Genomic DNA, 72,089 nt, shown 5'->3' with positions numbered 1-72,089 from the left:
GTTTTAAATATAAATAAAACAAACTCCACATTTATTTCAAACATTTGTTTTTGACAAATAAAAAGACCAGAGCAGAAAATGTTGTACAGCTTGCAGTTTAGAACAGGAAGTGAGTGGATCAGTTTGTATGTAGTAATAGATTACTATAATAGATGATAGATGGTGTGGTTTATGATAAGCAAAATGTACAATCATGATCAGCACATGTGACTGTTATTTAGGCATAAATACAAGAAAAATTATACAAGAAAATTGCACAGTATGTCTTCTTTAGTGATTGCAGTGTGTTCACAAAGCCTTGGTTGCAGGGTCGATCAAAAATCAGACACTCATTGATTCTAAGTTCGATTATTTGGTCCACACCAGGCAATAAAATTGTCATTATGTAGCATATAGACTTCAGAGGGGTCCGCTTTCACACCGGCAAACGAACCAAAATTGGTTCAATTGATGTGCCTCTGTTTCCCGGTAGAACAGTGATACCTCCAATTATCAACACTGATGTTCCCTGTTAAAGGTTGTATGGAGGATTTTTTTTTGGTTTCAAATTGTCAATGATAGCATTATAGAAATGCAGTAGCCTTGTAATTATGATGACCAAAAAAAAGAGAATAAAAATTCATCAACTCTGGACGTGGTGGGGCCAGCAAAACATTTGCCAATAGATAACGACACTGCCTCGTTATCTGTTAGCTGACAGGCTGTCAATCAATCTCCCTACGTTTCTAGCGTAACTGACTTGCCTGCGCGCCGCCGGTACGTGGCTTACGTACCCAGGAGCAGTTAGCCGCAAAAGAAAGTCCGTTTTTGAGATTGCTGAAAGAAGAAGACAAGGGGAAAAGCAGCGAAGCCAAACTCAGGTGATTCTTGAAGATTCATTCCAGCGATGGCGCAACTGAAACAGACGCAGGGTCTAAAGACTGACGCACTGGTCGCCAAATTACTCCTGGACAGGTCACTTCTGCTTATTATGAAAACGTACTTTATTTCCAAGAGCTAGTCAAACGTTTTTTAGGACACGAAAGCGATATCCTATGTCTGAAAACGTAATTTTCAATGCAAAGAAAGAGTCCGCTTGCTGCTGCGTGTTGTAGCTAGTTCATTCGCACGGAATCTCCCGCAACCTTCTCTGCTCCCCTTTCCTGCTCCTCTCCCTGCTGCCCGATCCGCTTTTCCCCCTGCTCCTCACTTCTCCGGGCACGGAATCTCCGCGCACCGCTCCCCTCTCCTCTCTCCTCTCTCCTCTCTCCCCTCCTCTTCTCCCTGCTCCTCACTTCTCGTCCGCGCACGAAATGTCCGCGCACAAAATGTCCGCACACCCTCTCCCCCGCTCCTCACTTCTCCGTCTTGCCTAACCAACACTGTAGTTAGTTGTTTACAAGTCATGTGCAGCGCACCGGCTGTAAACAAACCTGTTTCTGGCGTAACGAGGAGGCGGGAGGAGGCGTTTCTACGTAGGGAGCTGTAGGGGGGGGGGTTTCACACATGCGCAACATTTGAAAAAGGACAAACAGTCGCTGGATTTCTCGTTCCTTGGAAAATCCTCTATACAACCTTTAAGACCACAGGCCGTCCTCATCTCAACTTATCATCATGAACTCATAAAACAGCAGACCCCCAGGATGGGGCTGGGGTCTGTTCCTTGGTCTGGTCCTCCGAGCGCATTGGTCAGATGGTCCGGAGGCTCCACCCTCCAGCGAGCGAGTAAGACCAGTGCTTGATGGACTGGGTTCGAGCGGTTCCGTGTCATCGTCTGTGCGCTGGTTCCGTGCAGGGAAAGTGAGAATGCGCTGTGGACTACAGTTCCGGGCAGGCTGCTCCGGTCCTCCGTGCTTAAGTATCGCGGCTGGTTCCGAGGTGGTGCACCATTCGGACAGAAGCGTGAATCCAGTTTGGTTGGTTATATGTTGTTCTGTGCATTTGGTTCTTCCCCGGGAAAAGCGCATCTCAGGTCAAGGCTCTTGACATCACTCCCCGCTCCAGCTCCTCTGAGCCCGGCCTGAACCGGAGCTGCTCCCGCTGGGTCAGGATCTAGTCCGACTGTATTTCTCAAACTAGGCTAAAAGCAGGACATTTTTTTAAAGTTGAATCAATTGAATAGGCTATTGCCTATTGCCATAAAATTATTTGGTTAATTAAAGCCTAAAATAACAAATGCTGGTTGCTATGTGATCACGGGGAACACTGAGACCTCTCTGTGCCCCAATTTTCACACACCCTGGAGCCACATGTTCACGCGTTGGTTCTTGCTCTGATCTTCTTGTGTTACATTCTCTGTATTGGCCATTGTTGGCAAAATAATTAGAAAATGAATCGGGGCCATGTCTGGACAACAATCTGTTACTGTGCTGGAGTCGTTCAGCGCGTCATTTCAGGTGTCGGTGAATGTATCTGCCTGTGCGTCGCTGTGTGTGGCTCCCGGTGTCACTGATTACCGATTAGAAAAGGGTGCACACGCCGTGGGGTGACAGTCGGGACTTTCGGTGGGCGAGTGGAAGCGGCATGTGTGTGTTATCTGTGGAGCGGGTGGTGGTGACGGCGGCTGCTCCTAATGCGCTCCAGGCCCCATGCAGGGTGCCCTCCTAATACGCAGGTAGATGCCCTTGGTGGTGTGTATTTGGGGTGGTGGCGTAACCTTTGTATTTTTCCGTGGCAGATTACTCCTACTCTGCCTGCTGCTTGCTGTTACTCCTACTTTCAGATTCTCTCAGATCCTCTTAAATCCTCTTGAATTCCCTTGCAAAGTCTGATCTCAAAGTTCACCCACAAGTGCAAAGCAGTAGCACCTTGCACTTTAAACATCTAATACCTCAGAGCACTTTAAGGCCGCGCAAAAAAAAAAAAAAAATACTACAGCACCTTTTTATATTTGCACAGCACTGGCACTCTGGGTCCTGTAATCTGGGATTCAACTGGTTGTTTTGGTTTGATTAATCTTTGTTTTTTGCATTACTAAGTTTGTTTGTTGTGTGATTTAGTTTAGTTGAGTTCCATGTTTGAGCTCCAATTTGTTGTGTTAAATTTTTACTTTTTAAAATGTGTAAAATGAACTTTTTTCATATTACAGTTGACTAAATAAAGAATTATATTTTTTCCACTATTTACTGTCTTTGTCCTGTGTTTTGGCCAGACTTGCCTATGTTATAATTAAATATATGTTAGTTTTAGCCCCGCCCACCTCTGCTGCACAAGTATCGATACTAAAAAGTCCCATTAACAGGACAGAAATGAGTCTTTCCTGAATGTTTTTAGACATTCAGTCTTTAGACATGTCACATTGATGTCACCAAAAGTATGGGGGTCATGGGGGAAATAAAGACAGAACCTAGTTTACCTCTGTTTACTCATGTACCAAAAGTGATGTGTCACAAGGGAGTTAGTTAAAAAAAAAAAAAAACTTACAGAAGAAAGATGACCAAAGTGGATCAACAATATCTGTGTAAAAACAGGAGGTGCAGAAATGGACAATACTAGAATTTGCAGTGACTACTTTGTAACATTGTTAGGGATGTCAAACTATTGCGTTAATTGCGATTAATTACTTACAGTCATATTTAGCGCATTTTAAAATCGCGTTAATCTTATTTTTAATCTCTAACATTACTGTTTCTGTATACAAGTTGCCTTATTATAAAATCTATTTTTATGTGTTGTTAGGACAACAACACATCGCTCCCGCAAAGAATTGTAATTTTCATTCACACACACAGAACAGACTCACCTTCAGCATCAACATCCCTCTGTCACAGAAAGAACATCTATATTCCACTGAGTCATGTCCTTTTGTCTGACAGAAGCTGAACTGCATCAGCACACAAGAGTGTTTTTTTTTTTTTTTCTCTGCTTAGTTTATGCAAATGAGCCATGTGGTTTTAAGTTTTGTTTCTTGTGCAAAACTGCATTAAACACATTATAATGTCAAACGGGCTGATGTGGCTCTAGAGTGTTTATGTTTATATGTTGTAAAGATGAATTTGTTTATGCAGATTAGTAATAATAATAATGATGATACTGTGGAATGTAAGTGACTGCATCTGTTAAAGTTTGTTAAACAATAAATTACTTTATAAAGTCACTTTTTTTGTTCTATATCAGTCTTTTGATCTGCCACAATAATGTAATAATGAATTTAAATTAAAATACCTCAAGTTGAGGCTTTTTCTCAGCAATTCTTAGGTGAGATTAAAAAGAGATGAATTAGATTAATTAATTACAGACCATAATTAATTAATCTCTCAATTTTTTTTATTGCTTGACAGCGCTAAACATTGTGTCATATAAAAAAAATAATATATTTTTTTTTTTTGAAAGACAAGCATCGTAAGTGACAGGTAATCTGTTGCATTACACCTCCTGACAATATGTGATGCTCAATTTATTTCCTTACTGTTGTAATTTGGTGTTTTATACCTTTTTATACCCAACCAGATAGAAAATAGTTGTGCTCCTCCAAGACTAACAAAATCCCGATCCTTCGCTCAACCTGGGTTACGAATTTAAAAAGTCAACGCCGAAGTGAAAGGCACCAGCTGTTCACCAAAAACACCTTCCACTGCAAAGAGACCAAGACATGATGTTGCTGTAAAACCACAAGAACAAGAAAGTGCAGCTCAGTCTGTTTGTCTTCTGCACCTCTTGCTTAACAAACGGGATCCCGCTTTGTTGGCGCTCCACATACAAAATATTCACTGCAAACTCGGGATGATTTACGCAGTCAAATGTTTCCTTTTTGGTCCATCCTGTGGATCAATCCTGCCCATCGCCTTCACCTTTCACTATTTTTAAATTCTGTTGGGAAGAGAAACACTTTGAACAGAGGTTTGCAGTCACACACATCTGATTCCCTTTTGCATTTATGGAGTTCACAAACAAATTTCTCGAGCCGTTTTCCGCTGTTAGGATCCAACAACCACACAATTATGATATCCGAATCCCAAAACTAAAATATGACAATATCAGAACCAGAAACAAAAGTGATATGGTTCAAAAGACTTGAAAAGATCGACTTTGTCAATAGACACATCCCACTGGGAAAACAAACATGGAGGTTTGATGCTCACTTTTTTGGAAAATCCTTCCCAGTATGCATTGCATGATGACTGGAAGTCCGAGACTCTTGATGCGTCTATTGGACACTTGTTTTCCCAGTCATCATTCAGAGTGAGTGTGACGTAGGATAATGCTGGAAATGTGTCCCAGCTTTTTAAGAGGAAAAAAAAAACATTTCTTAGGGGTGTCAAATTATCGTGTTATTTGTGATTAATTCATTACAGTCATATTTAGCACGTTATGTTTTTTAATCGTGTTAATCTTATTTTTAATCTCTAACTTTACTGTTTCTGTATGCGAGTTGCCTTATTATAAAATCTGTTTTTATGTGTTGTTAGGACACAGTCGCACTGTGCAGTCCTGCTCCACATCGCTCCTGCAAAGAATTGTAGCCTAATTTTCATTCCCGTTCTCGCCGCATCTGCGATAAACCTGCACACGTCTGATCTCTGATAACATCACGACACAGACACAGAACAGACTCTTCTTCAGCATCAACATCCCTCTGTCACAGAGAGAACACTCATATTCCACTGAGTCGTGTGCTTTAGTAGAAGCTGAACCACATCAGCGCACAAGAGCATTTATTTATTTATTTATTTTTTAAAAAATTTTTTAAATTTTATTTCATTCATAAAGCATAAAAAGACATCGGCCGTGTCACAACATCATACACAAAAGAAATGAATGAAAAGGAGCAGAAAAAAGAAAAAAATCTTATGTTATCTGCCCCCCTTTCCATTTTCAAGACAATACATTAACTCCGATGGTCACTAAACATTCCATGTCAGTTCAGGCACAATAACTGATCAATTGCAAACAGTAATCTTCGTTATTATACACAACAACTTAGTTTTCTTTTTCTTTTTTTTTCTTTCCTCCGCTTAGTTTATCAAATCAGCCATGCGGTTTTAAGTTTTGTTTCTGTGAGACTTGCGCAAATCTGCATTAAACACATTCTAATGTCAAACGGGCTGATGTGGCTCTAGAGTGGTGATGCTTATATGTTGTAAAGTTGAGTTTATTTATGTAGATTAGTAATAGTAATAATAATGATGATACGTATTATATTAAAATGTTAATGATTGTATGAAAATAATAATAATAATGAATTTAAATGAAAATACCTCAAGTTGAAGCTTTTCTCAGCAATTTTTAGGTGAGATTAAAAAAGAGATTAATTCGATTAATTAATTACAGATCATAATTAATTAATTTCTCAGTTTTTTTAATCGCTTGACAGCACTAACATTTCTATCTTTTATGGTTGGAAAGTTATGTGTTGTTATATAAAACATATTCCCAGGTGTCGTATACGGTACCGTCAGTCTGGACTGGTTAATGTAATCATTAAAGGATTTTTATTCTAATTCCAGCAGAGTGCCTTGGAATTTTTTATCACTTTTTATTTTTTACACAATACGTTTTTACATTAGACGCTTTGTCATCTTCACTGTATACTGCCAAAGGATGTAGAAAATCACATTCTACTGTCTAAAGAAAGTGTTTTTATCATCATAGTATCAGAATCGCTATTGAGTATTGAGTCTATTCCTGAATATCGACATGGCGTCTGAAATGTCAGTGCGGTGACGACTGTACTCGTACAGATTGATGTTTTGCAGATAGATCAGCTGGGATGGCTTTGCCCTATAGCGTTTGGCAGGAGTCTGCAGGCGGCGTGTTCAATCAATACTTCCATAAATCAGGCTCACGTCCATTAGATTTGAAATTAGACTCAGAGCAAACGAGCGCAAATGTCCCCACAACAGAAACGTCCCGAGTGGAGCTGGACCCTGAACGCAGCACACACACCAGACAAATGTACGTGACCTTCACTGGCTCAAGGACAAAACAGCTCTGAAATCTGCCCTCCTCACTCCACAACTGAAGCACACAGCATCATAAACCACAAAGTCCTGCTTTAGTCCTTCTTTGGTCCTGGTTTAGTCCTGGCTTAGGTTTAGTTCTAGTTTATGTTTAGTCCTGATTTAGTCCTGGTTTAGTCCTGGTGTAGTCCTGGTTTAGTCATGGTTTAGTCCTGGTTTAGTCGTGGTTCTGTCCTGGTTTAGTCCTGGTTTAGGTTTAGTTCTAGTTTAGGTTTAGTCTTGCTTTAGTACTGGTTTAGTCCTAGTTTAGTCCTGGTTTTGTCTTGGTTTAGTCCTGGCTTAGTCCTTCATTGATCCTGGTTTAGTCCTGGCTTAGGTTTAGTTCTAGTTTATGTTTAGTCCTGATTTAGTCCTGGTTTAGGTTTAGTTCTAGTTCAGGTTTAGTCTTGCTTTAGTACTGGTTTAGTCCTGGTTTTGTCTTGGTTTAGTCCTGGCTTAGTCCTTCATTGATCCTGGTTTAGTCCTGGCTTAGGTTTAGTTCTAGTTTATGTTTAGTCCTGATTTAGTCCTGGTTTAGTTCTGGTTTAGTCCTGATTTAGTCCTGGTTTAGTCGTTGTTCAGTCCTGGTTTAGTCCTGTTTCAGTCCTGGTTTAGTTCTGGTTTAATCCTGGTTTGGTCCTGGTTTATTCCTAGTTTAGTCCTGGTTTGGTCCAGGTTTAGTCCTGGGTTAGTCCTGGTTTAGTCCTGGTTTGGTCCTGGTTTAGTCCTGGTTTAGTTTTGGTTTAGTCCTGGTTTATTCCTGGTTTAGTCCTGGTTTGGTCCTGGTTCAGTCCTGTTTCAGTCCTGGTTTAGTCCTGGTTCAGTCCTGTTTTAGTCCTGGTTTAGTCCTGGTTCAGTCCTGGTTTAGTCGTGTTTCAGTCCTGGTTCAGTCCTGGTTTAGTCCTGGTTTAGTTTTGGTTTAGTCCTGGTTTATTCCTGGTTTAGTCCTGTTTCAGTCCTGGTTTAGTCCTGGTTCAGTCCTGGTTTAGTCGTGGTTCAGTCCTGTTTTAGTCCTGGGTTAGTCTTGATTTAGTCCTGCTTTAGTCCTGGTGTTTGAGTCGGTGTTAGTTGGAGGTGTTTTGTATTCTCTGGGTCTTCTCTCTTTTTTTTTTCACGGTGACAGGAGAAACCTTTCCCCAGAAGTACTGCTGTTTACATCTAAAACAAACGTGTGAGGCCCAGCTATTCTCTCTCTCCCCTCTCTCTCTTTCTTTCCTTCCTGTCACTCATATTCTTTCTCTCTCTATTACTCTTTTCTATCTCTCTTTCCAAATGACCTAAACAACCGTGTCTCTCTTCACACTCTCCTCCTCTCTCCTCCCATGTCTCTCTCACTCTCCCTCTTCTGAACAATTCCAAATCATTCTCTCACACTCTCTCTCTTATCATTCTCTCTCTACCCCCTCTCTCTCCATCTCTCTTTTTCTGTCATTGTTTCTTTCTTTTCCTCTCTCACTCTCTTTCGCTCTCTGTCTCTCCTTTACTTTTTCTCTTCCTCTCCATCTCTTTCACCCATCTCTTGTACTCGCCTTCTTCTTTCTCTCTCTCACTTTCACCCTTTCCCTCTGTTTCTCTTTTTTCTCTCCCCATCTCTCTTTCACTCTCTCCCTCTCTCTCTCTGTTCCACTCTTTCTCTCTCCCCTCAACTCTCTCACTCTCTCCCCCAACTCTCTTTCACTCTCTGCCCCCCCCTCTCTCTCATTCATTCTTATTCTCTCCATCTCTCTTTCACTCTCTCTCTCTCTCTGTTTCATCTCTTTTTGTTTCTCTCTTTCTCTCCATTTCTCTCTCTCTCTGTTTCTCTCTCTCCCTCTCTCCTCTCTCTCTCTGTTCTCCCCCCTTTCTCTCTCTGTTTCTCTCTCTCTCTCTGTTTCCTCCCCCCCTGTTTCTCTCTCGATTTCTCTCTCTCCCTCCCTCTCTCTGTTTCTCTCTCTCTCTCTCTCTCTCTCTCTCTCCCCTCCCCTCTCTGTTTCTCTCTGTTTCTCCCCCCTCTCTGTTTCTCTCTCTGTTTCTCCCCCCCTCCTCTCTGTTTCTCTGTTTCTCTCTCTGTTTCTCTCTCCTCTCTCTCTCTCTCTCTCTGTTTCTCTCTCCCCATCCCACTCTCTTGTTTCTCTCTCTCTGTTTCTCTCTCCCCCCTCCCTCTCTCTGTTTCTCTCTCTGTTTCTCTCTCCCCCCTCCTCTCTGTTTCTCTCTCTCTGTTTCTCTCTCTCTCTGTTTCTCTCTCTCTCTCTCTCTCTCTCTGTTTCTCTCTCTCCCTCCCTCTCTCTCTCTGTTTCTCTCTCTCTGTTTCTCTCTCTCTCTCTCCTCTCTCTCTCTCTCTGTTTCTCTCTCTCTCCCTCTCTCTGTTTCTCTCTCTCTCTCTCTGTTTCTCTCTCTCCTCTCTCTCCCTCCCTCTCTGTTTCTCTCACTCTGTTTCTCTCTCTCTGTTTCTCTCTCTCCCCCCTCCCTCTCTCTCTGTTTCTCTCTCACTCTCTCTCTCTCTGTTTCTCTCTCCCCCTCCCTCTCTGTTTCTCTCTCTCTGTTTCTCTCTCTCTGTTTCTCTCTCTCTCCTCTCTCCTCTCTCTCTGTTTCTCTCTCTCTGTTTCTCTCTCCTCTCTCTCTCTGTCTCTCTCTCTCTGTTTCTCTCACTCTGTTTCTCTCTCTCTGTTTCTCTCTCTCTCTCGTTTCTCTCTCTGTTTCTCTCTCTCTCTCTCCCCGTTTCTCTCTCTCTCTCTCTCTCTGTTTCTCTTCACACTCATAATAAACATAATAAAGTGTGTGTAAATTGTTTCAGATTTGCTGTGTGCCAGTTGTGTTAAAGTCGGTGTTTGTGTATTTGTTCTTTGCGTCTGTTTGTGTGTTTGTTTGTGTGTGTGTGTATGGAGCTTCTGGAGAACACACACGTGGAGAGAACAACACACACAGAGGCGAAGCTGTTGTCTGGAGGAAGTTCTGACATAAACTGTATGAAGACGTGGAGGATGTAGAGATGCTGACGCTGGCTTCAGAAACATCACAACATTCTGGAGGTCAGAGATGTTTCACACAGACGGGAGCAGGTCAGATGAATTCAGCTGAAATGCAGGTTTTTGTTCTACAACAGTGAGATCTTGAGCCGAGTCACTAACAGTAACCATCAGCTTCAACATTTGTGAATATTTTTAGATATTTGATGGCAAAGTCCAACATGACCAACAGGGAAATGTACGGAAGCCGAGAGGGGTCACGACAAACGCAAACGACGCAACAAATACAAATGCGACAACACAACAAAAAGCCACAACAAACCAAAAAAAGCTACAACGGAAGTGACCATGGGACTCTATTTTAATGCAAATGCCATGACAAATACAAACGCCACAACACAAACGCAAAAGCCGCAACACATTAAAAAGCCACAACACATTAAAAAAACACAACACATCAAAAAAAGCCACAACACACCAAAAAAATACACAACGGAAATGACGGCGGGACTCTATTTTAATACAAACGCCACAACACAAAAAGTTACAACACATCAAAAAGCCACAACACATTAAAAAGCCACAACACATCAAAAAGCCACAACAAACAAAAAAAGCCACAACGGAAATGACCGCGGGACTCTATTTTAATGCAAACACTGCAACAAATACAAATGCCACAACACAAACGCAAATGCCACAACACATTAAAACACCACAACACCTTTTGACTTTGCACCCCTCCTTATTTTTGACGCATGATACAAAGACAGATACAGGAACTGACAAATAAGGTCAAAAGTCAATTTTGAGCTCAATATTTTTCATGATATTTATTCACATGATAAAGGAGCTCTCACATACAAACAAAATAACATGAAGTCTTTTTTGACCAAACATGGTGTTAGGCTGTTCTGCCTTTGAAGGGCAGCGTGAGAATACACAGTTTTAAAATACTTTGGAACATTCTCCATGTTTCATGAATTTACTGTTTATTTGAATAAGGACAGTGAGACTGTGGCAGGTTACAGTCAAACGAATTACATTTCTATGGAAATAAGCAGGAAGAGGCCCTGGTCCAGGCCAAATAAGGGGCTGTGGAGATGTGAGTCTGTCACAGAGTGGATGCATGTTTAGATTTGTTTTGATTAGATTTTTTGGTCCCTTATCAAAAACAGGCCTGTAAATGTCATTCATGAATGTTTGAGCCCTGTTCAAACTCATTTACAGTTAAGTGTAAGATTCTGTGGAAGGCTCCGGCCACAAGCCGACGTCACCCACAGACCCACACGACATGTCTCCAGGAATGTATAAAACATTATACCAAACTGTGCACAGCAACTTTGATGCTGTTTGATAAGAGGGATGCACACGTGTGTTGTGATAGTGCTCTGAAGGGGGAGTGACTTAACAGGAGCAAAAGGGAGGGGGGACTCAGAGTGTCAAATATAAAAGCAAAACTGTTACTCTTCAGTATTTCACCTGCCCTGGAGCTTCACACTTCTGTTTTATCAGATGGTGGAAAAAAACTGAGTAAATCGGTCCCTCCAACCACCACCATCACACACACACACACACACCACTTTCATACTAGGTAATGTGGGTGAAGTGTTTTGCCTAAGGACACAATGGCAGTTATTCCCACTGGTGCCTCCTGTAGCTCCTGATTTTCCCAGTGTCTCCATTCAAGTACTGACCAGACTCAGACCTACTGAGCTTCTGAGATCTGACGGGATCAGGCTTTGACAAACCGGTATGGACACACTTACAGTTGGTAAGAGTGTTTGTCTACTGATCCGAAGGTTAGTGGTTCAAATCCCGCTCTTGACAATAAAAAACAAACAAACAACAACAGCAAAAAAATAAATAAATTATTGGTTGAGCAGTCAGATACATTGTTGTTGTTGTGTAATTGGCCAAGACACTTAACTCACCTCACCCCCAGTGTCAGTGTACAGTGTCTAAAAATTTGAGCATTTATTCTACGTCAGTAAATACTAGACATATAATATTTACTTCATTATTCCATCACAGCAATGCAATTCAATATGACAATATTTTATATATTTTACTTCTAACTAGGACTAAACCAGGTCTAAACCAGGACTAAACCAGGTCTAATCCAGGACTAAACCAAGACTAAACCAGAACTAAACCAAGACTAACCAAGGACTAAACCAAGACTAACCAAGGACTAACCAAGGACTAACCCAGGATTAAACCAGGACTAAACAGGACTAAACCAGGACTAAACCAGAACTACCCAAAGACTAACAAGTTCTCTTTTTCAGTGTATTGAAACTAGATTCTCACATAAATCGGTATTAATAGTGACTCATATAACTGGATACAATTTGACCTTTTTCTCCAAACATGTTGAGTTTCATCAGAACTTTAGTGTTGACAAAATCAATCATGTCACCGATGTTATTTCTGACTTTAAATCGTGATATAAAAGGAAGTCGGCGCATCACGTAACGGGGCATTTCCTTTAGACGTTATTTACCGAAACAGTCTCTCTCTCGCTTCCATTTGGGCACGGAGAGCGCGTGTGTGAGTCATCCAACCCCCGTGTCTCTCCCTCTCTCTCCGGGACCTGGATTCGCCTCTCTCCCTTCCCTCTCCTCTGCTCTCCTGCGCACGGGACACGGACATACCCAGCAACATGCGCACAACGCTTTACGCACGGGACATACCCCCACTCCACAGCGCTCCGTGAAACATGCGAAGTCTGGGCTGGATTTTTACCTGTTTAAACTCACAACAAGGACTATTACGAACACATCCGCGCGTTTTCAGTTCCGAGTCACCTCCAGAACAGACGCCGCCGTCGCTACGCCAGTCAGCCGGGTCCGTCACCATGTCGCCCGAACGCCTTCCCTCATCCAAGTCGCTGTACATCGTGATGGAAGTGGTCATCGCCGTGTCTTCCGTGGTCGGTAATGTCATGGTGGTGTGGGCCGTGCGTATAAACCGCTCGCTGAGGGACACCACGTTTTGCTTCATCGTGTCGCTCGCTCTGGCTGACATCGCCGTGGGAGCGCTGGTGATCCCCCTCGCCATCACCATCGACGTGGGGCTCCAGACGCACTTCTACAGCTGTCTGCTCTTCGCGTGCACCGTGCTCGTGCTCACGCAGAGCTCCATCCTCGCGCTGCTCGCCATCGCCATAGACCGTTACCTGCGCGTCAAGATCCCCATGAGGTAGGCCACAAAGGTGAATCCTGTTCACACTTTTACACTACTTTGTTTACTCCGCGGCACGTTTGGTTTTACGCGCGGCTCCAGGTGTGGTGCGTGGGTCCGCGACGCAACCAGGGGCTTTAAAGGTGTTCTGCGTAACTTTTCTGGTGGAAGGTTCCGCATTGACTAGAAGTATCTATATTTACCTTTCTAGTATCTCCATGGAAAACATCGGGCACAGTCTTAAATTCAAATTCAAAAAAATTATTATCAAACCATGCGGAGAATGGAAATGGTGTTTCTCACTCCCAAACGTATAAATAAATAATAATACAGGGATATTTCCAAGTGTTTTTTGGGGAGACGCAGATTCCTGGCAGCCTGGTGGTTAAAGGTGCACTTTTCTGGTGGAAGGTTCCGCATTGAAATGTTTTGACTAGAATGATCTGTATTTACCTATCTAGTACCTCCATGGAACACACAGTAAATTCAAATTCTATTCAAATTCAAAATATAAAACAGTTCATAGTCAAACCATATGAAGAATAGAAATTGTGGTTCTCATTCCCAAACGTATAAATAAATAACAATGGAAATGGAAATAGATTAATGGGAATTTCCAAGTGTTTTTTGGGGAGACGCAGATTCCTGGCAGCCTGGTGGTTAAAGGTGCACTGTGTAACTTTTCTGGTGGAAGGTTCCTCATGGAGATGTTATTGTTTTGAGTAGAATGTTCCAGAGTATTGGATTAGATTGATCTGTCTCCATTATCTGTCCATGTTAGGGTAACCAGACGTCCCTATTTACCCAGGGCAGTCCCATTTTATCCAAAACCAGTGATTTGTCCCAGTTTTATACAAGAAATGTCCCAGGTGTCCCTGTTTTTGACTAATTTGATCCCTGACAACAGTAAAGAGACATAAACTGTCATTTATTTAAGTAAACTGCAGAAAAAAGATACTTAAAAATGACCAAAACACCAAGAAAATGTGACTGTACAGACACATGTTCGTCATAAATGAGTCGAGTGCAAAACAATTCTCCTTAATTACGTACAAATTTCACAGTTTTATTATCACCAATCACCACAAACTGAGAGTGTCCCAGTTTTTGATTCTGAAAATCTGATCATCCTAGTGTATATCCATTGGAAAACATCGGGTAAAGGGTCTTGAAAGGTGCACTGTGGAACTTTTCTGGTGGAAGGTTCCTCATGGAGATGTCATTGTTTTGAGTAGAATGTTCCACAGTATTGCATTAGATTGATCTGTCTCCATTATCTGTCTATGTTAGGGTGACCAGACGTCCCTATTTACCCAGGACAGTCCCATTTTATTCCAAACCAGTGATTTGTTCCAGTTTTATACCAGAAATGTCCCATGTGTCTCTATTTTTGACCAATTTGATCCCTGACAGCAGTAAAGAGACATAAACTTATTTAACTTAATTTATTTAACATTTATTTAAAGTAAACTACAAAAAACTATACATAAAAATGACCAAAACACCAAGAAAATGTGACTGTACAGACACATGTTAGTCATAAATGTGCCAAGCGCAGAACAGTTTTTCTTAATTACTCGTTTCACTATTTTATTATCACCAACCACCACAAACTGAGAGTGTCCCAGTTTCTGATTCTGAAAATCATGTCATGTCTATGTCCATGGAAAACATCAGGTCTTTAAAGGTGCACTGTGGAACTTTCCAAAGTGCAGAGATGTAGGGTCCGTCACCTGCTTCTCTCCATGGAGTTGTTGCCTCAAATGTTCCACAGTTATGGCATTACACTTATTTATCACTACAGAGACAACATGTGACACTACGAGGCCAAGTTACATGTCAGATCTGTGGTGAGGCGAGCCCACTCACAGTAAGAAGGCAAGTTTTTAGATCAATCAAACCCCATGTTATTGAGTAAATACAAGATGGATATGTTCAATGGCATATCAGGATATTCCAGACAAAACAATAACATCTCCATGGAGACAAGCAGGTGGCGGACCCTCCATCAAAAAGTTACACAGTGCACCTTTAAAGTAGTAGTGGCACTTAAAGTAGTAGCAGTAGCAGTAGTAATATTGCTTTTAGTGAGAACATTTGAAGTTATGGCATTAAGAGTAACAAAAGTGTATGTAGTTTGAAGTATTCCAACTAGAATGTTCCACAGCGCTGCATTAGACTTCTCTATCTCCATGGTGACAAGCAGTAGGCCAAGTTACAGGTCACATCTCTGGAGCAGGGATCCTGCGCACAGCCTGTTTTTCAAGGTGCTTATATGAGCAATTAAAACACCCATCTTGAAATAAATGCTTGATAGATAAGTTTAATGCCATACTCTGGAACATTCCAGGGAAAGCACACTCATACAAGAAAGGTTACACAGTGCACTGTTAAGGTTTATAGAACATTCATTAGAAAATTACTTAAGTTATCAAATGCATTTCACAACTGATGAGGCTTTTGGGTCTTAGGTTTACCAAAGTGGATGATGTGTTTAGCCCAAGGACACAACGGCAGTATGCACTCAGTGGAAGTGAATATGTTGAATTATGGTTTTGTGGGCCTATGTTTTATCACTGAGCTTTTGTCCCAGCCACAGACTATATATATGAGTGGACATAGGAAATATGTAGGAAGATCTTCAGAAGGCTCCTCTGGCTCCTTCTGACTCTTGCTCCAGTGGACTTACATTAGGATCTTGTGGCTCCTCTCTCTGTACCTGCAGCAGTGAGCCTCGTCATTTTGGTCTTAAAATGTTCATATTAACCCACGACACATGATCCTGAATGTTTTTTTCGCTATTTTGTCCGTCAAAAGACTGTAACCGTGAACATCCCAAGCCTCAGTTGAGCGACGCTGAACTCTGTGGGTGACACACTCGCTTCGTCCACTTCTTTTAAACTGTCTATGGTCCCAGCATTTCAGACAATCTTTAGCTTTCACGTATTCCAATTAGAATCATCAAAAAGAATTGAAAATCAGATACTAGGGATGTAACGATATCCAAATCTCACTGTACGATATTATCACGATATGCTTCTCACGGTACGATATTTACTGCAATATTTTGAAGAGGATGATATAATTGTAGATAGGACACTGTTTTTGCTTTTAAAATACCTTGACAAGATTTTGGTGTGCATTATTTCCATCATAATCCCAAGAATTCAAGTAAAAAACATATTTATTCATGTTGTGTGCACTGAAATGAATCATGGGATATGTAGTTTCTGATGTTCATAAGTTGTTACTGCTATAAAACCTGCATTTAAGCAAAGGAACTTGTGTTTCGAAATATTGTGACCAATCCACGATATTATTGTGTGACTTTTGACGATACGATATCACGATATTTAGGTTATTGTCACATCCTTATCAGATACTAATCAATACTTAAACTAGTATCGAACCTAGATACTCACTTGAGCTGCTATTGATACTAAAACGTCCCATTGACAGAACAGAGGAAGCTTTAGAATGATCTTGAGCTGTATCAGAACAGGTATTACTTCTTTTAAAACAAAATGATATCCAAGAATTAGGTCAAATCCAGGTCTGAACATGCCTTAACCTGAAATCTGACGCAAGAGTCGAGAATTGAGCTTCATGTCATTTCAATAGAACTCTAGTGTTGGCAACAGGGCCCTGATACCTGCTTTAGGACCAGAGCCAAACAAGGTCTGAACCAGTCTCAGTCTCAGATCTGATGATAGAGTTCTGTGGAGCTTCACGTCATTTCCAGAGAACTCCAGTGTTGGGAACAGGCTCCTGATACCTGCTTTAGGACCAGAGCCAAACTGTGGGTATTATTAGGCTCAGGCATGTTAAGTGACACAGGCCTGTTCTAAAAGGTCACAATCTTATAGAGTAAAAGTACACAGAACTGTGGGTGGTTCTATAGAATGTGATCATGTCATACTGGAGGCAAGAGGCAGATTTTCTCAAATGACTCCATGTAATTTTAGAAGTTCTATAGACTCTTGTGAGCTTTAATCCATGTTTGAATGTTGTTATCTCCTCCAAAATAGAGCTGGAATTGTGCTTTATTTCATTCACACATGTTTAAGTAATCTTTTATTATTAGTCTGTCTACATCTCCAAAGCTCAAAATGCTCTATTCCACCTTGTGATGTCATGAAAAGGTAATTTTCAAGTTAAAGATTGTATAGAGGATTTTCCAAGGAACGAGAAATCCAGCGACTGTTTGTCCTTTTTCAAATGTTGCGCATGCGTAGCTGGCCCCACCACGTCCAGAGTTGATGAATTTTTATTCTCTTTTTTTTTTAGTCATCATAATTACAAGGCTACTGCACCTCTATAATGCTATCATTGACAATTTGAAACAAAAAAAATCCTCCATACAACCTTTAATCTCTCCCTTTACCTTTAGTTCAGAGACAATTCCAGGGCTGAAATTACTCAAATTCTAGTAAAGGCTTAATAACACAGTGGAGCACTTTCTGTTTTACGATATGACATCACCAGGTGGGAGAGCAAGTTTTCTGTTTGAGAGAAGAGCTCCCAAAAGATTTAACATCATTTCAAAAGCAATTATCTTGAAAATGACTCAGTGTCGCTCAGTGACGATGTTGATGTTGGTACCAGATGCTTTAGTCCTACAGAAGCAACTGAACTCTTTACATTTTTGTTACCAACTACTACTGCAACTACTACTACTACTACTGCAACTACTGCTGATGCAACTACTACTACTGCAACTACTGCTAATGCAACTACTACTACTGCAACTACTACTGCAACTACTACTACTGCAACTACTACAACTACTACTACTGCAACTACTGCTGATGCAACTACTACTACTGCAACTACTGCTGATGCAACTACTACTACTGCAACTACTGCTAATGCAACTACTACTAATATTACTACTCCTATGATAACTACTACTACTGCAACTACTACTACTGCAACTACTGCTGCAACTACTACTAATGTTACTACTACTACTACTGCAACTACTACTACTGCTACTAGTACTGCAACTACTGCTAATGCAGCTACAACTACTGCTAATGCAACTACTACTACTGCAACTACTACTAATGTTACTACTAATGCTACTACTCCTATGATAACTACTCCTACTGCAACTACTACTACTCCTCTGATAACTACTGCTACTTCTACTACTACTAATGCTACTACTCCTATGATAACTACTACTATTTCTACTACTACTACTACAACTACTACTACTCCTATGATAAGTACTACTACTTCTACTACAAATGCTACCACTCCTACAATAAGTACTACTACTTGTACTACTAATCCTATGATAACTGCTACTACTACTTCCTACAAATGCACTACACCTATGATAAGTATTACTACTTCTACTACTACTAATGCTACTACTCCTACGATAACTACTGCTACTTCTACTACTACTACTACTACTACTACTACTACTACTACTACTACTACTACTACTACAACTGCTACTACTACTACTAATGCTACTAATGCTACTAATGCTACTAGTCCTATAATAACTACTACTACTACCACTACTCCTTCTTTAAAGGCCTGTATCTGATATCTCCTCATGTATCTGAGCAAACGTGTCTTGCAGCTTTTGGGGTCAAAATAAGTAAACTGTGAGCTGCCTGCATCATTATAAAGTCTTGCATGCATCTTGCACGCTGCTTTAACATGAGCAAATCTCCACTCTGGTCTGTGAGACATGTGAAAAGTTCAAAAGCTAAACTCATCATGGTTGAACAATGAGGATGCTCTGACTGTATGAGGTAAAAGAGAAAGAACTTTAGACCACTGCAAACTGTTTCAAATGAACCAGTTCTGTTTTTCATGTTGTTAAGATCCAGGTGTTGCATTGAAGCTGCACAGTCTTTGGTAAGTGTGTGAGTAGATTCCAAGATGTAAAATGACTTCTCTTTGGGAGTGAACGGCTCAACCTGAAAACAGAAAAAAAAAATATATATATATATATATATATTAAGTATAAAATCTTGATCTGTTTCTAAACATTCTGCGAAAATTTGAGGTTATTTTAACAAGAACTGACAAAATTATTGACCTTTGAAATTATGTGAAATTTTTTGGGACACTGTAATAGGGTTTGTGTTTTAAACTGAATGAATTGAATGATGATTTTGATGAGGATGATGTTTTTGAAATGCTGAGAGAACTGGGTGTGAATGAGGATACAGAATTGTTATGATGCTCTGGTCATTATAAAGACATTCCCTTTGTATGTTTGATTTTATGAACTATAACATCAACTTGTCCATCTAGTGCCTCCGCTCAATTTCATTTCTCTCCAGCAACTAGGTCATGTATCAAAATACAATAGACTATTATTAATGAATTAATCATTGCATTTATATAGTGCCTTTCAAGATACCCAAAGTGCTTTACAGTTTTTATTATTCATTTACTCCACACTCAGTGGTGGTAAACTACTACTGTAGCCACAGCTGCCCTGGGGCAGACTGACAGAAGCGAGGCTGCCAATCTGCGCCATCAGCCCCTCCAACCACCACCATCACTCACACACACCACTTTTATACTAGGCAATGAGGGTGAAGTGCCTTGCCTAAGGACACAACAACAGTTTTTGCCACTGGTGACCCACTGTGGCACCTGGAATTCCCAGTGGTCTCCATCCAAGTACTACTCAGACCCAGCCTGCTTAGCTTCTGAGATCTGACGGGATCAGGCTTTGACAAGCCGGTATGGCCACAGATGGTTTTGAAAACCCCCAGAAGTTGAAGTTCGGGCACCAGCCAACCAGTGAAGAGCCATACATTCTGTATTGTCAACAATTCCCAAGATCGAGGATTTAAAGCTGGAATAAAGAGAATGTTTGGTGAATTTTATCAAGGGGAAAAGACATTATTGTCCTTCTTTCTAAATGGTTTGGGAAAAGCTTTATATACCAGTTAGCCCTGTTAGCGGCGCATTACATACGTCATGACCAAATAGCAGAGATTGGTTAAATGATAAAAAGTACCCACCTACCGTTGAGTGAACGAATTCTAAGGTCAGATGGTTTGTATGAAGTGAAACAAAGTAAAACCGGCTGATGAATCAGGCTAAACCTGCCCAGGAACGACAGGTGAAAATGAGCACTGGAGCTATAACCTGATACAAAGGATCTCTCCTGTTAAGGTTCATGTAGATTGTGCACTGTCCCTGTCTTATTAAATAATTAAACTAAACTAAACTAAACATGTCAGAAAAACAATAATATGGCTCCTTTAAGGCACCGTACCTGATGATTTTTAGTCTTAAACATTTTATGCATTCTGAGCATAGTTTAATGCTCTATAAAGTATATACTCTGGAATATTCCAGGCAAACAATAACATACCAGAAAAGTTACACAGTACACCTTTAAGGTTTATAGCTCTTAACAATGTGAAAAACAGAACTGGTTCATTTGAAACAGTTTGCAGTGGTCTAAAGTTATTTCTCTTTCACCTCATGCAGTCAGAGTGTCCTCATTATTCAACCACCATAAGTTTAGAAGCACTTTTGCACTTTTCACATGTCTCACAGACCACAGAGTGGAGATTTGCTCATGATAAAGCACTGTGCAAGATGCATGCAAGACTTTATAATGATGCAGGCAGCTCAAAGTTTACTTATTTTGACCTCAAAAGCTGCTTCTACAATATATCTGCACTTGAGCAAGATACATGAGGAGATATCAGATACAGGCCTTTAAAGTAGGACTAGTGGTAGTAGTAGTAGAAGCAGGAGTACTTAGTGTAGGAGTAGTAGCAGTAGTAGTAGTAGAAGTAGTAGTAGTTATCATAGGAGTAGTAGCATTAGTAGTAGTAGAATTAGTAGTAGTAGTAGTTATAATAGTTGTAGAGCGATTGTTTATTTTGAAGGCTTTTCTGTGCAGTACTATAGAAACTTTACAGTTGATAAAATGTGACTTAAATACAGTGGACTCAATTTGGAGTGACTGTAATAGTAGTAGTTGTAGTAGTGGTCAAATAATGGTAGTAGTAGTAGTTGTAGTAGCAGCAGTAGTGGTTTGGCCACTGATCTGAAGGTAGTTCTCGCCATGAACATGATTGGTTGAGTGGTCAGATCCACTGACCCACAGGTTGGTGGTGCCATTCCACTTCCTACAGATGAATGCTGTTGCTGTGCCCTTGGGCAAGATGCTTAATCCACTTCAACGTGTCAGTGGTGTTGTCAGTGATGTTCTCAGTGATTCTTTGTTCTTTGAGTTTTGAAGGTCTAAAAGCTCTGTATAAAAATGAGACCATTTATCAATAGTAGTGGTCAACTAATGTCAGATTTACTCGTAGTTCTTTTTGTAACAGTTATGGTAATTATGTTTTTAAGATTAGCAAAAGTGGAAGTAGTTTGAAGCATGTAGTAGTAGTAGTAGTAGTAGTAGTAATAGCAGCAACAGCAATAGCAGCAACTGTAGTAGTAATAGTAGTAATTCATGACAAAAATAGTTGTAGTTCTTGTAGTACCAGCATTTGTGAATAGTATGAAGCTTTTGAAGAATATGCCCACTGGATACATGGTTTGTGTACATGGTTTGTGTACATGGCTTGTGTGAAGTGTTGCACAAGCCTGGTCCTGGTAGTTTTGGCAGAAAGTGAGAGAGAATATCTCAGATGTGCCGATGAGCTGGAGATTAACTTCCTCATCATTTACGCATGAGTGTGTGAGGACAGAGACAGGAGCCATACAGTTCAAGATTTCTTTGGTAAAGTCTTTGTTGCGGCAGAGTGGATGACTGAACAGTGAGTGGACAGTGAGCGGACAGTGAGTGGACAGTGTGTCACAATACATCCGAGTATTATGTAACATTCAACCCCAAACTGCCCTGTCTCTGGACCACATGGTGAGAGAAGGGGCTCGGTGTGAGTTCTACAAGGTCACGCAACATTCTTTCAAAGTACAAATCTAGATATTTTTTTCATTTTTCAGAAATTATTTGTTGCAGCTTATTGAGCTTTCTCATTTGGCTCTTGGCAAGGGCGGGCACTTTTTCCTCTCCTGCCCCTTATCTTCCCTGCTTTGCTTCTTTGTCTCATTTCGTCTAGTGTCTGGTGTCTTACACCAAGAGACACTCTCCGCTCTACTCTCCAAAACTAAATTAAATATGGATTTGATAAGTTGGTCTCTCAATGCAATCAACACCATTTTCTCAACAAGAAGCTCAGGATCGGGCAAACTTGGGTGTCCCCCTCAGAACTTTCGGCGGCTGCACGGTGGATGGTTGGGAGAACAGCCAATTCCAGCTGGACTCAACTCCCTCCAGAGATTACAATAGAGAAGCCTCCCCCATACCCAACTCCTCATAGCTTTGCACTCCCAGCCTTGTGGGCAGGTCTGTTGTATCCAGCACCAATGGCTGCAGGATCCAGATGGCTGTCCCCCTACGCTGGGCTATTTCCACACCCCTACCCAGTTACTAGTCCTGTGAAATGATTGTACTGTATTTTTTGGACTATAAGTCACTCTAGAGCAGTGCTTCTCAAAATAGTGGGGGGCACGAGGCTCCGTCAAGGGGGGCGCGTTTGACCTCGGGGAACATGCTTTTTTATTTTTTTATTTAGATTTTTTTTACTGTCTTAAGGGCCGTTCACACCAAAGCGTCAAAAAACGCCTTGACGCCTCTATTTGGAGCCTTTGCATTTGAGTTCAGACGCCCCCGACGCGCGTCTTTGACGCCGTGGACGAACGGGACAAAAATACTTGACGCGCGTCCGTTGCCCTGGAAACAAGAGCCCGGTCCTGGTCTTTTCCCGAAACAATGTCAGACCAGACTGAGAGAGTGTTTTTATGACATAAAACATCAAAGGAGGAGATCGGGTCGACGACTGGGGCGTATATATATTTATACTCCGCTAATGACACTGGATCAGTCCCGGTCTAGTCCTGGTCTAATACCGGTCTAGTCCTGGTCTAGTCCTGGTCTAATCACGGTCTAGTCCCGGTCTGGTCCCGGTCTAGTCCCGGTCTAGTCCTGGTCTAATCACGGTCTAGTCCCGGTCTAGTCCTTGTTTAGTCTCGGTCTAGTCTCGGTCTAGTCTCGGTCTAGTCTCGGTCTAGTCCTTGTTTAGTCCCGGTCTAGTCCTGGTTTGGTCCTGGTCCGGTCCTGGTGTATTCCTCGCGATCGGCTCGGTGATTGTGGCGTATATATTTATTCTCCGCTCATGTTTGTGGTTCTCGTTCTGGTTTCTCGGTTTTTCTTCCTGATAATAACGTCGCTGCGTCTCTGGATACTCGTCCCTGATTGGTTGACGCGGCGCGTCTGACGCGAAAAGTTCAGCATTTTCAACTTCTTGACGCTGACGCCTTGGACGCGCGTCTTGGCCGCTGACGCCAAAACGCTGAAGACGCGCCGCGCTGACGCCAGATTCGCGCCGCGCTGACGCCGAAAACGCGCCGCAAAAACGCAGGACGCTCTAGTCGCGCGTCCACATAGACTTTACATAGAAAGTGGACGATTTGGTCTGAACGGGCCTTTAGAATAAAGTGCAATTGCACTTCCGCTACATTAGGAGGCAGAGCGCTCTCATTGGCAGAGTGTGCGCAGGGAGCATTCGCTCGGTGGTGTAGGAGTTTTGTTTGCACTGAGCATGCGCGCTTTGCACACAGCACAGAGAGTTTGAGTATGAAGTGTAGACACGAAGTGTAGCAGACCCTCAAGTGACACCATGAAAAAATATTTAACAGGGATGAGAAGACAGGCGAGAGAGACGGAGATAAAGAGACAAACGAAAATCTCCCGAAAGCTAAGACGAGGAAATATGACGAAGCATATGTAGCGCTTGGCTTCACTGTGACTACGGTGGGAGACGAGGAAAGACCGGTGTGCTTACGGTGTCTAAAAATGTTGGCAGCGGACAGCATGAAGCCCAGTAAATTAAGGCGTCACTTAAATACATTACACCCCAATCACTCTGATAAGCCGCTTGAGTTTTTTTTCAGCGAAAACGTGCCGAATATTGCCGACAATCATCCCGCTTGTGACTGCTACTTCAGTAAACCAGCGAGCGTTGTTGGCGTCATATAAGGTGGCAGTGTTACGCAGAGGTTGTACTTATAACAATTTTATAGACAAATGATACTATCTATAGTCACGCGGGGGGGGGCGCGAGATGTTTTATTCGTCCTAGGGGGGGCATGACAGAAAATAATTGAGAAGCACTGCTCTAGAGTATCACAGGAGCCAAAAACTGTGTAATGAAGAAGAAAAAAAACATATATAAGTTGCATCGGACTATAAGTTACTCTTTTTGGGAAATTTATTTTATAAAATCAGAGACCAGGAACCGACATTTCATGTGTAAAGTCAAGTTCTAGTAACAACAACAGACGTCACATATGAACAGTTCTTCAGATAACTATAGCAAACAACAGAACAGAACAAGTTTACCAAACTTCTGAGCAACTCTGCAACCTCTGGAGGTAAAGATTCTGTGAAGCTGTTGTCAGACTCAGCATCAGTTCCAGTTAGAATTATTCGGGCCTTTCTGAATCCCGACAGGATGGTTTCGGTGTCACTGAAGTCCAGACTTTGTCCATCCATCCAGTGACTTCAGGAAAGTTTCATGGTGCATCCTCCCGGTGTCACAAGTTTCTCTCTCACTCCAAACTTTCTTTCTGCTGCTCGATTATCATTTTCAGATGCAGATTTCACAACTTGCAGTTTGTAATCTGCAAAATATGAATTTGTTTTTTGGGGCATTTGTGTTCAGTATTCTCAGTTGTCTTTAAATGTTAAATTGTTCAGTGGTACAGAAGTAATGGTGTGATCGACTGACATGATACAGACAGAACAGAGGCTCTTTCTGCAGGAGACATGTGCAGTAGAGTGAAGTGACAGTGGTACAGGAGGAACAGGAGCAGCAGATACTCACACACAAGACTAGAACCTCTCCACGCTTCAGTGTGAACATTTTAATATATAAGTCACACTGGAGTCTAAGTCACAGGAAACACCCAATCCATGAAAAAAAGTGCCATTTATAGTCTGAAAAATACAGTATGTGCCGATGTCACAGAGGTGTTGTTTTTTTGTGTAGTCATACCATACTTTACCCTATAACTTCTTGGGTTCTTTTTAAAGACAATGCAGTAAAGTGTGTTTACCCTGATGGGAGTATGGTCTGAGGGCTGTTCTTTTTTTTCTCCTCCCCCCGTCCTCATGTTATGCTGCAGTGTTTATTTATATTTGCTCCCTTGTCTTCTGGTCCAGTCCATGTCTACTCTCCCTATGTCATATTGTATTGCGTGTTTGTAATGTACAGACGAGAGATGGGTCCAAGTCCTTTGTATGTCCATGTAAAGAAATTGACAAAGGCCATGATTCATTTATTCATTCATTATTCAATATTGCAGTGACATCATGCTTGGGGTGCTCAGCAGTTACCATGGTGACAAATGCAAACACAAACCAAAAAATATGAAGTCTAATTTCAGTCACAGATCTTGACATAGCAGTCTTACAGTTAGCATCACAGCCCACAGAAAATGTTGATGACATAAACTGTAAATTAATTGTGTGTTGAATGAATTTATTGTTATATATATTATTACTTTATATTTATTAGGGATGGGACAAGATCTCGTGAGACAAAATTGCCTTAAAATCGCACACACAAGAGTAAAATGATCTTGTGAGATTTTTTTCCCTTGAATTTAACTTTGGATTGGATAAAAAAAAGAGTCAAGAGCTGGTGAGGTTCACAATTTTAAAAGCTGTAGTTCCAAAAAAGCAGTACTATAATGATCACTAAAGTATTACATCAAATAAATGAAGGATTGCACTACTCATTTATTACAATTTATGTCAAAATCTTGTCTTGTCTCGTTCTCGTGGACTTGATCTTGAGGTGTGTCTCGTCTCGTGAAAATTTTATCTCATTCCACCCCGAATATTTCTATGGGAGACGGGAGTGGCTGAATATTGTACTCAAGTGAGAGTCATATTATTCAACTTTATATATTACTCAAGCAGAAGTACAAAAATTTTGGATAAAAATAACACGTAATAGTAAAAAAAGTATTTGTGAAAAGTGCTCACGTAAGAGTAACTTAAAAAGTAACTGTCAGGACATGTAATATTTCATTTGTAATTTGAAGTGAATGTCATTTGAAGAACGAAACATGAAATAAAGCACAAAAACGTGTTATTTTCAATTGTCAGATTGTCACATGAAACTTTAGTCACTTCAGACTTCCTCACAGTGGGAAGAGGAAGTACAACTTTAAGAACTCTGTAAAAGTAGTAGTAAAAGTGCAGCTAGAAAAGTTCCTCAAAAGTATTACCCACTTCTGTAATATACTGTCTCAGAATTTTTTGTTTTGTTTCATTTCAAATCCAAAGTTCAAACTCAGATATTATGATATTAGGTTTAGTTTATTCATGCACATGTAAACACTGCCGAACAACTGAAGAAACAGATGGATCCGTGCGCGGCTGTCACCTGGCGGCTGCGCACAGTGGTACGTACGGAGAGAAAATAGCGCCAAGCGATTAGAGGGCTGACTTTTTAGAGGACGATGGTTTTGTGATGCAAATGTATCACTCTTTTGAACACATATTGCTTTGAGAAGAAAAACGCTTTAGTATACAGTCCCCACACAACTTGCCGAACTACTTTCCTCAGCATCAAAACCGGCCAGTATCTCGGCTCACCAGACGCTTTCGGGGGGTAAGTCGGTGTGGATTCACAACACTGATGACGGGGATGCCATACAGATTTATATCAAAAAATCCGAACTATCCCTTTAATATTAGTATTAGCATCAGTATTAGCATCAGTATTAGTATTAGTATTAGTATTGTGTCCATACCGGCTTATAAAACCCCGATCCCATCAGATCTCAGAGACTCAGCAGGTCTGGGTCTGGTCAGTATTTGAATGGAGACACTGGGAAAATCTGGAGCCACAGGAGGGTGCCAGTGGGAATAACTGTTGTTGTGTCTTTAGGCAAGACACTTCACCCACATTGCCTAGTGTGAAAGTGGTGTGTGTGAATGATGGTCGGAGGGGCCAATGGTGCCAATTGGCATGGCAGCCCCGCTTCTGTCAGTCTGTCCCAGGGCAGCTGTGGCTACAATAGTAGTTTACCATCACCAAGTACAGAGTGAATGAATAATGCTGAATAATGCTCTGAAAAAATGTCTGTGAAAAGCGCTACATAAATAAAGACTTACTTAATATTAGTATTAGTAGTTGCACATAGTAGTATTGGAAGAATCATTTACAAGTGGTTAATGTTTTGGTCGTAACAAATGATTTATTATAATTTTATCAAAAAGTTTCTCAAATAAATGAAGCTCATTAGTGTTATGTTCTTAATGGTGTGAGAGTGTGTGTGTGTGTGTGTGAGAGTGTGTGTGTGCATGCGTGTGTGTGTGTGTGGCATTATCTCGTATCACCGACACTCAGCGTCTGCTTATCTACACACACTCATGTACACCACAACAACTCTCTCTCCTTCTTCTCTCTGTTTCTCACCCCCTTTCTCTTTTTTCTCTCTCCCTCTTTCTCTGTTTCTCTCTCTCCTCTCTCCCCTCCTGTTTCTCTCTAACTCCCTCTCTTTTTCTCTCTTCTTCACCCCTCTCTCTCCCCTCCTCCTTGTTCACCCTCCAGTTCCCTCTGTCCTTCCCTCCCTCTCTCCCCTCCCTCTCTCTGTTTCTCTCTTTCTTTCCTTCACCCCCCTCTCTCTTTCTCACCCTTTTTTCTCTTCCAGCTCCCTCCCTCTTTCTTACTTTTAGTTGAATCCCCCCCTCTCTCTCTCCCTCCCTCCCTCTTCTTCATCTCTCTCCCTCCTTCCTTCCCTCTTAATTTTACTTTAACCTTCCTTTCTCTCTTCCCCTCCCTCTTTTCTACATCTCCTTCTGTCTTACTTTAACTACTTTAACTTCCTCTCTCCCTAACCCTCCCTCTCTTCCTCTCTCTCTATTTGCCTCCCTTTTCTCCATCTCCCTCCTTCCTTCTGTCTCTCTCTCCCTTACTTTAACCTTACCATTTTTCTCTCCCTACCCCTCTCTCTCCTCCATCCCTCTCTTTTACTTTTACTAAGCTTTTCTCTTTCCCTGCCTCTCCCCGCCTTCTCCTCCCTCCCTTCGTTCCTCTCTCTCACTTTTACTAACCTTTCTATTTCTCTACCCCTCCCTCTCCCCCTGCCTCTTCTCCATCTCCCGCCCTCTCTCCGTCTTACGTTAACCTTTCTCTCTCTTTACCCCTCCCTCTCCTTCATCTCTCTCTTCTCTCTCCCTACCCTCCCTCTCCTCCTCTCTTCCTATTTCCCGTCCCTCTTCTCCATCTCCCTCCTTCCCTCTCTTCCTTAATTTAACTGTAACTTTTCTTTCTCCCTACCCCTCCCTGTCCTCCATCTCTTTCTTCTCTCTCTCTCTTACTTTTACTAACCTTTCTCTCTCCCTACCCTCCCTTTCCTCCTCCCTTCCTAGTTCCCTTCTGCTTCTTCATCTCTCTCTTCCCTCTGTCCCTCTCTTTTTTACTTTAACTTTAACCTTTCTCTCTCCCTACCCCTCCCTCTCCTCCATCTCTTTCTTCTCCCTCTCTCTTACTTTTACTAATCTTTCTCTTTCCCTGCCCCTCCCTCTCTCCCTGCCTCTTGTCCATCTCCCTCCTTCTCTCCCTCTTTTACTAACCTTTCTCTCTCACTATCCCTCTCTCTTCTCCATTTCTCTCCCTCCCTCTTACTTTTACTAACCTTTTTCTCTCTCCATCCCCCTCCTTTCCTCCCTCTTCTCCATCTCCCTCCCTCTCCTTTACTTTTTCCTTAACCTTTCTCTCCTCCCTCTCTCCCTCCATCCCTCCGTCTGTCTCTGTTCTTTCGTTTGTCTCTGTTGTCAGTCGTAGACTCAGTTGCAGACTGTGTTCCTCTCGGGGTTTGTGTCTCTGTGTCGCTGAAAACATCATTTGCTGGATAAAATTGAAGAAGTGAAAGGTGAGAGAGAGAAAGAGCGAGTGGAGAGCGGAGGTGTAGAAGGAGCTGTAACTGTTTTGTATGCAGAGAGAGACACAGCACTGGACGCTGATATTAAAATGCTGGACGAAGCCTGAGTCCACGTCTTCTTTTTTTTAATACTTTTTATTTATTCCGGTTTTCATGTTTTGTGTAAAAAAACTAACAAATACAACCAATACTCAGCCCGGAAGAGTAGATCACGTCTCGCTTTGTTTATATTCCAACCATTTTGTCCTGCGTTTAATGAAGAAATGCCCTTTGAGTCGTAGAAAAAAAGTCAGCCGTTCTATTAAATATATTTCTTGTTTAATGTGGAGCCTCTGATCGACTGAAGGTGGGTCGTTTTTAAGCCAGCTTCTTGTTATTGCTTTTCTTGATGCCACTGACAGAATCGTAAAAAGGTATTTAGCTTTTTCGAGAGGCAGAAGGTTGAACAAAAACATCTTTGGGACTTCGGGGACGACACAAGTCAAGATCGTATCTGTTTTTTCACACACACATTGTCCCAGAATGGTTTTCATTTTGTACATACTCAAAACATGTGATTGGCGTTTGAGTGTCCACACGTCTCCAGCAATGACAATCAAACCCTTGTACTGTGCCACGTCACGTCTTCTTTGACTTTTGGGGAGAGTTCTGTGCAGTGTGGACAAGAAAAGTGAAGGTGAAAATACTTTTCAAACACTGTTCTGAATCCTTAAAGGGGGTGAGTAATGCAAAATCGACTTTCTGGAGCTTTCTACCATCGTCTAACGCTGTTAGAGTCATCTGTGCATGTTTGAATCATTTAGTGATCTTTTCTTGGCCCTATTAATCCCTTCTTACTATTGACGCACCAATACCACTTTTTTTGAAAACAGATACAAGTACAAGTATAATAATTTCTGTACTTGCCGATACCGAGTACCGATACTGATACTTTAACCCTCACCCCCATGAACATACACTGAGTGTGTTTCAGTGTCAGTATGCCTGTTCTATCAGTATTCAGGATGTGCTGTTTACATGTGCGCTGAGAAACAGGACACTCATATCCCTGTGTACATGATCACATGGAGTATCCTGGTTTATTGACATAATCTTACGAATGCGCAAGCGCAAAAATTATATAATTAATAAACCAGGAAAAATACAAACCACCTGAGATTATAATGTGATTAATGCAGGTTTGTTTGTTTGTTTATGTTTTACAAAAACAAAACTTAAAACCACATGGCTCATTTATATAAACTATAAGCACTGATAAAAACAGCTCTCTCCTTGTGCTGCTGATGTAGTTCAGCTTCTTTTGGACTAAAGGACACGACTCAGTGGAATATGAGTGTTCTCTCTGTGACAGAGGATGTGCTGCTGATGCTGGGTCTGTTCTGTGTGTATCTATTGGGCTGGGAGATGCTTCATGTTAAACTTTTCAGACATCATACGTGTGCAGGTCGTACCTGTGCAGGTCGTACCTGTGCAGTGCAGCTCTTTATTTAACAGTCATTTCCCTCATGCACTTTATTTATCCCGGTTTCTTATAACTGGGATTCTGTCTTATTCGGGATACTGTGTAATGTGTCGTGTAATAGTGGTATCAGTGTGTGGTATCGACAAATGTTTAACAAGTATAAGTATATTAAGGAAGTATTGGACTGATATCCAATACCAGTGTTGGTATTGGTGCATCCCTTCTTCTTACAGTACATAAATATACAAAACCATGATACAAAACAATACAATACAACGTATCAAAGCTGATGAACCAAACTTTTCAGGTGGAGGATCTGTTACCTCCTTGTATCCATGGAGATGCTGTTGCTTTATCCAGAATGCTCCACAGTATTGCATTAAATATATCTATCAAAAAAGGGACACCACCAAGCCAAGGGGAGATAAAAATGTAATTTGATTTTGTCTGATTAGAAATTTTTTAAAATGATCACTAAAACCAATAAAAAAAAAATAAAAATAAAAAATCAGATGACAAACCCTCCATCAGAAAAGTTACACAATGCACCTTTAATGCTGATAGTAACAGTGCAATGAAGTGAGAGTGAGAGCCAATGGAGTTGTAAAACCAGACGATTTGGAGAAAATATTGAATTGTGAGTTATTTTTGACAACCACAGCGATTAAATTTACTATTTGTTTTTTAATAACAGGATCCTGTCCCATGTTCACGTTTTAAATATGTCCAAGAACTGACAAAAAGACTGAAATCTGAACTGATGGACAAATACAAGAATGAAATTTCAGAGCATGCTTGTAGAGATTTAAACTTCAGGGTCTGCAGTTTTTATGCAGAATAAAACAGATTTTGTCTGTGGAGGGAATGATGGGAATACTTCAAAAATTGCAGCTTTTGAGATTTGAGAATTGCGTTTTTTGAAATGACAGAACTGGTTCATTTTAAAGTGTTCTTCCTCACTTTCAGAGCATCATTCGGTTTATAAGAGCTTTTCACAACTTTCAGATGGAAAAGTGTTTTGCTGTTATGGTGAAACGACAACTAGCATGCTAACTGCACACTTTTTGATTCTCATACAATAAACTGCTTTCTAATTCGATGCAGGCAGCACATGACAGACTTATTTTGACTTATTCTTTATATCTGTACTGGAGCAAGACACATTCTGCTCAAATACCTGAGAGAAAATCAGGTACAGACACTTTGGCTGCATTCAGACTGCAGCCTGAAGTGACCCAAATCCGATTTTTTGGCCTCTATGTGACCTGTATCTGATCTTTTAATGACAGTCTGAACGACACAGATCTGATTTTTTCAAATGCGACTCAGGCCACTTGGATATGTGCTCCTAAAAACGATACATACCCGATCTTTTGACATGTGACTTCAGTCTGAACGGCCAAAGTGCATCCATCTGACCTACACGTTACCAACAAGCCACAAATGTCACTATTCTGCGCTGAAGTAGGCGAAAATTGTTAATGAACTCCGTGTCACTGAAGCAAAGCACATTACCACTCAGCACTGTTGGCTACGTCTGCGCATCCGCACGTTCCTTTCAACGGATGTCGCTGCCGCTGTCCCACAAAACACCACGGCCAAAAATCTTCTCAATTTCCTCCTTAAAACAAGTAAGTTGTTCATGTTCTGGCTCCGGTACGAGAGGATCTTTAAAATCTCCAGGTGCTCAATGCTCGCTGTTTGGACAACTTCCGTAAACACAGAGCACGCTCGCTACGGTTGACGTCGTCGTGTCTCCAGTGCACATGTGGGACACTTTCAGGCCGTTTAATGTTCACAATGGAGATCACATACAAGTCACATTTAATTGGAAATGTGAACGACCTCGCAAAAACATCGGATTTCACAAAAAAATCGGAATTGAGCATTAAGCCCTGCTGTCCGAACTTAGTCTTTAAAACTGTTTTTTATTGGTGCAACATTTGCTCTGCATTTATTTATCACTGATGCGAGGAGGAAAAATCACACATACACAGTGTAAGAAGTGTGCCTTGTGCTTTTCTCTCTGGAAGCCCAGGTGTGATCAAGCGCAGTAATGTTTTCTTTTGATTTTAAGAAAGTTACTGTGATTCCGAACGCCACAAAATGTTATTCAGATTATTCCGGACAGTGCCGTGGGCGCCGCCATCGTCAGATTACTTTGCATGAAGCTGAAGATTTTACAGTAATAAAAATGCTGTATGCATAGTGCACTTTACAGACTTGTGGAAGCCTCTCAAAGCTCTACACTGTCACTCACTCCACACTCTGTGAGGATGAGAAGCTCCTGGGGCAGACTGACCCAAGACAGGCTGACCATGTGAAACATCAACCCCTCCCACCACCACCAACACACACTCACACACACACTCACATGCACACACAGTTACAGACACACACCAGGGCAGTCTTGACAGTAGATACACAAACTATAAAGCAGTTTTAAAACCTCCAGAGAATGGGTGCAGTGGGACTTGTTGGTCACGTGAACACTGAACTGGCAAAACGTTTCATAAATTCTTCCTGCTTAACAGAAAGCACCACTATAATGAAAGAGCCATTTAGAGCAGGGGTGCTCACACATTTTCAGCATGTGAGCTACTTACAAAATGACCAAGTCAGAATGATCTACCTAATACAAAGCCAAGCAAACTGCAGTGAAACACTCTGTGCCCCTCTTTTGGACCCTCACCCACAGTTTGAGAACCCCTTCTTTAAGAGAACTTCCTCTGGCACTTTACACAAAACTGTGAAAAAAGTGAAGGAGGTAGGTAAGATTTTTAAACCAGTTTTTTTAAGTTCCAAACTGGAGTTGCATTCTTTTCTGGTTTTGCAGTGATATTTACCAGCCTCATTTACCAAACCAAACGCACATCGTGACAAACACAGATGCATTTGTGCACTTTTGTTAGGCAAACTTCAGCCAAATGTGGCAGTAGGTCTGTTCTGTAGATCTGCTCTATGCTGTAGGCCTGCTATGTGCCAACACTGTAACACAAATTTAGATTTGTTTTTGCTTCACGTGTCTTCTTGCTCTTCTAATCAGCGCGCACTGTGGAAGGGGCTTGTTTTTCGAAAAGGGGCGGCGTGCTGACGTGAGGCAGATGGACAGGTTTAGGAAGTTTAACCTGCCCTGTGACACACGCTGGTACACGAGGGCACACGCTGTTGCAGACGAGCCGTGCATAGGGAGCGTGTGTATTTGTGATGTGCCGTAGAGTCTCCGCGGGTTTCAAATGAACACACAGGCTGCACTGAGACGCCCCACACGCTCCTACACCCCCGTACAAGTTTATTGCCAACAGCAGCTGCCGTAATGAAATATGATCAGGTCGCATTTATACTGGCATAACTTGTTAATTTAGCGTTTTCAGCAGAAACATACACAGCAGCTTTGACCCAACATGTGTTTATCATAGATTGGCATATGCTAAAAGTGCAGACCCACCCCTCATATACAACCCAAAATCCACACAAAATCATATCCCAACCCCACTGACACTCCAAGGTCCAAACATGGCACATTACATCATTGAACACAGTGACTTCTTCTGAGCCCTGATGAAGACCAAGTAGTCGAAACGCGTTGGCGTGACTTTGAATAAATTCACCGCAAATCAGAGTGCCTCTGCCATCTTTTTTCTATTTTACAGTGACTTCTATATTGCATGGTAAATTAACATGAATGAAACTTTAAAAACACAGAGAATAAACCCACAGTCACCAACCTGTAACGCGGGAGATACAAATAACTCTGTCCTAAAAGCAAAAGAGCTTAACTCTCCAGAATGTGAAACTGAGAAAAAAAAAATGACTTCAAAGTTTTTGCTTTGTCCAGACAAAAGTAGAATAGGTCGGGCTCCCAAAAGTTGACAACTAGTTACTGTAATGAAGAAATATTTGTATGTGAAAATGCAGTTCCTGTTTTCTGCCTTTGTATCATGAGCCAAAAATAAGTTTTTATGCAAAGGCCAAAAGCAGAAGCTGACATGATCATGATTTCCTTGGTTTTCTTCAGACTTCCATCCATTATAACAACACCTCACCAAGCTCCAGTCATCATGTGTTTGTTTGAAATGGTATAGAAGAGTTTTGAATTTTCTGAAACAGTGAAACAGTTTGACACAAATGACTCTACAGTACAGTGTGTACAGTATGAATAAATACACACAATACTTTCACATTAAACATCATTGAAGTGTAGTTGAATACAAAGGTTTATTTGTTGAATCTGTTCAGACTCTGTGCCAAGGCCACAACAAAAAGAAGGAGACTAGAGGTTGGATTTGAAAATAAAACATATTTATGAAATAATTCACAAAAATAACATGTAACATAAACTGTTTCTGCCTTTTGTCTTTGCACCACTCCTTATTTTTGACTCATGATACAAAGACAGAGCACAGGAACTGACAAATAAGGGTCAAAGGTCAATGTAGAGCTCAGTAATTTTCATGATATTTATTCACATGATAAAGAAGGTCTCAGATACAAACAAAATGACACGGTAACACTATAATAACTACACCTTATTTAGCCTTAATAAAGCATGAACAAAGGCTTAATCAATAATGACCAAAGACTTAATTAATAATGATTTGAGCATTTATTAATCATTAGTAAACTATGAGACAATGATTTATTAATAATGCAATGCAATGATAATTCAGGCAGCTGTTATCTGTTAAGTCTTTTTGAGAGCTTTTCTAAAGTGAAGACGAATTATGCTTTATTAAGCATTTACTAAGCGTGAATCATTATTAATTAAATCTTTGTTCATTGTTAATTAAGTCTTTGTTCATGCATTATTAAGGCTAAGTAAGGTGTAGTTTTTATAAAGTGTTACCAATGACATGAACTCTTTTTTGACCAAACATGGTGTTACAGTGTTCTGCAGAACTCTCCACCCCCTTCCAAATCACTCACCAAGAGATTTCGGAATTATACCATTGTGCTGAATAACAAAAATGTGCTTAATGACATTGCACATGTATCATTTTGAAGCCCAACTCTGTGCACTAATAAATGGGCAGTGATTTTGTTTTATAGGCGTCTCACTGTTCCCAAAGGCTCCTCCTCTTTCTCATCACCGTCTCATTTTCTTGCAGCCACTAAAATGAGTAGTTCACAGGCATTTTTGTTTTGTAAAAGAGGTCAGTGGAGGAAAAAGGTTGGAGATCTCTGATTTAGAGGGCAAAAGTGGGCGGGGCCGAATAAGGTCTGTGGAGGTGAACAGTGACCAACCCTCTGGTCCGAAAGTGCATTTCTCATTCATTTTCCCCCTTAGAATTATGAAAAAAAAAAGTACATTCAAAGTTTGAAAGACTTAATTTAATCATCTGCGTGATGACTAATGAGCACGATCTTGTGTTTGCAATGTGCTTTTTGGATTTAAACCAGCCGTGTTATGGATATTTGTTAGCACACAGCTGTGAGCCTCTGTGTGTTTGCACGCTCAAATTGAAAAATAAATGTAGTTAATATGCAGTGTTTGGGAGTAACAGATTACATGTACCAGAGTTATGTAATCAGAGTAAAAATTATGAGTAACTGTATTCGGTTACAGTTACTGTTTCAGTGAGTGGTAATTGGATTACAGTTACTTTGTTGAAATAAATGGACTACATGGCGGCATTTACTTGTTTTTACATTTCGGGCTATATCCCTTTTTTTTTTTTTTTTTCAGTAATTCCACTCATTGCCGGACACTGAACTAGGTCCAAACCAGGTCTAAACCAGGTCTAAACCAAGACTAAACTAGGACTAAAACCAGGTTTAAACCAGGACTAAACCAGGTCTAAACCAGGTCCAAACCAGGACTAAACCAGGATTAAACCAGGACTAAAACCAGGTCTAAAACCAGGCCTAAAACAGGATTTAACAGGACTAAATCAGGCTGCATGGACCGTGTCTCCCCTTCTTCTAACAATAATATTTTTAATTTGGTTAAGTAAAGTCTGTTTTTTTTTATTTTATTTTATCAGACAAAACATCTTATGTTCAGATTTCCTCGTTTTTGCTTCTCTACAACAAGTAATCCAAAGTATTCAGATTACGTTACTCACTTTAAGTATCTTAATGGATTACATTACAAACTACATTTTGGGGTATGTAATCTGTAATCTGTAGGGGAATACATTTTAAAAGTAACCCTCCCAATACTGTTAATATGATTAAGTGAGATTCAGGAGCAGGACCACGCTTCAGCCGCCCTCTCCTCTCACCAGCGAACCACAACTCACCTCAACCACGCCTCGAATTTCCCAGAAGCCCATATGTAGCAGCCTTTCCCATCATCCCAGTTTGTCTTAGCTAATTTGACCCCACCCTCCCATGCCCTAGTTTGTCTTTCAGTCATAAGACCCCTACAAGGGCCAATTGTAGATTGAGACGGAGCCCCCACCTAGAGTCTCAACCCAGCCATCTCTGCCCCGCTTCATACATTATCAATAAACGTCTTTGCACTGTGTCGTTGTTGGTGTGGTCCTAGCTAGTAAAATGGAAAATATAGTAGTATAGTACTTCCAGAAGCAGAGTGGACTTTGAAGTGGGCGTGACTGTGGCTCCGTAGAATCCAGTTACTCAAAATTAGTATTCTGAATCAACAGTTTCAGTATATGTATTTGTAATTACTTCCCAACACTGAATATGAGAGATACTGAACGAGCGGGAGGAGGGAGGGAGAAAATGCCTGTTCATAATGACTTTTTATAATTAAACTTCATAATTAAACCAAGTCACTTCTTATATGACGTACCACTGTCTGAAAATGACAAGGTTAACTGGCACATGACACATAAAGTAATCCAGCAACAGCTCAATCACAGTTCTGTATCAACTGTAAGAGTCAGATTTCTCTATACGCTCTATTCACACTTATGTCACAAACCAGGAAGACGTTCAGAAAGATGCGATGACAACTTCCGGCGGGTTCTGTTCGCAGTAGTAAGTCTGACAACATCTAGGAAACATGAGAAAATGTCCCATTTGTCTTCATGTTCAATGTCATTGTTCCGTTATGTTCCGCTCATCAACAATTCCGACTAGACCTCAGTTTTCATCATTTCTCCACTGACACACAACTCCAAGTGCACTGGTACATGTGATTAGAAGAGATGAGAGCAAATTCCAAAATTCCAGATGATTCCAAACAGCACATACGTCTGCAGTCTTCATTTTACCACTGATCACATTTACTTCAGTGGGTTTGATCACAGTCGGTCAGTGAGTCCAGTGTCAGGAACTACACCCGAAGTTTCCGAACATCTTCCTGGTTTGTGACGGAAGCGTGAACAGAGCCTGTTGATTACATTGTACTTAAAGTTGAATTATTCAAAAGGTAAATCATTCACCTGCATTTTAGCGACTCTTCCAGTGGAGGTGTGTGTACAATCCCTCAGTCGTCCAGGTAGAATTAACGGCAAAAGAAGAAATTCAATTTGTCAACTGGACATTTTGATCGAAAATGTTTTGCAGTTCATCCAAGCTGCTTCTTCAGTTGTGGTTAGAAGCTGGTGGACACTGTCTTATATCTGTCTGAAGGGAGGAGCTAACTACACTGAAACTACTCTAAAACTAACACACACACTTGTTGAAGTAGCCTTTCTTTAAGTTTGACGTCTTTTCTTTACAATTTTTTCTGTTTCTCTCTATCATCTTTTTCTCTCTTTCACGGCTACTATTTCTCACTCTTTCTTTATTTCTGGGGCAAAGTAAAAGGTCACATGACTCAAAGGTAAATATTTTACAAATAAAATATATGAAAATGAATAACAGTGGTGTTCTGACATATCTTAATATTTGAACAAATAAAATAATAATTTTCTGAGTTATTACCATGCAAACAAATATGCTGGCATTATCGTCAGCTGCAATGTGTGTTTGAGTAATCCAGCGATCTCTCTCAGGCCCAAATCAAACTCTACATACAATTACCTGTACAAGACTCCACCCACATGCCTACGTCACCCATGCTCCCACATGACAATTCTTCATAAATATACAAAAACATTATTCAAAATTGTACATAACAACTTCACAAACCTTAAGCGATGTCGAGTAATTTTTCAGAGGGAAGCCCGCTGATGATGTTCACCACTGATGAAGTCCTTGTTCAGTTTCTAAATCAAATATCCACACTTGTAGCTCATTAATTTGTTGTTGATAGTTCCGACAGTGCTCACAGAGGAAATTCTCTTGGTTTCTTCTTCTCCGACGTGTTACTGACTCGTCAGATGGTTTGTTAAAAATGTAACAATGGTTTAAAAGTCTTGGTTTACTTGAAAGAAAATCAAAAGTAGACACATTTTCTGGTGTTGGAGGAGGTAAAGTGATTAAAATGCAAAGTAAAGAAGTAAACAGGAGGAGCAAGCAAGGATAGTGTCTGCACTCTTCAGACGCAGGAAGCAAATTACTGACATGTTCATACACTGTTTTGGTCAAATATAGTATTTTCCAAACAATAAAACGGAACATGCAGATCTAAATATGTGACCTAGACCTTCAGTAGTGCTCCGTCTGAAACAATCCACTCCTCAAGAACTATTGTATGGTTATAAAAGTATCTTATTCTACAGAAACACAGTATAAAGAGCTGTGGAGATTCCGTGCACGTAGAAGTGAGGAGAGCGGGGTACGCGGTGCACGGAGAAGAAGCGAGGAGGACTAAACCAGAACTAAACCAGAACTTAACCAGGACTAAACCAGAACTAAACCAGGACTAAACCAGGACTAAACCAGAACTAAACCAGGACTAAACCAGAACAAACCAGGACTAAACCAGAACAAACCAGGACTGTTTGTCGAGACTGGCCTGAAGGTGCACCCGCGTAGACTGTCGGGTGACCACGGACAAAAGGACTCTCTCGCTCTCTCTCTCAAGGCCTAGATTAGTCCTGGTGTAGTCCTGGTTTAGACCTGGTGTAGTCCTGGTGTAGTCCTGGTTTAGATCTGGTTTAGTCCTGGTTCTTCTACAGATGCAGGTTGCTGCTTTGGCAGGTTCACTCTCTGTTTGTCCAATTATGAGTCTGAATCCGGTGACATCGTTCGTTGCTAAAGGACCTGGTGACACCAACTCAAAATCTGATTGGTTGAAGCAACAGTTTCATGGACATTTATTTTGTGTTCGAGTTCCTGCAGAACGGATTGTGAAGGCCTCAGGGACTTTTCTTTGACTTTGACTCTGCATAGTGACAGCTGTGATTGGTCAAATGCTTTAATATGAAAATACATGTGGAAGCAGCATAACCATAGGAAAATCTCTGAAAGGAAGCGGACAGACCATTTGGAATTATTTAATAATAATGTAAACATCAGTCTGTGATTCAGAGTTTTTTTTAGGCCAGCAGAGAAGGACTTGAAGGCCCTGATGCCCCACCACTGCGTAGAAGTCTCTTACAGATAAGACTTGACTCGCTGGAGCTTGCTTTTTAACATTTCCTTGTGTTGTACTAACCTCCTTTTTGTCTGTTGTATCTTATTTGTTTTGTAACCTGTGAAATTGTCTCTATAATCCACTAAACACTGATGAAAGGTCAAAGGCAGAGGACTCATTTCTCTGCAGGAACAATAAAGTTGACACAAAGCCCACACAACAGAAGGACATTAGTACGCGTCTCAGATCCGACTGATCTGCAGCACAGATTTAAACAAATTCAAATGTTTATTTCCAACAAAAACAGTGATCAGTGCCTCATCTGCTCCTCTGCACATGTTTGTTTGAAGCAGCTGTTGCTTCATTACTAAGACTTTTAGAGAAGCATCCACCTCTGCAAACAAGAAACCCGCAGACTGAGGACGGAGCACACAAGCTGTAACTGAAAATCCCACATTCTGCACAGCTGCACTGTGTAACTTTTTGGTTGGAGGTCCGGCAGCTGCTCGTTTCCATAGAGATGCCATTTTTCTGCCTGGAATGTTCCACAGTGACATTAAACAGCTCAACCTTACATTTCTTCTATTACAGGTGGTTTTATAGCTCAAAAATACCTAGAAAAACAGACATTCGGACTGTTAGTGGAGTCGCCTCTCCACAGATCTGACCTGTAACTTGGTCTGGTTTGGTCTCTATAAAGAGAGAAAGGTTTAATGCCATACTTACCACTTTTATATAAAGTGGTTTACACCTTTAATTCCGAATAAAAATAATTTAATTCGGAAAAAAATAAAAATAAATATATATATATATATATATATATATATATATTCCTCTTTAAAAAAGATCATGTAAACAATTACATTCTTGATGAAAATGATTACTTGGAATTAAACTTATTTCTGAAGGAAGTGGGTGGTTTATTCTGACTTTAAAGCCAAATTCATGTATTCCTGGATCATGTAAACATTTATTCTTGTTAAAAATATTTCTGGTGGTTCAGTTCATGCTTGTTGCGTCGCCCTTCTGACATGATCCAGATGATCCGGCTCCACCAGTCCTGTCTTGGGACTTTGATCCACATCTCTTTGGATTTGTGAGCGGGATGTGGGAGTGGGCTGAGGTAGAGCAGCCTCACACTCAGTTTGTCTTCTTCCTCCTTCTCCGACACTTCCCTTCTCCTCCTCAGCTGACAGACATAAAGTGTGATGAGACAATTCTCCAGCTGATGTGCAATTATCATCGGAACAACTGCGGGAAAAGTTTGGATCATGTTTGTGTCTGTGGTGTAACGACAAACCAAGATGACAGAAAAGCCAGTAGCAGCTAAAGTGTGTGTTTCTTTACCCACCCCCAGATGCTGAGACACATTAAATAAAGACGATTTAAAGAGTTTTCCATGTGAACTTCAAATCAGAATTATTATTTCCTTGTAAACTCCAAGGAGACTATTTTAATTCCGGCTCGGGCATCTGTTCCGGATGCCTCCTGGGCGCCTCCTTTGGGAGGTGTTCTGGGCATGTCCCACCGGGAGGAGGCCCCGGGGAAGACCCAGGACACAGTGGAGGGACTATGTCTCTCGGCTGGCCTGTGAATGCCTCAGGGTCCCCCCGGGGGAGCTGGAGGAAGTGTCTGGGTTGAAGGAAGTCTGGGAGTCCCTGCTTAGACTGCTGCCCCCGCGACCCAGCCCCGGATAAGAGGAAGAAAATGGATGGATGGACTATTTAATGCAAAATAATTAATATGGAATAAAAAAACAAAAAAACAAAACATAATGTAATTGTGGCCACTGTGAAACATTCCAGTCAAAGCAATAACATCTCTGGAGAAAACCATTTGATGGATCCTCTACCTGAAAAGTTACACAATACACCTCTACTACTAATATTTAAAGCTTTTAGCTGTGTTTTAATGTTGTTGTACCTGATTTTTCATATCTTAAAACTTTCAAAAACAGAATTAATTCACTGTAAAGAGTTTGCAGTGGACCAGAGTTCTTCCTCACTTCCCTTCTGCATTCAGAGCATCCGAATTATTCAACATGATGAGTTTAGAAACACTTTACTTTTCACACCTGTCAGAGACCAGAGCGGAGTTTTGCATCACAGTAAAGTTAAATGCTGTCTATAGGAATAATGTACATAAATATTTCAGTTTATAAATGTGTATTTGTAGTGCTGATGAGCTGCTCCCTCTGCTGCTGAGAGATTGTTGGTGTTTGTTTTATGGACCATTTTATGAAGTCGAGGCACACTGTCACCTGGGCTCACTCTGCCTCTGCCCAGGAACTACAGCTGAAGATGACTCTGCAGTTAAATCTGGTTTGTGAAGCACAACTAACATGCTAATTTCACATATACAATAAAACCCACAATAAAACATTTTTTCATTAGATGTAGACAGCACCAGCGAAACTTAATTGGACCTCAAGAGCTGCTTCTGCAGTATATCTGTACTGAGACGAGACACGTTTTGCTTAAAGGTCTTAAACTTCTTCTCTCAAACAGAAAACACCTTGCTCCACCTGGTGATGTCATGTAGTAATACAGGAAGTGCTTTATTGTGTTTTTAAACTCTATAGGTGAGTTTCATTGTTGACAAAAGCGCACGTTGCATGCTGGGAATTATTTTGGTCGGCGGCAAGAAACACTAATTCAACATGACGGACAGAGCGAGAAAGCACGTAAAGGGCATTGATCCAGGTTATTTATCAACTCTAACGGCAGAGGACCCAAGACCATTTGACCAGAAATTGGTCATAAGCATCGATGGACGCCAAATCACCCTTTTCATCCCCTACAAAAGGTGGACCAAACCAAACTGGTCAGAATCGCCAACTACCTGGCTAAATATTCACTTCGGCGATATCCACAATGACTTGGTGGAAACTCCTGGGCCATTCACAGCAGAAAAGATGAAAGCCTCCAAGAGTCTTGATGCGTTGTTGAACTTAATTCGCCGTTAGCGGTTCTTTTCACTCAGAATACAAAAAAGACATTTTCCTTCTTCCGTGCTTCTATTTGTGCATCCGATAATGCAGCAGGAATTTATCGGGGATAAATACGTGAGGTTACGCACTGTGTTTGACCGCTATTGTGTTTCCCAGCATGCAACGCGGGCTTTTAATAACAATGACGTCAGCTGAAACTCGCCTATACACCTTCACGAGAACCATTTGGATCATTTCAGACCATTTCAGAGAAGGTATATGAAAACATGTACAAAATCAAAAGACAGTCAAGACAGATCCTCCACCCAGATCCCATTGAGTGCGTACAGTAAAAGGCTGCGCTTTTGTCTCTCAGCCACAAATTTGATATGAAGATGAAATCTAACAGATAGTTTCATTGTTAAAACTGATCAAATACTTACTGTCTGTGGTTCTGTAAGGGCTTTGGCAATGATACTGAAAAAGAATCACTCACAGCAACGTATTGAAAAAAATAAAATAAAAAAACATTTTTCATTCATTTGAAAGTTGAGTTCATTTTGAAATTTGTGAACTGAACTTTTGAAGTAGTTCATCTAGAAAATGAACTTTCCCAACACAGAATAAAAGAAGCTGTTTACTCGAAAACTACGACTTCATGACATCACGAGGTGGAACAGGGTATTTTGCTCTTTGGAGATGACAGACATTTGTGAATGAAACTAAACACAACTCCAGGTCTGTTTTTGAGGAGATAACAACAGTCTAACATGACTTAAAGCTCACAAGAGTCGATTTTGTTTTAATATAGGACATTTAAAAACATCTGGTACAGGGCCATTGATTTGAGGCAAAGCTCCACAGTCTTTTCCTGACAGATGATTGGCTGTAGATTTCTCCAATAAACTCGCCAAGCTGATCATTGACAAGTTATTACATCACAGTTTGATTGCAGTCATATTAATCCCTGATATCTGTCTTTAAATAACAGCAGTAATGTTCTGATTGCAGATAGACTTTGTACTGGAGCTCTGCGTAACAAGCACTAGCCCCACCCACCTCCCATCTGTGCGAGTCCTCATTATCACACTAATGAACTAATCAGCAATTAAACGTCCACATGTCCTCGTCACTTCTAATGAGCATTTGCATCATCTTAATTAGCCTCATTGAATGTAATTTATTTATTTCATTACTCGTCCACTTTATCCAAGATTGGTTACTCAGACTAGGCCGACTCAATCATCGTCACTCATCGACATTCTCTGAGGGTGTGGCGCTAACTGGATGTACTGCTCTGTCTGAAGCTCGGTTACTCAAATTAGACTTTAATCTGAGTTTTGTTGTAACACAATCTGACCAGAAAGAACGGATTTAACTGCAACTAGAGCAGGGGAGCCCACAGTTTTTCAGTCAGTCACTCTCGCCTTTTTTGTTGAATGTTCTTGAAGTGATGCAGTGAATGCTCGAACGCATCACAGGCTCCTGAAAATGTGCTGTTTAAATCCATTTTGTATTTTTTCTTGAGTTTTCAGACGTAGATCTATAAACGTATTTGGCAGTGTGTCACCATGGTAAATGGTGAACAGTCAGTATAGTATAGTATATAATATAGACATTCATGCAGAACCCCCCATCGTGATGTCACTGCAAAGTATCAGTAGAGTTGTTAAATGATGATGTCACTTCATACATACATACATACATACACACACACACATATACACACACACACATACATACAACAAACATACATACATACAGACACATACACAAACATACATACATACATACATACACACATACATACACACACACATACATACACACACACACATACATAAACAAACATACATACATACATACAGACACATACACAAACATACATACATACATACATACACACACATATACACACACAGACATACATACACACATATATACACACATACATACACACACACATACATACTTACACACACATGCATACATATACACACACATACATACACACACATGCATACAAACACATACACACATACATACACACACACATACATACACACACACATACAAACACACACACATACACATACACACACATACATACACACACATACATACAAACACACATACATACATACATGCATACAACCACACACATACATACACACACATACACACAACACACACGTACACATACATACACACTGTAACGTAGGTTGACCGTGAGCGGCTTGGGTTCAGTGAGCAAGGTAAAAAACAAATCCAGACACAGACCGGTACTTGTGGTCCACAGTTTACTGTTGTTTTTTCAATATACAAAAGTGCAAGTGCAAAAAGTGCAGGGTGCAAAACGGAGGCAGCAGCAGTTTCCTCTCCAGCAGCAGAACACAGACTGATCTTGAAGGCGCCTTTTACACTGATTGGATAAAAACACTATGCTATGGTTACATTAGCGTATACGATGGCATTTAAGTCATTACGCCACACACTGCATTTAACCACACCAGAGTAACATACATGACAATTACTACTGAGCGTGGACACTCAACAAACAAACACATACCCCACCCACCTCCCACTGTGCGATACACCTTTATTCATCTAATGTAACTACAGCAATTAAAACATCACAGTTTACTAATCACTTGCTAATCCATCTCCATGAATACACAACCAGTGGAGTTTGCTCACTGACTGGCCGCTCAGGTGGAACTAAGGAGGACATAACACTGTCTGAAACACCAGAGTCTAACAATTGCTCCGCCCGGTGGCCATTTCAAGCACTGGGTTGTGCGCCCTATTCTCTGCCCTGTCTGTACGCTCCGGCCTAGGTACAGAACAAAGTAGGGACTCGGTTTTTTAAAGCTGGGCAAAAGTACTGATATGACCAAGTTCGTTACAGTTGTAGCACCTGTTCTGTGGTGGTCTAGCGGGCTTTTCTCACCGTGCGAGACTGGTGGATAGGTGGAGCTGGGCCTACTGTTGCTACTTCTACCCTGGGTTGGACCACACCCATCACCCCCAAAGGACTTACTTGGCATGGGCTGGGGAGGTTCTCGCCGAAGTAGCTGGTTCTGGTCCCTTTCCGAGAGATGTAACCTCAGCCAGACGGGCAGCTTCCTCTGTGGTGGCGGGGTCGTGCTCCCTAATCCAGATCTCCAGCTCGGGACTGACCATCCGCAGAACTGTTCCAGAATCAGCTTTTCACACACTTGTTGATTTGTTATTTTCCAGGCTGAATCCATCTCATGAACAGCTCCTTCAGGCGGACAACAGCTCCCGTGGTTGTCTCACCGGGCTCGATCTCAGGGATCTGAAGCGACGGCGGTAGGTCTCTGATGTAATTTCATATTTGGACAAGAATGGCCTCCTTCACCTTGATAGTCCTCTGTGATCTTTCATGTCCATAGCAACATAGGCACTTCGGGCTTTGCCTGCAAACAGAGGTACCAGGCGAAAGCCCACTCTTCTTCTGGCCATCGGCAAACTGAGCATCCTTTCAAACGTGGTCAGGAAATGTTCAATTCATCGTCAGGAGCCAGGGGAAGAAGCTTTGGCTCCGGTATGGCCTGTGAGGGTACGTGGCCCTCCTCTTCTTTCATCCTCGTACTCCTCCTCTGTTGGCATTTCTAGCCTTGAACGGGCCTTGAAACCCGCTGTGGATGCGCAGATCGCTCTGGCTGCATCCTTTTAGCTGCGCTGGAGTCGCTGGACCTGAATCTCCAGGTTTGCCAGCGCTGCTCCTGTTGGATCCGCTCCGTGTTGACAGTTTTTGTCCTTATGGTCTGGGCATCAATTAGTGACTTCATCATCCCAGCCATTCCTCCATTTCTCTTCCACACCACTTGCCTTTGCCCCCTGGTGGCAGCCATTGTCGGCCCAGGTTCCTCATCGGGCTCTTCAGGCATTTTCTTCCACCTTGTCTGGTATTCATCGTACCTTCTCACTGCGGCATAGGACCACTCCTGAACCAAATGTAATGTAGGTTGACCGTGAGCGGCTTGGGGTTCAGTGAGCAAGGTAAAAAAACAAATCCAGACACAGACCGGTACTTTGTGGTCCACAGTTTACTGTTGTTTTTTTCAATGATTTACAAAAGTGCAAGTGCAAAAAGTGCAGGGTGCAAAACGGAGGCAGGCAGCAGTTTCCTCTCCAGCAGCAGAACACAGACTGATCTTGAAGGCGCCTTTTATGCTGGTCCTACTGATTGGATAAAACCCACTATGCTAAAACAGGGATGGTTAAAATTATCATTAGCATAAATTAAAACCTAAACCTCCATAAAACAACCCAAAACACAGATAACTATTTTAAAACCACCAACTATATACATAAAACCCTAAACCATTACACCAATTAAATGTTAAACCCATAAACCAGTAAAATACCTAACCTAAAACCCCTGTACAAAATGTTACACGTGGTCCAGCCCGGAACCATAAAAAGAGGGAGCTCGTTTCCGGGGACTCTTTTTCACACCTGGACAGAAGATAAAAAGGGGAGGTAAGTAAAAGCAGATCCACCATTCATTAAAACACAATAAAATACACTAAACACATCAACACTTAAAACATTCTAAAACAGATATTGCACCATATTTATTGCACAAGAGTCAATTTAAAAATGTAATTTATTATTGTCTCCCTTTTCCTCCAGGGACAAGCAACTTCCAATTAAAGTGCTGTGCCTCAGGAATAAAAAATGGTTAAAGGAAAGCCAATAAATATTTTTTTAAACCAATTGTGTGCAATTTATTTTGTGATGTGCAAATATGTTAAAAGTGCTGTGTGCTAGGAAAGTGCAGTGTTTTAAAGTGCTTTAGTGAAGGGTGAAGGTGCTAAGTGTGGTTCTGGGGTAACAAACAGTGTTTGTTACACACACACATACATACAAACACACACATGCATACAAACACACACATACATACACACATACATACATACATACACATACGCATCTAAAATATCCAGTACATATATTCAATATAAATATATATACACACACACACACATATAATATGCATATATACATACATGCATACACACATATATTTTCGTTCATGGTCGTACAAACTAATAATAAAGAAGGCACAAAGTTTACGTTTATGATCGTATCAAAATAAAAAAAATAAAAAATGTAAAGAAATAAAAAGCATGTGTTTAGTTCATAGTTGTGTTTTACATGTGAAGACTTATAGTTTTCTTTGTATTTCTGTAAGATTTGATTTTGATATTGTTTTTGGAAGTGCATCAAGTTAGTGCAAGCTTTGTTATGATCGTTCATTTCACCTCTCAGGTTGGGGTCAGATAAGAGTACAGTAGATGTACAGTTTGTAATTAAGTGTTACACCAAGAAATGTGCGGTTAAGTTCTCTTCCTATGGTTACATTATCAATCCGTGTGTCATTCGTTCATTCGTTTTTCAATATAATACCAAAAATAAGAAAACAGTTTTCTTCGTTATTTGTCTCCAAAACCAAAATGAAAAAACGGATAATGATTCGTTTTTTCAGTTTTCGATTTTGTGTTTAAATGAAGAATGGAAAAAACGGATAACGGCCGTTTCCCGTTTATGTGACTTCCGTGACTGCGATGCCGAACTTTTGCACCGCACTGAACTAGGACTGATCTAGGTCCGAGACCAGACCGGGACCAGAGCGGGACTGAGACCGGGACCACAGCGTGATCAGAGCGGAACTGAGACCGAGACCAGCGGTCTGAGTGGTTCCGTGTCATCGTCTCCGCGCTGGTTCCGTGCGGGGAAAGTGAGAATGTTCTGTGGACTACAGGTCTGGACAGAGCTGCTCCAGTCCTCCGCGCTCAACAACCGTGGCTGGTTCCGAGGTGGTGCAAAACATCCGACTGACGCTTTCACACCAACGAAAACAAACCCAACTAAGAGCTTTTGGTTCAAATGGACCAGGTCCGGGACCAGACCGGGACCAAAGCGCTACTGAGACTGGGACCAGACCGGGACCAAAGCGGGCCTGAGACAGAGACAAGACAGAGACAAGACTGAGACCAGATCGGAGGCTCAGAGCCCACGGCAGGGCCGGAGCTCGAAGCTGAGGCTTGGACCCCGCGGAGGCTCAGAGTCAAAGCTTGGAGTCCGCCCCAGTCCCGCTCTGGTCTTGGTCTGGTCCTGGTCTGGTCCCGCTCTAGTCCCGGTCTGGTCTCGGACCTGGATCAGTCCTAGTTCAATCCGTACCCGGTGCAAAAGTTCCGGCATCTCAGTCACGGAAGTCACATAAACGGGAAACGGCCGTTATCCGTTTTTTCCATTCTTCATTTAAACACAAAATAGAAAACTGAAAAAACGAATCGTTATCCGTTTTTTCATTTTGGTTTTGGAGACAAATAGTGAAGAAAACTGTTGTTTTTTCGTTTTCTTATTTTTGGTTTTATATTGAAAAACGAATGATACACGGATTATTATCTCTCGTGCCCTTCCTGTCCCTGTTCTAACCACAGATCCACACTTATAACAGTTTTAGCTTTAAACCTCTGCAGTCTCCTTTTAATGTGAAATGTTCATAATTTTCAATCAGCTGATGGACCTGGAAGTGACACACTTAACAGCTCTATTGTCACCTGTGTTGTGGAAAATTAGTTTTTTGGAATACAGACAAAGTTTTATTCTGACCTGACCACAGACCAACCGCCTCTCCTGAGTCTCCTCTCTCCACTCACCTGTCCAAGTTCCTTCTCTCCAGCATCTGAGCTCGGAGTACTTATACAGAAATACAAGTTCCATAGATATCAAAGGATAGTGACTGTTGCTTCACAGACTTGTGCTGACGTACATTTGAGGACAGGGAAAACAAAGGGGCGGAGACAGTTGTGTCTGCTGAGACTTTATACATGTTAATTTCCATCACAACCTGTATTCACACTGCAAGGCCAGTCTGATTATAAAAGAAAATTATATTTTTGAGAATAGCTTTAGAATGATCTTAAGCTGTGTGAGAACAGAGCACAGAGACTAGTACACACATGAACACTATGAACCTACTGCACCACTGAGGATTACACACATATAACACACATGGGAATAGAAAAAAAAGTTCTACCATTTAATGTGGAAAGTCTCATTCTATTGCAAATAAAGAGTATTTATCATTATCATCGTGGTATCAGCATTCATCATCATCATCATCATCATCTTTATTCTGGACTCATGGTCCATTTTAAAAACAGACAAGGACAGTGACAATACAAAACAATGAACATTTATGTTTTTAAAAGACAACCACACCAGTGTCTCCACATATTGGACTGATCTTATTGCACTGAATCTTATTTTTGTGAGTGACATTATTACTTCATTGTCCGATTTGTTCAGTCTGCAGATAAAACTGTACATTAAAATTCATAGTGCAGCTTGCAAAGTATTCACTCGTGCAGTAACAAACATTTCGGTCACACTTGTCCATCGTGGCCTCCTCAAAAGCTCTGTAAAGTGTCACTGTAAGCACCTGCAGTCTTTGCAAACTGGCTTTTTTATCATTAGTCCAGAGGTGAGCTGTGTACAACGGTGTACAATAAGATTTAAACAATAACAACTTTACATCATTTGTACAAGAACCAAACTAAGAGTATTTGCCTGAGCACAGAGCGTCCTACACTGTCTATACATATCACCATCATCTGTCATGTCCGCGGTGATGACATACCCCAGATATTTAAGGTAAGGTAGGATTCTTTGGTACAAGTTTGAATTTGAGTTTGAAATGTTAGTATCATGACAACACTTTTTGAATCTGGTCTTTTACAACACACAAGTGACATGAATCTGACATGTACAGCTCTGAAATACCACAGGCGCCACATTTCACTGGAAAAGCAGGAACGAAACTCTATTAAATGTTCAAACATCTGCCTGTCTGCACCAGTGAAGCTAGAAATGCAAGAGATTTGAATGTTAAGTGAGTCAAACAGAAAATATCAATGTTGACCTACTTAGATAAAGGATACAAGGTAAATATAAGTTCTTCTCACCAAAATGATTATTTAAATAGAGGGAGTTATGTGGTTCTGGAGAGATCTCTAGATGACTCAAACATGCATGATGGCATCTAAAACCTCTTCGGGTATGTTATTGATGAGGGAACATGGATGGTGGAATGCTCTAAAAGTCATCTATGCATAATCCCCCTTATTTAAGTATTTAAATGGTATAGTCTGTGTGTTCATGTGAACGACCTCTTCTGCACGTCAGACCACGCTGCAATGTCAAGAGCCTCTCCAGATTTCTAAAGTGCTGGATGCTGTGAAAACTCACGTTAGGTCAATGGTTCATGACATCGAGTCAATAAGCGTCATGACTGATATTTGGAGGAGCAACGTCTGCCCAGTGTCCCTTTTAAGTTTGACAGCCCAGTGGATAAATGTTAAAATCTGCATTTCCATTTATTGTCATTGTATGTTCATGGGGGTTTAGGTTAAAGTATTGGTATAGGTACTCAGTATCGGCAAGTACAGAAATTATATCGTATTTTCCGGGCTATTAGGTGCTCTTGATTATAAGGCGCGCTGTCATTAAATGGTCTATTTTCTAACTTTTTTCACAAATAAACCGCACCAGACTTTAAAGGAAACACAACAGTTGGATGGGTCAGTGGTTTTGTTTGTTTTTGGTGTTCATGGTGACTCAGGGCTTTGTTCAGTTGTGGCGTGTAGGGAGGGTGCTGTCTGGGGCCGCTGGATTGTCGGTGTGTTCGCAGTGACTCCGTTGTTCAGTTGTGACTCAGAAAGGCACATTGGACTTGTTTTTTCAGGTTCGTTCCTCCGTTCCGTTCCTCGTCGGCGTGGAGTGATGAGTGTGTCTGTGAGTGTTTTTCGCTGTCTGCTCCGTGTGTGTTTGTGTGTTCCGCGGGTGGTGCGGTTTTGTAGTTTACTGAAGTCGTGCTGGGACACCCAGAGTGGATTCGTGTATAGGGCGCTCTGGCTTGCGGGGCGCATGGTTGTTTTTTGATGCGGTTAGAGGCTTAAGAGCTCGTCTAATAGCCCAAAAATTACGGTGTGCTTGTACTCGTATCAGTTTTCAAAAAAGTAGTATCGGTGCATCACCACGCATATGAATTTTTCGAAAAGTCAATGGGAAAAATGGACCCCTATGAACATACAATGACAATAAATGGAAATGCAGATTTTAACATTTATCCACTGGACTGTTAAACTTAAGAGGGACATTGGGCAGACGCTGCTCCTCCAAATATCAGTGGTGAAGCTTATTGACTTGATGTCATGAAGCATTGACCTAACATGAGTTTTCACAGCATCCAACACTTTAGGTAACATCACATCTGTGCTGTAGCGATGACTGGGCAGCTCGTATCTGGGCTCTAGAACATCTATAAGACGCTGAAACCCAATATCGTCAACGACTCAAAGTGGCTGCTCACTATGTTTGGACATTTTCTCTCACTCCTTGAAAATTTGGGTTAAAGTTGGCTTTTGACGACTCGTGCTGCTTTGGTGAACTCGAGTATTTATCAGTGCGCTGTGTCTTCAAATGTTTAATTAAATCGTTTGTTTTAAATGAGGAGTTTTCCCTACCACCTTGGTATTACATCATTTGCATAATCGCCTCACTCGTGTCGTCCTCTCTGATACAAAAATACTTCCAAACTGCTGACGACGATGATTGAGCATTATTTTCTCATGACGAGGCGTGTTTTGACTCTTTGTTTCCCACTGAACACTAAAGTCAGTAGAACAACAAATGGCCTCCTGAACGTGTGTAACGGTGCGTGATGCAATGGTAAATTCAGCTGCGTGCATGCTGGGAAATCGGATGCACAAAATAGAAGCACGGAAGAAGGAAAATGTCTTTTTCGTATTCTGAGTGAAAAGAACCGCCAACGGCGAATTAAACGGCTTTCAAACATCCGCAGAGCAAACGTAGAAGATCCAAGCAAACCGTGGACTCCAACAAGTTCAACAACACATCGAGACTCTTGGAGGCTTTCATCTTTTCTGCTGTGAATGGCCCAGGAGTTTCCACCAAGTCATTGTGGATATCGCTGAAGTGAATATTTGGCCAGGTAGTTGGCGATTCCGACCAGAAATTTGGTTTGGTCCACCTTTTGTAGGGGTTGAAGAGGGTGACTTGGTGTCTGTCGATGCTTATGACCAATTTCTGGTCAAATCGTCTTGGGTCCTCTGCCGTTACAGTGGATAAATAACCGGGATCAATACCCTTTACGTGCTTTCTCGCTCCGTCCGTCATGTTGAATTAGTGTTTCTTGCCGCCGATCAAAATAATTCCCAGCATGCAACGCGCGCTTTTGTCAACAATGAAACTCGCCTATTGGAAGTATCGTATTTGTGCATCCAGAGTTAAGAGTACAAAGATAGATAACGGTTGCTTTAAGTCCAATTTAAAACAAAAGATTCTGTGAAATGTTTTCATAACTTAGTGGTGTGTAAAGTTTCAGAAACAGATTTGAGATAAAATGATCATTACTGTGGTCATTAGTTAACACTTCGCTGATCAGCTGTGAGCTTTCAAACTTTATTTTTCTCCCCCAAAATGTTATGAGAACAATGAATGAGAAATGTTCTTCTGGCGAGCACCGTTTAGGTCCATAGCCCTGGTTGTGTCCGCTGGTATCTAGTCAGCCGATCTCCACTCTGTTTTGTAACTGTCTGATTACATTCTCCCTGCCAAAGAAATAAAAAAAAAAAAAAAAAAAGATAAAAATACCCCGAGCATGAATCCTGGCTGAAGAAACAATGAGCATGTTTCAGTTCATGTTATCAGCCCAGGGCCCCGTCACTGTGGCTCTTTGTAAAACACACGGGCTTTAACAAAGGCCTGCTGTCCAAACCTGCTGCTCAGTGTGTGAGACGAGGCCCCGAGAATCAGGACGGAACCAAGTCTCTCAGTCTGAATGTTACACTCTGCACTTTACAATGAACACAACGGAAAATAAGGATCTACCTCTTCATGTGAATTCTGTAAAGGTGCACTATGTAACTTTTCTGGTGGAGGATCTGTCCCCAGCTGGTCTCCATGGAGATGTTATTGATTTGTCTGGAAGGTTCCACAGTTCAGGCATGAAGCTATTTTGCCTTTATTCGATTATAGGTGTTTTTTTGTTTTTCTTTAAATCCTTGAAAAACCTGTAGTGTCTGCACAAATATTTGAACTTATTGCTTTTTGAGTTTTCTGATCCGGCCCCTTTGGGATAAAAGTAGGTTGGATACGGCCCCTGGACCAAAATGAGTTTGACACCCCTGCTGTAGTGCCACCCCACAGATCTGAGCTGTAACTTGGAATGGTAGAAACACTTGCTTGTTTTTAATGAGGCACATACAGATTTATAGCCTAATTCATCAGCCAGTTTCACTTCGTGGAAACCGTCTGACCTCGCAGTGTTAGAATTAATTCACTCGACAGTAGGCGGGTACTTTTTAATCATTTAACCAATCGCTGATATTTGGTCGTGGTGTATGTAATGCACCGCTAACGGGGCTAACTGGTATATTAAGCTTTTTCTCAAATCCCGTAAGAAGAAGGGCAATAACGTCTTTCCCCTTGATAAAATTCACCAAACATTCTCAGTTCCGGCCTTAAATCCTCAATCTCGGGAATCGTTGACAGCATTGAATGTATGGCTCTTCGCTGATTGGCTGGTGCCTGAACTGGCACTTCTGGAGTTTTTACGAATCATCTATTGTATTCTGATTCCTGACCTAGTTGTTGGAGAGAAATGAATTTGAGTAACAGCTTCAGGCCCTGCATCAGAAAAACTCCACAATGCTTCTTTAAAGTGGGACGAAACACATAAACTCCACCCACACATTTCAAAGGAGAGGCGGAGTCTGGAGGACTAAAGGGGGAGGAGTCTGGAGGACTAAAGGGGAGAACAAGGGGGAGGAGCCTGGAGGACTAAAGGAGAGAATGAGGGGAGGAGTCTGGAGGACTAAAGGGGAGAACAAGGGGGGAGGTCTGGAGACTAAAGGGAGACTGGAGGGGAGAACGAGGGGGAGTCTGGAGGACTAAAGGGGAGAACAAGGGGGGAGGAGTCTGGAGGACTAAAGGGGAGAGTGGGGTGTGGGGTGGGGGTATGAGGATTATTGTGATTGAATTCACAGTGATTGTGAACTCCGCCCCTGCAGCCAGGTGTTTGTATCAGAAACGTGTCTGTCATCAGGTGATCAAGTGAACAAACACTCAGTTTTAGACATTTTTCAACACAAAGCTGCAAATTTTCCTAGTGTCTAGGAAAAGTAGATGTTATCAAACACCATATACACAGAAAAGTAGCAGAAAAAGTTTATTTGGTGTTTAGTATTTCTGTCACAAAAATCACTATATTGATTCATTCAGCACATGAACATTGGAACAATAGATTTAGAGACTCAATATTTATTATGTGTACCATTTCTTTGCAAAATTAGAGAGAGGTGCTACATTACACAAAATTAATTTTTGTGAGCCTAACCCTAAAATAAGTTGACTGTGATTCTCCTGCTTTGTGTCAGTGCCACAAAGTAGCCTCAATATTATCATTTCAAAATGTGTTACTGTGACAGGTTTATTCTAGACACAACTGTAAGACCTACACGGAGAACATTTCAGGTCCTTTCTGAGAAAAGCTCCATAGTGTGTCTTTAATATGTGTGTCATGTTTTCATACCTGTCTGCTTCACCGTTAAAAAGTTTCAGGTCTTCTCTCAGAAAAGCTCCATAGTGCCAGGAGACAGATTTATCCAAAACCTGTGATTTGTCCCAGTTTTATACCAGAAATGTCCCTGGTGTTTTTGACCAATCTGATCCTGCCAACAGTAAAGAGAGACACAAATTGGCATTTGTTTTAGTAAAATACAGAAAATCTGCTTAAAAATGACCAAAACACCAAGAAAATGTGACTCACATGTTAGTCATGAACGGTCTCTGCTTAACAGTGTTCCTTAATTCTGCACTCGTTTCACAGTTTTATTGTTACCAACCACCCAAAACAAAAACAAAAAAAAAAAAACAAAAACAGGGATGTCCCAGTTTTTCATTTTAAAATTCTGGTCACCCTCGACTGATCCTTTCAAGCTGTCTCCCCTAAACTCTGGAACGTACTGCCTACATACTGATCATGTAGATACTTTTAAAAAGCTACTAAAAATGTTCCTCTTTAAACAAGCCTTTCCCGCCCCCCTCTATTTTTTAAGACATGCATGGAATCAATTTTACATCACGGCATGTCAACATGGTTTAGTAACCTGTCAGTCAAACTTAAATCACAGATTTTTACTTTGACTAAAAGTAAGGTCAAATCATGGGTGTGGCCCTGAGCTCACTTCAGCACATATTCGAGGAGACTGTTTGGAAGCTCGGCAGGAAGGAGCCCAGTGACCCAACCCATGTTCTTCACAGTCAGTTTGATTCGATGTCGTCAGGCAGAAGGTTCAAGGTCCCAAACTTTAAACTGAACAGATTCAGACATTCTTTTGTACCATTAGCTGTTAATCTGCTAAACTCTGATAGTGCAGTTAAAAAATAAATGTAAAAGATGTGCAATTATTAACAGAAAACAAGGCTGCAGAGGGCTTGCCTGTAAAGAATAATTTAAAGATCCTGTAGGTGCATCACTCGTGGTCAGACTTGGTCTCGTATCTATTTTTGTTCTATGGTGTTTGTTTATGTGGTGCTTTGTGTTGTGTTGTCCTGTCTTTTGATTGATTATTTGTTTAGACCTGGTTTTAGTCCTGGTTTAGTCCTGGTTTTAGTCCTGGTTTAGTCCTGGTTTTAGTCTTGGTGTTAGTTCTGGTTTAGAGGTGCACAGGAGGAAGCGTGGTCTATGCAGCGTACGCAAGACAACGCAGTCCACACACGGTGCACTGGGAAGACGGTGGAGTCTGCTTGTTCTCAGGTTGATGACGATGATGAAGGTCTGTGTTTGTGTTTGTGTGAACGTCCCCCCATGTGGCAGGTCACTATAGGACAGTAGTATGGATATCATGAGCCTATGCAGGTTGTTTTCACCAGTGCCAGTAGTTTCACATTTAACTTGTAGGTGATTTTATATTTGTTATTTTCTTTTACATCTCACATCGGGAGAATTTCCAAGACACAAATGCGTTTTTGCACGTGCACTGTTGGTTCTGTTCTACTGGCTCTTCGACCTCCTCCATTGTGTGACTGAAGCCACCAACGTTAACAAGACATTTACACAGCTCTTACTGCGTGCGTTCTGTGTGGGTTTCCAGAAATGAGTGGAATTACCGAAATAAAAAAATAAATAAATGGGATGAAGCACAAAATGTGAAAACAGGAAAATACCGCTGTGTAATCCATTTATTTCAGCAAAGTAACTGTAATCCAATCACCACTCCCTGAAACAGTAACTGTAACTGAATACTGTTACTCATAATTTGTACTCTGATTACATAACGCCGGTACATGTAATCCATTACTCACCAACACTGCCCATGGGAGTCAATAAAGGATTATCTTATTCTGTCTTATCTTATCTAGATTTAGAGCTGCTATGACTGATTTTATTTTGAGTGTATCTTGTGCTGTTTTTTATCGTTTTGTGTGTGAAGCACCTCTGTCTGTGAAACATGCTATATAAACAAACTTTATTTACTTTAATATTTGTGTCATGTTTTCACACCTGTCTGCTTCTCGTTTCTTCTCAGAAAAGTTCCATAGTGTGTCTTTATTTAATATGTGTGTAATTCATACTTACTGTCCTCTCCACAGTTACAAGCGCGTGGTGACCGCTCGGCGCGCTGGGATCGCCGTGTTCCTGAGCTGGCTCGTGTCCATTGTGGTGGGACTGACCCCCATGTTCGGCTGGAATAACCTCCACAAGCTCCAACAAAACGACTCCCTCGTGGTGACGTGCCAGTTCGAGACGGTCATCAGCATGGACTACATGGTGTACTTCAACTTCTTCGGCTGGGTGCTGCCCCCCCTACTGCTGATGCTGGGGATCTATGCCGAGATCTTCTACATGATCCACAGACAGCTCAACAAGAAGGTCAGACTTTACACTTCACAGAGTTAGTACATCACATTTGATCAAGAATTTCACAATCGTCTGTCCCCAGAAGTAAATATTCAAATCAAATTCTAATTCTAAAAAAAAAAAAAAAAAAAAAATCATGGTAAAGTTACATTGACCGTCTTAAAGGGCCCATCACAAACACACCTGGAGTTGTGTTTTGTTTCATTCACACGTTTAACGCACAAACCCTGCAGATTCAGGGTTTTTCTCTCAAACATAAATCACTCCATTCCAACTTGCAATGTCATGTGGTAATAGAGGAAGTGCTTCACTGTGTTTTTGAACATTCACTAGAATGATTTGGATAATTTCAACCCTGGAATTTCCAATCTCTACTGTGTGAAAGGCAGTGTTGGGAGTAACGCGTTATAAAAGTAACAACTTACTGTAATGCATTGCTTTTTGCTGTAATGCAGTAATTTAGCATTACAGGGGAAAAAATAGTAATATTTTACTCGGTACAAATGTCAGTAACGCGCATCACAATGTTTTTTTTAACCTGGATTGAAGTGGTGGGTTTTTCTTCATACAAATTTGCTAAAATCATCGCGATAACAGCAGCGGTGAAACGCAAGAGACGTGCCTGTGTAGACCGTCAGGTGACAGCGGGTGATAGGACCGGTGCAGAATTCCGCTCTCCACGAGGCGAACCGCAGCTGACGCCCAATTGCGCTTTGCGGAAACCTTGTCTGCAAAGCGCTTCCAAAGTCCTAGTTCAAGATTAGTCCTGACGTTTGGAAACATGCGATGACAGCTTCCGGTGGGTTCTCTTCACGGAAATAAGTCTGACAAAATTTAGGAAAAATAAGAAAACATCCCAGTTTTCTTCATCTCCATGTCATTGTAGTGTTCCGTTACGTTCGGATAATCAACAATTCCAACTAAACCTCAGTTTTGTGATTAGAAAAGAGGCCAAATTCCAGATGATTCCAAACAGCACATATGTCTGCAGTCTTCATTTTTCCGCTGATCACATTTACTTCAGTGGGTTTAAGGTGTTTTGGGAATGTCTCATTGGGAGGAGGCCTCGGGGAAGACCCAGGACATGTTGGAGGGACTATGTCTCTGGGCTGGCCTGGGAACGACTCGGGGTCCCCCCAGAGGAGCTGGAGGAAATGTCTGGGGTGAGGGAAGTCTGGGAGTCCCTGCTTAGACTGCTGCCCCTGCGACCCGGCCCCGGATAAGCGGAAGAAAATGGATGGATGGATGGGTTTGATCACTGCAGTTTGTCTACATCTCCAAAGCTCAAAATTGACTCAAACGTGTGAATGAAAAAAAAACACAACTTTGGCTATTTAGGAGGTAATAGCGAATCAAATAGCTCAATTGTGCATAATATGGCACCTTTAAATTCAGTTTTTGTTTGCTTTTGTTGTTAAAATAATCCTACTCCATCTAAATCATGGTGGTCAGCATTCGTGCCTTATAACAAGAAGGTTCTGAGTTTGACTTGAGAGTTTGCAGCATGTTTGTGTTTGTGTTTGTGTGTCTGTATGTGTTTTCTCGGGGCACTCTGGTTTCCCCTCCAGACTCAGTCCTCCATCTCAAGGAGAGACAGGTCCAGGCCAAGTCCAGCTCCAGATGACAGGTGCTCCCAGCGGCAGGACGGGTCAGACGGAAAGGACAAATGAAGAATACATTACCCTTAAAGAGGACATAATGCTAAATACATTTTGATGAGCTTTTAGACATTTAGACATATAAGAGCGTTCCCTCCTCATTCGCATGCTGCCACTTGTGTTGCATTTATATTGATTGAGTGTTTGAGAAATAAGGAAGATAATTTGTTTCATTAGATTTTCAATTTGAAATGTTGTTGAATTTCTTGCTTTGAATTTTTTAACTCAGAAAAAAACATGTTTGAATTATTTTTATTCTGAATGGCAGTTGATAAAATTTTAGGTGTCCATTTTTCAAAATGTTAAAAAAAAAAAAAAGAAAAAAAACTTTTAAATATTCAGCACAAATATAGGGTGTCCCAAAAAATTTGACATAACAAGCAGTTATCTTGAAGACTACTAAGTTTAGCTCAATGATGATGTTGATGTGGGTCTACCAGATCCTTAAGCCCTGTATAAGCAACCTTCCTTTTTACATTTTTGGTACCAAGTCCAAATTTGTTGCCAGTTGGAGTTTTTTTGGAAAAAAAGTTTTTTCCAAATTTTGCACTGAAGGCTGCACAGTCTTGGGTGAGTGAAAACTGAAAACAGAACAAAAATAAAACATTAAATATAAAATCTTGATCTGTTTCTATACATTCTGTGAAACTTTGAAGTTTGCCAGAATTATTAGCCTGTGAAATGATGTCAAATTTTTTGGGACCCCCTGTATTTTCAAGCCCTCGACAGCCAAAAATCAGAGTAGAAAATTTGCAGTGAAAAAAAAAATTGCAGGAAAGGAAATCTTCGTACAGACATGATGTTTTTGTGTCCGCAAGCCTTCCCTATCCACACAGCTTAAAATTCCATGGCTAATTTACAGAAACTAAACACTCAAAAAACAGCTCGATATTGTGCGCTGATGCAGTTCAGCTTCTGTCGGAATAAAGGACACAACTCAATGGAATATGAGTGTTCTTTCTGTGACAGAGGGGTGTTCTGCTGATGGTGAGTCTGTTCTGTGTTTCTGTTGTGTTGGAGATGGTTCATGTTAAACTTTTCAGAAATTATAAGTCTGCAGGTCGTACGCACAGACACACGTTTATATGAATGGACATATATTCTAGCCTTAGTGTTTTGGCGGTGAATTACTTCGTGGTGCACAGACCTACATCAGAGTATCAGTGTTTTCAGGCGTCCACACGGTGCTGGATCAGATCCATACTCAAATGAATTCGTGGGAGCTGGAGGCACCACATCGTTCCGTCTCTGGAGCTGTTTTCAATCGGATTAGAGTGAACGAACGCTGCATCCACAACTAAAACCACTCAAATATGTACTAGTGTGGACGGGGCCTTAGTAACAAGCAGGAAATGGTGTAGTGAAGCATTCAATTCTGATTCTGATGAAATTCATTTAATCAGAATCTCACCTCTTTTATTTGTTAAGTGTAAACCCCGTCCACAGATGAGAACAGCCAACAGGAAACAGTCTCTGCCCTCGTCGCTCACACAGGATCGACTGCTTCAGCCTTGGCATCTAGGATCTTTACTGTGAAATTTTACACTGTGAATTTTACTCTCTGAATTTTGACTGTTGAATTTAAGGACTTGAAAATATTTCTGCTGAATATTTAAAAGGTGAGGTTATTATTTGGAATTTGAAACATATTGAAAAAGTATACTTAAATTTCAGCAACTAAAATTCAGAATAAAAATAATTCATATAGAGTAATCCTGTATTGTCCTGCATCTGAGGCTTGAGATGTTTAAAACATTTAGTTCTCTGTTGTAACTTGAGTTTAGACCTTTTTTTTTTTTTTTTTTTTTTTCTTTTTACTCTGGGTCATACTTAAGTTGTTTTTCAACACATAAACCCAGCAAATAATGAAAAACCACAATCCGCTCTGATGAAATGTAACCATCAAGAGGTGGGGCTTATCTGTTCTGCATTTTTAACGGAAGTAAAAGCTCCCATTTCTATCACTGAGCTGTTTTAGATCAGTTTTGCAGTTTACAAAATGTAAAAAAAAAGATCTATTCATGAGTGTAATAGTTTAAAGGAACTGTATCTGATTTTTCCCATCTTAAAAACGTGAAAAACAGAATAGTTATTCCTCACTTACCTTATGCATTCTGAGCATCCTGTGAGTTTATAAGTGCTTTCCACAAACAGATCAGACTTTTGCTGTGGCTGTAAACAATGACTAGCATGCTAACAATGTACTTCCTGATTCCTCAGACAATAAAACACTTTCTACTTAGACACAGGTAGAACAGAATGCCTTTTATTGTCACTATACATATGTACAATCCACAGTATACACATGCACAATGAGATTAATATTGCACCCTATTAAATATTGCACTGCATATAAATATTGCACCGTCTTAAATATTGCACTGTATTTATATATTGCACTGTATTAAATATTGCACCGTAGTAAATACTGCACTGTACTTAAATATTGCACTGCATTTAAATATTGCACCCAATTAAATATTGTACTGAATTTAAATATTGCACCGTATTAAATATTGCACCATATTTAAATATTGCACCATATTTAATATTGCACCATATTTAAATATTGCCCTGTATTTAAATATTGCACTGTATTAAATAAGTTCGTGCGCCTCTGTCCCAGCTCTAGACAGACTAGTGGTCGCTTCAGGTACTGCAGCTCCCGGGAGCTTGGGCCATAAATAATTTTCCCACAGGGCGCAATGCATTCTGGGAATTCAAACTGCCCGTGTTCTGACAGGGCATCCAGCTTTCACAAAGGTTGGATTTTGTAGAAATTCTTTTCTATTTTCACAACATAAACTTTTTAACATTTTTAAATCTTCAAAGTGCCTAAAAGTGATCTTTGTAAGACTTAGTATAGCCCCACTCTACTGTCACTCTGATTGGTCCAAATCAAGCCCCGGGATCTAAACACTCAGATCAGTGGGCCAAGCTCACTGGCACATGACTTCAGTTTAGCCTTTAGCCCAGCGACGTACATCCTGTGGCTCTCTGCCTGTTGAGCATGTGCAGTGGTGTTCTTTATCCCGCGGGCACACACTACTGCACGTGAGCGTGCACAAGGAGCACGGTCTCATATCACATGATCACTTTGACCAATCAGAGCAAGAGGAGACAGAGTGAAAAATGTTTTTTAAAACAACTGAAGGATTTTGAGCAGAGAAAAAGTTTGTAATCTAAAAATAGGTAAAATCGACATAAAATCTGACATTTTTTAAAAGTTGTAAGTCCCTGTCAACTGAACAAGAGCAGTTTCAGGACTGGGGGTATTTTTTCGTTGTAGTACCAGAGAGTGGCCACTACGCCAACTCGTGACAGCCAGTTGTTTTAACAGGTCCATGGTCCAAACGCTCCACGCTGTGCATGTTACAGAGGTTACACGGGTGTTAGGAACTCTCCTGTACAGACCGTTTTCACAACGGGGGGGAAGTGTCGAGATGTAGGTTAAATGTCACTTCTGGTTAATAGTTTTCTATGGCCAGATATCTGTGGGAACGTCTTGAGCATTTTCAACCAGATGCATTACTTCTGTTTTATTCATGACCATAAAGTTTTGGTCAGTGTGTCACTAATGTGGCTCGTTGTTTCCTTTAAGTTTTGGACTTTCTTCTCTTGATAGTTGTGGATAAATTGTTCATGTTAGAATGTTTATTCTTTGTGGAGTTTGTTGGTTGAAGATTTGGTGATGGAGCAAATTTATGAAGCTGCTGGAGAATACGATACACATTTACACACACATTTACGCACACATTTATACATTTACGCACACATTTATACATTTACACACACATTTATACATTTACGCACACATTTACACACACATTTATACATTTACGCACACATTTATACATTTACGCACACATTTATACATTTACACATTTACATTTACGCACACATTTACACACACATTTATACATTTACACACACATTTATACATTTATACACACACATTTATTTTATACATTTACACACACATTTACACACACATTTATACATTTATGCACACATTTATACACACACACATTTACACACACATTTATACATTTACACACACATTTATACACACATTTATACATTTACACACACACTTAACACATTTACACACAGACTTACACACACATTTATACACACACTTACACACACACACGTTACACAAACATTTATACACACACACACACAAGTTTACACACACATTTATACATTTACACACACACTTACACACACACTTTACACACACATTTACACACACATTTTGGAAAGTCCCACAAACCTACAGTGGGGCACTTTTGGCCATTGTGAAAAAGGTCTGAGGAAGTAAATGCAGAAGATAAAGTGATTTTTTTAACCTATGCACCAGTGAGCGCAGAACATTAAAAACAACACAACGCCATCTTGTGTTCACCTTCAGATTTGATTATAGTTCTATTCTTAAACCAAATATCTGGGAAATGATGGTATGTCATATTTAACAATGTCTTTTCCTCTCCTCTTTCAGGTGATGTCGAGTTACTCCGACCCGCGGCGATACTTCGGTAAAGAACTCAAACTGGCCAAATCTCTGGCTCTGGTTTTGTTTCTGTTCGCCGTGAGCTGGCTGCCGCTCCACATCCTCAACTGCATCACGGTCTTCTGCCCGTCCTGCAACAAACCCGCCGCCCTCGTGTACGTCGCCATCCTGCTGAGTCACGCTAACTCCGCCGTCAACCCCGTCATCTACGCCTTCCGCATCAACAAGTTCAGGACGGCGTTTAAGAAGATCTGGCAGCAGTACGTCCTGTGCCACGACCCGGTGGGGAAGCTGCCGCAGAGGGGGAGCCAGAGGAGCCATAGCCGAGACACCAGGCTAAGGCAGAATGAGGACGACGATGACGTGTGATGACAGCTAGCAACGTTAGCCGCGGACTGTTTATGCTAACGGCTAATGCTAATGTGGAGCCCTGGTGATGAATATTAGCAACACTAGCCATGAACTGTTGAAGCTAACGGCTATTGCTAATGTTTACAAAAGGAGGATTGGGAAAGTTCCAAATGTAAATGCAAATGAAAATGTAAAAACTATTGATACCAGGAATGTTTTGCAGCTTAAGTATGAAGGATTGAACCAGTTTTCTAAGACCTAGAAGTCCTAATTTAAAAAGTCTCGAGTTATTCCTGTTTTAAATCTGTAACGTTTCTGGTTTAGGGTCCGCCACCTGCTCGTCTCCATGGAGATGTGATTCATTGGTTATATGCAACTTCATGAGGATTTTTTCCCATTCAAAAGATGTAATATTTTGCTGTAAATTGTTGATCTCCATGGCGGCAGTCTTAATCTTATGCTATACACGTTTCTATCTTGGTTTTATAATGTTTCAAGTTTTGTTAAGTGCTCAAAAAGACCTTAACAAACATGCAGGGACACAAGGTCACGGACTCTTTCTCCAGAAAAGATATATAGTGCACCTTTTAAGTGCTGGTGTAGACTTGGTTCAGACCTGGTTTAGACCTGGTTTAAACCTAGTTTAGGCCTGGTTTAGACTTGGCTTCAGACCTGGTTTTTAGACCTCTTGTAGACCTGTTTTATCCCTGTACTCACCCTGTGTTAGTGAGAATGTCTCATTTTAACTTTGTAAAGATGAAAAAGTAAATGTAGAATTGTAAAGACCATGTGAGTTTTGAGGACAATGAAACACAGATGTGTGGATTCAAATCCTGCAGAAATCAATGTTTCGGATCATGATTTTCTACTGGGAAAAAGGGCTTAGTATATTTCCACTGGAGGAAGTGGGACTGAGTGTGGACTGAACACTAACCTGCTGAACTTGAATAGAGAGTAGCACATGAAGAACAGTGAACTTTGTATTGTGTTTCTGAACTAAACTAAACCTTTGGTTTGTGTGAGCTCAGTGTCGTGTAAGCCTCATTCACATCCTGTCTGTGGCCTTTGCTCAAATACTCTGATATAGACACATACAGTATAAACTAGAGTCACAGCAGCTTTTCTTTACACACACCTGTGTTTAAGGGACATTATGTAACTTTACTGGTAGAGGGGACGCCATCTGCTTCAGTCTGTCTCCATGAATGTTCCACTGTATAGCATTAAACTGATCTAGCTTGCATCTATTTAATTAGAAGAGGTTTTATTACTTAAAACGACCTTGAAAACATGTATTCTCCAGTCAGACCTGAGACTCGACTTGGACTTGAGGGTCAATGACTTGGAACTTGACTCGGACTTAAGGCCTGTGACTTGAGAAGACCTGATGCTTCTCCTAAAAATATATATGTTTTTAAAAAATACATTTCTCTTTACATACATGTGGTGCTTAATTTTACAGGAATAAATTGGAACATGTCCCTCCTAGTTCTGTTTGTTACTTTGGATGGAACTGAAATACTGTGAGATTGTATCATCAAATGTACTACAGTACAATACAGTACAATACAGTACAGTACAGTACAATACAGTGCAATACAGTACAATACAGTCATATACAGTACAATACAGTACAATACAGTACAATACAGTCATATACAGTACAATACAGAAAAACTGAGGGAACTACAGAGAACATGATCCTTAAATGTCAGTGCAGAATGCAAGACATTCTGTTCTTACCGTAATGACATACATTAAGATCTTGTCAAGACATTTGAGAAGGCAAAAAATGCATTTTCAAATACTCATATATAAATATACCATGACTTTTTAAGTACAATTGAATTAATATAAATTGCAAAAATCTAAGATATATTTGGTTTTGGTTTAAAGACTAGAAATGACTTGAACCTAGGGATGCACTGATACTGATACTGGTATTGGATATCAAGCTTGATACTTACTTAATGTACTTGTTAAACATTTGTCGATACCACACACTGATACCACTATTACACGACACATTAATGCAGTATCACTGTTATGAGAAACCAGGATAAATAAAGTCACTGTACATGAGTGAAATTAAATAAAGAGCTGCGCTGCACAGGTACGACTTACACACGTATGACCTGCATGTGTATGATGTCTGAAAAGTTTAACATGAACCATCTCCCATCCCAATAGATACACACAGAACAGACTCAGCATCAGCAGCACATCCTCTGTCACAGAGAGAACACTCATATTCCACTGAGTCGTGTCCTTTAGTCGACAGAAGCTGAACTACATCAGCAGCACAAGGAGAGAGACGTTTTTATCAGCACTTATAGTTTATGTAAATGAGCCATGTGGTTTTAAGTTTTGTTTCTGTAAAACATAAACAAATGTGGTAAAGCTGCATTAATCACATTATAATCTCAGGTTGTTTGTATTTTTCCTGCCTTATTAATTATATAATTTTTGCACTTGCGCATTCATAAGATTATGTCAATAAACCAGGATACTCCATGTGATCATGTACACAGAGATATGAGTGTCCTGTTTCTCAGCGCACATGTAAACAGCACATCCTGAATACTGATAGAACAGGCATACTGACACTGAAACACACTCAGTGTATGTTCATGGGGGTGGAGGTTAAAGTATCAGTATCAGTACTCAGTACAAGTACAGAAATGATTATACTTGTATCACTTTTCAAAAAAGTGGTATCGGTGCATCACTACTTGAAGCTCAAAGCAGACGACTTGGACTTGGACTTATGGACCAGCGACTCAAGACTCGACTTGGACTTGCCTGTATTTGACTTGGGACTTGACTTGGATTTGAGGTCAAAGACTTGAGACATTACTTGAGACTTGCCTGATCCCGTCAGATCTCAGAGGCTCAGCAGGACTGGGTCTGGTCAGTACTTGGATGGAGACACTGGGAAAATTAGGAGCCACAGGAGGCACCAGTCACAAAAAACTGTTGTGTCCTTAGGCAAGACACTTCACCCACATTGCCTAGTATGAAAGTGGTGTGTGTGTGAGTGATGGTGGTGGTCAGAGGGGCTGATAGCGCAGATTGGCATGACAGCCCCGCTTCGGTCAGTCTGCCCCAGGACAGCTGTGGCTACAATAGTAGTTTACCATCACCAGGTGTGGAGTGAATGAATAATGATCTGTAAAGCGTCTTTGTGATTAAATGTCTGTGAAAAGCGCTATATAAATAATAATAATAAAATAAAATAATAATATAATAATTAAAAAAAAAAATACTTTCTTGCAAAACAATGACTTGGTCGCACCTCTGCTGTTTCCCCGGGCTCCAGTGCAGGACGGGCTCTGGTCATGTGTATTTTTAATTAGACAAGAGCATTTGTACACGGGACCCATAACCTGGAGCTATACTCCTGTCTGGAAAGTTTCACATTATTACATTAAACTTACTGATTTTTTCAGAGACAAGCAGGTGACATGGCCGGGCCACTTTACATGTCAGATCTGTGGAGAGGCAAGCCCCCTCACAGTAAATATGCTTGTTTTTCAAGGTGTAATCTGTATCTGTAAATTAATACATGCAATATAGATCTTTTTAATGCAGTACTGAGGAACATCTCAGGCGAAGTAATAACACCTCCATGGAGACAAGCATGTGGCAGGTGTCCCAGCAGAAAAGTGACACAGTACACCTTTAAATCTACAGATAATAAATGCGCGCTTTGTGGAGTGTGTATGTGAAGCAGCTTCTGCAGAGCATTAAAACTGCATTTCTTCTGTAAAGTTTGTGACACTTTGTTGGTTTTATTATTCGTCTGTGTTTAAAAGGAGGAAGTTTGGTCCGTTTCCTTTCTCAATCACCAAACCACAGCAAAACAAACAGGAAATAGAGGCAGACAGGTTTGCTCTTGCGCCAGTACGTTTCTCTGACCACTGGCTGTCACCACCGTCACACTGTAGAAGGTTTAAACAGGGGTTTAGGCACAGTTTGTTTTTTTGAGCTTTTGTGGTTTCACACCCGATGCCATGTGCAGTAGATTGTTGAGCAGGAGGCATGCTGATGGTGTTGTGATTGTGATAGTGTTTTTCTTTTGCCTCAGCGTTTCTAATGAGCTCATAGATGGAACACAAAATGGCCTGAACCTTCTAGTCTAGTGTTACTTTAGCGTGCCCACTTTGTAAACATTTGATTTTGTTGGCCACGAAACGATGCAAGATGGAGATAAAGTGCGTATGACAGGTTTTGATTCTCTTATTTTGACTTAATTTGATGATTTTACACCAATTAAGAAGCAATTTGTGATCAAAAGATGAAAAATATATTGAAAATGACAGGAAGTAGGATTCTATTTTAGAGGGTTCCATAATGATGACATCAAACTTGGAGAATTATGTCTAAAAGTTATGCACAATTTACACAAAGGCCACCATTTTCCTGAAATTTTAAATGTGATTTCAAAATAAATGTGTCTTATATTTTGTCAGATCTGAAACCTAAAATACTGACAAACTGGGAAACAATAATAAAAAAAAAAAAAAGGTAAAATCTTAAATGTGTCTAACGTGTCAGAGGCACTTTCACGGCAAACATCATCATGAGGCCCCTGTTTTGTTCTGTCTCGCCTCAGAATAGTGAAGTACTGGATCTGTCACTTTTCAAAAATACATTTTATATCTGCTTTTCCAGGGAACTTTTTTTTTTTCGTTCTTTTTATTTGAACGCTACCATACTGTTTATACTGTTAAATCTGTGAACCCATTGACTATCTGTGACAGTACCTTAACTGCACTTAATGATGTCATACTGTATGTACTTCATGTTCCTTTGTGTATTAAAACAACACTTTATTTTGGAGGAAATGTTTCTTGTTTTATTTGTGGAAATGGTCAGGTTTTATACAGCGCTTTTCCACCTTCAAGACTGAAAGTCCTTTACATCAAAGAACCACTCACACCTTCACACACACACACCAGTGTACACAGAAACTGTTAAGTGTTTTGCCCAAAGACACAACAACAGTATTCATGCATGGGAGCTGGAATCACACCACCATTTTTCTATAGCTAATGAACAATATAAGTTATATTTGTGTGAGTACAGATGCCAAGATTGGATAATCACAAGAACGGTGATTATTCAGATCACAATTTGAGCATAAGAAAGAAATTGATTATTGATTGCTAAATTGAGACAATTTTTACAAATGGAGTCATTTCATATACGCCATAACCGAAGGCACACAATGTGATGTGATAAACAGCTCACACTCTAGACGAATCTATACACATATGATTGTTGTTTTTTCTCACACATTCATAAACCTTAAAGTTCATTGGACTCACTCATGTCACTAAAACATACTTAACCATAGGGCTGGGATCAGGGATTCGGATAGGGATTCGTTACGATACTCGATACATGGCTCCTTTTTATCACGATATGGCGATATGTGCGATAATCAATATGTATATTTTTTTAAAGAACCAAATACATAACAACAGTATTTCTTTGTTAAACCACTATCTGTGCAAAATTCATATCAAAATATATTTACTTTAATCTTCAAAACAGGTGAAGTTTCCTTCCACTAAATAAGCAACATAATAGTCCAGTCACATAAACAATCGCTCTTCTCGATACATTAGTCCACCAGAGTGATACTGTATTAACAATTTTAATATCACGATATATTGAGATTTTGATATTTTTGCACATCATTATATATAAAATTTGACTAAACATTTTCTACTATTTTTTTTTCTACTATTTATGTTTGGTGAAGTTTACACTTGTACTTCGTGGTTGGACACAGGCAGCAGATGTGACATATGCAGAGGTAATCCCATAACTGTTACCTAGCAACCATAATAATAATAATACGTTTATTCAGATATTTTCATAAATCATAAAAGATAAATTGCATTATTCTGCAGTAATCAACACATACAAAAAGGCAATTACAAAACCAAAATATTTCACAAAACCATTAAAGCAATAATGTGCTTCTGCTAGACTCTTATAGTGCATCACATTACTCCAGATACAAAATAAATGTGTTATAGTTTACATTTAGATGACAAATAAACTTAAATTCCTTCTTCTGCATACTTAGCTATAATCATTTCTTTATATCTTTGTTTAAACATTTGAGCTCATCATTCATAGAGTTCAAAATTTTGCCCCCATAAAACTGAAATACTACAACTTTTCTTTCTTTTACTGACTCTGGCCATTTTAAAGAGATGCATTCCCCTTAAATTATAAATTCTTTCTATTTTCATAAAATGTTTCTGACAGTATTTTTGACAGTTCTTTCCTTTTTGCCTTGCACATTATTTTTGCGGTCTGGACGTTTATCAGATCCTTAAGTTTGAACATATTCGAAGCGATAAACAGCTGCTTGTTGTGTTCATAAAACCCAACGTTATGAATTATTCTTAATGCTTTTTTCTGTAATATGTACAATAGTCCCGATATTGTTTTATAATTATTACCCCAGATTTCAGCCCAGTGTATCAAATATGGTGCAACTAAAGAACAATAAAGTGTATGTAGAGCTTTTGCATCCAGAAAATATTTGACCTTACCTAATACTGCTCTGTAATACTGTGTACAAGCTTGTCTAAATTACACAACGGGCAATAGTTATGATTAAATTAATGACACCACCTTTATTTTGTGAAATGAAATGAAGGTTTAAACTATCACAGTACATCAGCAGAGGGATTCTGATTTAAAACTCACTGCTACTTCCTGTATTTTTGTATCTTTCTTCTCAGCTTTTGTCCACTCCCACTTGCACTTATCTGATGTAAAACTGATACAAACTGAACTGAAAAGCTTCATATGGGCTTTGATGTAACATTGGGCCTTGGGGTCAGAAAGTCATCTCCATAGATCACACTTCTAAACACTTATATACTCACACACATCAGCTTCAGAGCGCAGATAAACAAACGAGCTCCCAGACATTCATTTCAGACTGTTTCATAACCCACTCCCACTCATACTTACATTTGCGACCCGTGAGCTCACACGCTGACAGTCCATTCATCACACGGCTCCAGTTCATGTTCTCAATTTTGTTACTTAAAAGGTGCATTGAGTAACTTGTCTTGTGGAAGGTCTGTCACCTGCTTGTTTTTATGGGAGATGTCATTGCTCTGCTTGAAATGTCCCACAGTGTGTCTTCAGAGACTGGTCATCAAACACATGAAAAGCACAATACCACCAACATCAATTAAGATTACCAATACCAATTTGCTTACAGACAGAACCGCTCCACAGAAGATGCCATTGCCATTGTGCTCCACTCACTACTGGAACATCTCGAGCACCAGAACATCTTTGCGAGGCTCCACTGTGTCGATTTTAGTTTGGCCTTTAATACAATCCGGTCGTTCAAACTTGGAGCCAAGCCACACCAACTGAGACTGAACACCTCGATCCGCAATCAGATTTGTTTGTATTTGTAAACCTACAGGAAGTAACAACAGCTGATATACGACACATCACCACCAACACCAGTGACAGTTCTGAAGATGGCTCCCAGCTAGCAGCCAAAACATGTCAACAAGGTAAACACACTTTACTGCATTGTCTTTAAAAAGAACCCAAGAAGTTATTGTTTGAATTTGTATTTATTTATTAAAGGGACAATGCATATTAAAAGACAAGATTATGTAAGTGTTACAAACCATTGCTAGGGACAAAGGAAAGTAACACAAACAAGATGTGATGTGAAGTAAGTTAAAGTAAGTAAGTAATTCCAATAACAAAAAGATGTTTTACACTCTTTAAAACAAAATTTCCAAA

General features: G+C 40.6%; 1 protein-coding gene and 1 pseudogene across 1 annotated transcript; one reads left to right on the top strand and one right to left on the bottom strand.

Annotated features, from left to right (window-relative positions):
- Positions 1-12,357: 12,357 nt before the first annotated feature.
- Positions 12,358-67,535, top strand: LOC110159114 (adenosine receptor A1-like). Its single transcript, XM_020923674.2, has 3 exons — positions 12,358-13,066; positions 57,497-57,776; positions 63,924-67,535. The coding sequence occupies exons 1-3, from the start codon at positions 12,585-12,587 to the stop codon at positions 64,302-64,304; spliced, it is 1,143 nt and encodes a 380-aa protein (XP_020779333.2). The 5' UTR covers positions 12,358-12,584; the 3' UTR covers positions 64,305-67,535.
- LOC129411116 (5S ribosomal RNA) lies at positions 19,667-19,782 on the bottom strand (annotated as a pseudogene).
- Positions 67,536-72,089: the final 4,554 nt, after the last annotated feature.

The sequence above is a fragment of the Boleophthalmus pectinirostris genome, unplaced genomic scaffold, assembly GCF_026225935.1.
Source record: "Boleophthalmus pectinirostris isolate CB_2022bp ecotype Guang Dong unplaced genomic scaffold, ASM2622593v1 HiC_scaffold_3, whole genome shotgun sequence".
In the NCBI taxonomy this organism is placed as follows: Eukaryota; Metazoa; Chordata; class Actinopteri; order Gobiiformes; family Gobiidae; genus Boleophthalmus; species Boleophthalmus pectinirostris.
This window is presented reverse-complemented; position numbering and strand designations above follow the sequence as displayed.

Bases quoted from the DNA above. Each gene is read 5' to 3' on its own strand.
- LOC110159114 (XM_020923674.2), top strand. From the start codon at position 12,585: ATGCGAAGTCTGGGCTGGATTTTTACCTGTTTAAACTCACAACAAGGA. The intron at 13,067-57,496 runs GTAGGCCACAAA...TCCTCTCCACAG, and splicing joins CGCGTCAAGATCCCCATGAG to TTACAAGCGCGTGGTGACCG. The intron at 57,777-63,923 runs GTCAGACTTTAC...CTCCTCTTTCAG, and splicing joins ACAGACAGCTCAACAAGAAG to GTGATGTCGAGTTACTCCGA.